At 32.5% G+C, this 72,089-nt stretch overlaps 4 protein-coding genes and 1 long non-coding RNA gene across 5 annotated transcripts in view; 4 read left to right on the top strand and 1 right to left on the bottom strand.

Annotated features, from left to right (window-relative positions):
- The window catches only part of LOC132718833 (uncharacterized), a 36,385-nt gene extending 27,658 nt beyond the window's left edge, over nucleotides 1–8,727 (top strand). The window contains exon 7 of the mRNA XM_060702571.1: nucleotides 6,197–8,727. Within this exon, the coding sequence (XP_060558554.1) occupies nucleotides 6,197–6,415 (219 nt within the window). The 3' untranslated portion in view covers nucleotides 6,416–8,727. The remainder of the gene's footprint in view (nucleotides 1–6,196) is intronic.
- On the top strand, nucleotides 7,888–12,143 carry LOC132718830 (uncharacterized). The gene is made up of 2 exons (XM_060702568.1): nucleotides 7,888–7,933; nucleotides 8,641–12,143. The coding sequence occupies exons 1-2, from the start codon at nucleotides 7,888–7,890 to the stop codon at nucleotides 11,205–11,207; spliced, it is 2,613 nt and encodes an 870-aa protein (XP_060558551.1). The 3' UTR covers nucleotides 11,208–12,143.
- A 17,169-nt stretch (nucleotides 12,144–29,312) lies between these two features.
- Nucleotides 29,313–34,495, top strand: LOC132718828 (uncharacterized). The gene is made up of 3 exons (XR_009624146.1): nucleotides 29,313–29,436; nucleotides 29,546–29,934; nucleotides 34,419–34,495. It is a non-coding gene; the product is annotated as an uncharacterized LOC132718828 (long non-coding RNA).
- A 5,675-nt stretch (nucleotides 34,496–40,170) lies between these two features.
- On the top strand, nucleotides 40,171–57,185 carry LOC132718829 (uncharacterized). Its single transcript, XM_060702567.1, has 4 exons — nucleotides 40,171–40,308; nucleotides 46,295–46,490; nucleotides 49,402–49,413; nucleotides 49,840–57,185. The coding sequence occupies exons 1-4, from the start codon at nucleotides 40,171–40,173 to the stop codon at nucleotides 52,374–52,376; spliced, it is 2,883 nt and encodes a 960-aa protein (XP_060558550.1). The 3' UTR covers nucleotides 52,377–57,185.
- Nucleotides 57,186–66,926: 9,741 nt separating this feature from the next.
- The window catches only part of LOC132718831 (A disintegrin and metalloproteinase with thrombospondin motifs adt-2-like), a 15,452-nt gene continuing 10,289 nt past the window's right edge, over nucleotides 66,927–72,089 (bottom strand). Inside the window, exons 8-10 of the mRNA XM_060702569.1 lie at nucleotides 71,144–71,314; nucleotides 70,708–70,875; nucleotides 66,927–67,472 (exon numbers count right to left, since the gene is read on the bottom strand). Of these exons, the coding sequence (XP_060558552.1) occupies nucleotides 67,063–67,472; nucleotides 70,708–70,875; nucleotides 71,144–71,314 (749 nt within the window). The 3' untranslated portion in view covers nucleotides 66,927–67,062. The remainder of the gene's footprint in view (nucleotides 67,473–70,707; nucleotides 70,876–71,143; nucleotides 71,315–72,089) is intronic.

The following is a 72,089-nucleotide window of genomic DNA, read 5'->3' as shown; positions in this document are numbered from 1 at the left end:
CCATAGAAAGAAAAAAAAAAAGAATTGAATGTAAACAATGAACTGTCACTTAATGTTAATGTATATTTCAGTCTATAAATATTAGTAAACTTTATGACTGTGTAAATTCCAGTAAACATTTTATAAATAGGACTGCCAAACTATTTTAGCCAAAGTTCAGTCTGTAATTTTATTTTTAGTTTATGTCATGTAATTATGTTACTAACCCTTTGATATATACTTGTTTTACTGTAATGGTATTCTCACTTGGCATTGTTTGAACAATAACTATCTATCTACCCAATAATTATTTCCAAATTGCATTATATTTTTTGGTCTGGTTTGTGTTTCTTTCCTTTCCTTCCCTTTGTATTTTTCTTCTAGTAGTACAACCCGTCAAGAGCTTTAGTGTCTAGTGATGTTGGATTTGTGATATAGTCTGCCCCTTTTATCTAGATGTATCAATCCGGCACTCTGTCAGGCTTAAGCTATTAAAAGTGTATTTACTAACTTTTAAAATGAATAATGTCTGTAGTTTCTATACATTTAAACGAGGGATTATCAAAAGTGAAAACTTTCACTTCTTTATTTTTATATGGTTAATTTAAGATTCATGCAGTATTTTTTTCACTCTGAAGATCTGTAAAGAATAAAGTTTATTGTTATTTTTTGTTTCGATAATCCTGTAACAGTTTCTTACTTATTCTTCTTATTTAAAATAAGTATTATTAATGTTCCTTTCTACATTTCATGTTAAATGAATAATTTATTTAGAGGGACGTACATAAATAGTGACTCTTAGTTTTTGAAGGAAAGAGTTTAAATTGTCAAATTATTTTTATCATTATTGAAGCTTTTTGTTAAAGGCATAATGGTTTGCTGTGTTACTTTTTGTAAATTTACAATTTCAAGAGGTTTTCTATGACTTCTTTTCAGTACATTTTTGAACATTCAAATTCCAGTTCTTCTTTGTACTTATTACTTCTATTAAACTTTTTTATGAATTTTTTTATAAGGTTAATCTTAGAGTGACAATGCTAAACATTTCTATTTGTAAATTGTCTAGTCAATTGTTAAATGAGAGCATGCTCAGTTCTTTTTTCAAAGAAGGGGACGAGTGTTACAGTGGCACTCTACCCAAAAGGTCATTCTCACGGTTAGTACTTTTCACTAGTCACTATTTGTACATGTACATGTAGTTTTGCATGCTTTTTTCATGCCTTTTCTGTAAGCTGAACTCTCTCTTCTCTCTTGGACTCCGACGTGTACACACACCCTCTTTCGAGTAGAAGACCGTCAACTGTAGTTGATATTATATCAGGTAAGTGATATTATTGTTTCATTTACTTGGTGCAAATCGTAACACTACCTATAAAGTTTTGTGTTGATATCTCTTATAGTTTCAGAGTTATGTCCCGGGGTAATGTTCAAAGTGTAAAAATGAACAAAGGGCAATTACTCAAAAATAAGGCAAGGCTGTGTTTAGGGTTTTAGTACTGCACTTCTATCCAATGAGATTTATCTACCTACAAAGTTTCATGTTGATATCTCTTATAGTTTAAGAGTTATGTCCCTAACAAAGTTCAAGTATAAAAAACAAAGGGAAATAACTCCAAATAAAACAAGACAGAGTTATGGTTCTTTAGCACTGCACTTTTATCCAATGAGATCTATCTACCTACAAAGTTTCATGTTGATATCTCTCATAGGTTTAGAGTAATGCCCCGGACAATGTTCAAGTATAAAAGTGAACAAAGGGCAAAAACTCCAAAATGAGGAAAGGCAGAGTTACGGTTTTTTAGCACTGCACATCTACTCAATGAGATCTATTTACCTACAAAGTTTCATGTTGATATCTCTTATAGTTTTAGAGTTATTTACCGAACAAATTTCACAAAGTGTAAACATAAACAAAGGGCAATAATTCACAACTTAGGCAAGGCAGAGTTACGGTTCTTGAGCACTGCACATCTTTATTTATTAGATTTATCTATCTACAAAGTTTCATGTTGATTCTTCTTGTTGTTTCAAAGTTATGTCCCCGACAAGAATAGCGGAGGGACAGACGGACGGATGGACAAAACGGCGATTTTATGCTCACCCTTAGATAGCAAATGAAAAACCGCCCGAATTGTTAGGAGAGATCATTGCCACATCTAGATTTTTAGACTAGGCATGCAGGCTTGGTTTTATTTTGGTTTAGGGTTTGTTTATGATAGCTTATTACTTTGAAATTGTGTAATGTGGCACTCTCCATGCTTATCTGTTGGAAGCATCATATTGTTGCTTGATACCATGAAATGCATAGTGAAAGCTAAATTATACCTACTTTTAGCGGAGCTTCAGAGAATAATTCATCAAATAAATACACACACACACACACACACACACACACATATATATATATATATATATATATATATATATATATATATATATATATATATATATATATATATATATATATATATATATACATGTATATATTTAAACGTGATAAATGTTTCTTGTGTAATGTTGAAATTATGGTGGCTGATTTGTGCCATTTGTGTTTTCGCCTCGTGTCCAAAACCTACTCGGGGAGGATCACCCGGTTCAACCGGTTCTTGTCGGAAAACTGTAAAACTAAAACCCGAAACACAGCCTGGCGAAGTTATTCGGTACAGATGCTATGTTTTACGATATCGATACGAAAAGACCAAAAAATAAATGCACGCCTACCGAACATGCTAGGGCATTTTGGGGTGATAGAGAATATCTACGAATTTGGTAGAAATGGTGACTAGGTGTGACAGAAGCGTTAGACTATTCATTCTTGTGCTGAATTTCCACGGTTAACATTCCGACAAAGTTGATTTAACATACTGTTCTGGCCGTAAAGCTAACAAAGTGCAAACGTGGATAGGGAAAAAATCAACGTAGGAATATACGACAAACTGATTGTTAAGCTAACGAACGAAGTCAATGCTTATATGCACCACTGGCAATGTCCACTGAATTCCTACAAAAGGTATCGGGAATATTCGGGATGTTTGGTCTTTTGAAACAAGCTATTCGAAAGGGGTCTGCTAAACGTTCAGTTAATTAATAGAATTCCAGTTGTTATTAAATTGAGGTTTTGAATCAAAATCAAGTATAGTTCGGAGAAATCACAATGGCTATTTTACATTGTCTTTGTTCGTTGTGCATTCAAATAAGGATTCAACGAATAAAAAACATTCCAACTTCATTTTGGTTATTATCCCCCGCCGATGGAATCGGGAGGGGGTATAGTTTTGGCGTTGTCCGTCCGTCCTTCCGTCCGTCCGTCCGAATTTTGTGTCCGGAGTAGTTCTCTGCAACTACTGGCTAGAATTCAACGAAACTTTATGGGAATCATCAATATCAAGAGGAGATGCGCATATCGTCGGCTTGTTCCGGTCCGACCCTTTAACTCTGAGTTATGGCCCTTAATTAGTTATGTAGTATGCATATAGAGTAAAAATCGTTTCCGGAGTAGTTCTCTGCAACTACTGGCTGGAATTCAACGAAACTTTATGGGAATCATCAATACCAGGAGGAAATGCGCATATCGTCGGCTTGTTCCAGTCAGACACTTTAACTCAGAGTTATGGCCCTTGATTAGTTATGCAGTATGCATATGGAGTAAAAATCGTTTCCGCGCTACTTCTCTGCAACTACTGGCTGGAATTCAACGAAACTTTATGGGAACCTTCAATACCAAGAGGAGATGAGCATATCGTCGGCTTGTTCCGGTCAGACACTTTAACTCAGAGTTATGGCCCTTGATTAGTTATGCAATATGCATATGGAATAAAAATCGTTTCCGGAGTAGTTCTCTGCAACTACTGGCTGGAATTCAACGAAATTTTATGGGAATCATCAATACCAAGAGGAAATGCACATATCGTCGGCTTGTTCCAGTCAGACACTTTAACTCAGAGTTATGGCCCTTGATTAGTTATGCAGTATGCATATGGAGTAAAAATCGTTTCCGCGCTACTATTCTGCAACTACTGGCTGGAATTCAACGAAACTTTATGGGAACCTTCAATACCAGGAGGAGATGTGCATATTGTCGGCTAGTTCCGGTCAGACACTTTAACTCAGAGTTATGGCCCTTGATTAGTTATGCAGTATCCATATAGAAAAATATTTGTTTCCTCGCTACTTCTCTGCTACTACTGGCTGTAATTCAATGAAACTTTATGGGATACTAAGAGGAGATGTGCATATAGTCGGCTTGTTCCAGTCAGATACTTATAACTCAAATTTATGGCCCTTGATTAGTTATGTAGTATGCATACATCTCATTGGCATTTCCAGATTTTACTATTTAACACACAGTTATGGCTCTGCTATTGCCCTGAATATTTATCAAGTTCAAAGAATATTACTGTTTATGCCATGATTAATATATAAATAAAGCCTTATGTATTCAGTTGTTGTGTTAATAATAACCAGTACTCGGCGGGGGATATAAATTCAACGAATTTGCTTGTTCAGTTTCAATTCGAAATGATTTTCGGGTAGATGGAACATGGGGGTTACAAACACGTGTCCGATATAAAGAAAATCAAACGTATATTCCTTTCCTAGCTATAATATACATTGTATATATATGAAAAAGGAAAACAGGGTGATCCAAAATATCTGATACTGTTTTGAAGTTGAATAGATAGATCATTCCTGATGTAATAATTAAGTGCTTTATACCATTGTAAAGAGAACTGTCATAGGTTTCTCTTATACGTAATTTTCGGGAAAACGTTGACGTCACGACGTCATAGATGACGTCATCAAATAAAAGCTGTTTTTCAAGATGGCGACGTCAAAACAGAAGGCAGCAGAAGTAGTTAAACTTTATTTTGAGACAAAGTCTCCAATTACTGTTATTCGCATGATGCAGAAAAAATATCTTAACGATAACAGACTCACAAACCTTCAAGTGCATCGGCTCGTTAATAGATTTAGAACAACATACTGGGTCAGTTGAGGATAGCCGACACAACAACAGTGGACGACCAAGATCAAGCCGCAGTTTAGAGAACGTTGCAGAGATCCAGCAAGTGATTCAGGAGACACCACAAAAATCTGTAAGAAAAGTTCTTGGAGACATCACAAATAAGTCTAGTTATGGAAGTGTGCGGCGCTGCGTTTTGATTTGAATTTATTTCCCTATTCATTATCCATTATGCAACATTTGAAAGAAACAGACATAAACAGCAGATTAGAGTTTGCTCGTAGGATGATTGATAATGTGAACACAATTGAAAAGATATGGTTTTCAGACGAATCGCATTTTTATCTCAATGCCGCTGTAAACAAGCAGAACTGTCGAGTATGAAGTAAAGAGAAACCAATATTCTTTTTAGAAAAAGCCTCTTCATGATGACAAGGTGACGGTATGGACAGCGTTGAGGTCGACTGGTGTGATCGGACCATTCTTTTTTGAATCGAAAGGTGAAACAAAAACAATAAATAGTGAGCGATATCTTTCTCTCTTGAAGACAAAATTTCTTCCAGCCCTACGAAGGAAATGTGTCAACATAAATACAATATGGTTTCAGCAACATGAAGCAGCACCACACACTGCGGGACATGTGTTGGAATGGTTGAAAGAAACATTTGGCAGAAAATTTATCTCGTTGAAATCAGACAAAATTTGGCTTCCACACTCACCTGATCTAAGTCCGTTAGATTTCTTTCTATAGGGACACTTAAAAGACAACGTTTACAATCCAAAGCCCGACACCCTTGAGCAGCTAAAGTCAGCCATTTGCAGAAAAATAAGAAAAATTACACCTGCAATGTGTGTTAACGCTATTGAAAATTTTAGAAAGAGACTTGACGTCATAGTAGCACAAAATGGACGTCGCATCGAACATTTGATGTAAATCTTGTTTGGTGAGATTCATTATTATTTTTTATCAAACAAAATGACTTTAATGTTAAATAAAACTTTTAAATCCCTAGTTTAAATATGTGTTTTGATATTTAAAATCGCATGAAGTATGTGAAACATACAAGCCACTGAAATGGTATCAGATATTTTGGATCACCCTTGTATATATATGGAAAAGGAACACATCGATTATAACATCAACATCAAATTGAATTGATTTGGTTTTATTTGAAGACATCTTATTTATTTTTTTAATATACATGGATTAATATGGTTGTTCTCGACTTGAGAACTACTTTGTTTACATTTTAGGTGCTGCTAAGGTTAGATGGCTGGTGTAAAGTTCCTTTTGAAAACCTAAAGTCAGAAATTGATGACCTGAAGAGTAAACATTTAGACCCAGAACAAGAAAAAGAATATCAATGTATTATAGAAAACTGGAAACGAATAGATGAACAATTGGAGTCAAAAATGTTGCAGTACCTTAAACAAAGCATTTTAGGTAATTTTGAATATATTTTTATTGCTTAACCTATTTCTTTATTAGCATTTTATGAACAATGGCTGTTTTCATTGAAAAGCCCCCTGTAACATGTTCAAATTTCTATGAAAATATACTAAAAGGCTTCATTACTATTTGAACATGGCACAAATGTTGACTGAACCATAGCCTTTTTAATGACATAATACTTAATCATAAATGTTCTGTTACCAAGGCAACGAGAAGACATCTCAAAATTGCCAACAATCACTTATTTACGTTGATTTGTAAAAAAAAACTGATATCGAAATGCTACAACTTCTCAATGTATTGATATATAGTCAAAGGTTTTTTTAGCGTTGGTTACACGTTATCTTACGGTCGGTCTTAGGCCAATTTTTAGCCTCTAACAAGACAAAAAATTTTCTGCTCACCTTCTTCAAACCCCCAAGCAGAATGGGGCATATCCCCCACTGGCACCTCCTTGATGTATCTATTTTATAGAAGATGGCGTCGAAAATGTCACTCTTTTTAACACCATTTCTTAAACGAAAACAAGTGTTTTGGATCTAAATAGGGCATTTTCTCACTATTTGAGGCCTCAAAAGAGGGAGGAGGGTGAAAACGTGTGAAAAACGTCTTTATAAAGTAATGGGTTATGTAGACAAAACGCATTATTATCGTGTTAATAAAATGATTTCAAAAATTGTCTAACAATGGGATCAAAATAAGTTTAGAAACATTCACTCACTATAAACTGACTATATAATAATAGGATAGCATTTCTTGATTCCGGTGCAGAATAGATTTATAAAATACTATTTCTATTGTGCCTGGTTCTTCTGTTTTGTGAACTTCCATTTAAGACATTTAGATATTAATCACATATAGGAATCAATCAAATAATCATTGCATTATTAATTGATAGATAGAAACATTACAGGGCGTCAGAATTAGCAAAATTGAAAATGACGCAGACACGGTTTGATTGAGTTTGTTTATGGACAGCAGTGGCAAATGTTATATATCTTCTACGACCCCGAGCATTGATTAAAAGTTGATTGATCATTTAAACTAAACTGAGATGTATTCCTACGACACACTATGAAACCTTGAATGTGACAATTTCCTGAAAAGCTTCAAAAGACATTTTGGCAACACAGTTTGTTTGCTTAAATCTGTTTGTTAAATAATTATATTTCCGATTCAACAAATGAATAATTATAGTTAATGTATCGGTATTATGATAAACATGTAATTTTTTTCTATTTTAAGTAGTGTTGTACACTTAATTATTCTGTGATCTGCTCTAAAGACGGTTGATTTACTTTGCCACTAATTTTCATGAAAAAATCAACTCAACGTTTGTGTTGGACAACGTGCAGTTAGAAGCCAGTATTTAGTATTGATCTTCAATTTTAGAAAATGTACCTGTTTCTTTGATCTGTCCTTAAATAGTTCTTGTAAGCATGTCTTGTAACTGTTTAACCGCTCTATAACGACAATTTGTTCATTATCGCCAATGGCTTTTGTTCCGAACTCACATTGTTTAAACCAGATCATACCAAGTATTTCACAAGTGACTCATTAAAGTCTAGCGATGTTTCTTGGTCATAGCCATATGAACACTTAAAGTGGCGCCAAGAGGCGTTGACGGGTGCTAGAATTAACCACTGCCGCCCATAAAGAGTTTCCATTAAAACAAGCCTGTAGTTATGTAAGACTTGCCGTGCATGAGAACATTAAATGTTTCCGCATTTCACAATTTTCATAATTTGTTTTAGCAAGTAATATGAAAACATGAACATGCTTTATTCAAATCTTTTCTTTTCTTTTTCAGAACGATCCTTTGGTTAGTATTCATATACTAGAAATTATCATATAAAATAGATATAATAGATGTAATTTTTATTTTATAAAAGTATATATACAATATATACAATTATGTCACCAATTGTTATGCGTGAAAGGCATTGGATCTCCATAGATAAGTGTTGAATGCCAACGACAGCTTTCAAAATGTAGATAGATTTATTAAAACATCAGTTCATATCTGATACTTAATTCGAAATGTGCTAAATTTAATTACCTGTGACGTATTGATAAAAGTGTTTTGTTATATGGTCGATGACATTTAACATCTGAAGTAATACATCGTTTTTTACAGGATGCATTGACTTAAGATTACGCCATTCTTTAAAAATTCAATTTATTACATTATTCTGGATTCTGTTGTCAAATACAGTGGTTTATGGTTTACATCTTTGAATTTTAGAGCTATCAAAAGAAACAGTGACAGACGTTATTGCAGACGAATACTTTGTAGAAACAGAACAATTTAATGCTGCAAAAGAAAAGCTTCTACAAAACAGAATAATTGTTCTGAATGGGGCACCAGGAGAAGGAAAAACAACAGTTGCAAAGAAACTTCTTCTTAAAGTGTCAACAAATCAAAGGTATATACAACTGCATTCATATGCAGAATGGGAAACTGTAAACATAGAGGGTGTAGATGCAATTTTAATTGATGATATGTTTGGGGCTGGGTCCTTCAGTAAGGAAGAGTATAGAAAATGGCTTAAATACATTCCAGCTGTTGCAATTGCTGTTAAAAACAAACGCTTGTATGTGATTATCACATCTCGGAAGTATATTCTTTCAGAAGCATTGGAGAAAATGTTTGTCCAAAGCATTTTCTCAGAAGAAAATATTTTCACCCTTTCTTCCGAAAAGCTGAAAGAGTCTGAAAAACAAGATATTTTAGAAAAACATTTTTGTAAAGCATCTGAAGAAAACCATCACATTCGCGAAGCTTGTTTAAAGAAAGAACACTCAGAAACTATTAAAGAGATTGTACAACTGAAATTAGGCGGACCCGAACTAGGCGGCCTGTCTATTGGATTCCCCGAATGCACCAGGCTATTCTCTAGCAGTGTTTCATTGTATGAGAAAGGTATTAAGTTTTACAAAGATCCAATGACATGTGTTAAGTCATACATGTCAGAGCTTCTCGCAGACGATGACACACTGATAGCATTTTTTGTATTATGGGCGCAAGAATCCAAAATCCTTACATCTCTGGAACTCGAATGTCCTATCGATGAAACAGAAGGAAATATAATTGCGCCTATAAGAAAGTTACAATTCCAACCTGAAAAACATATCAGAAAGATACGACGCATTTTACGGCAACATCGCGGCGGATTCATTAACCTTGACGGTAAGAATGAATCTTTTACTTTCAGCCATCGCGTTGTTCAAGATGCTGTTGGACTTGTTACGTATGAAATAAATCCAACAGCTGTAATTGAACATAGTGATTCCTCTTTCATAGAGAATTTTATTCGTGTAGGTGAAGACCATTTTGATTCTGTCCACTCCTGTAATATGGCTCAGCTGAAATTAAACGTTAGTCCAGCAAGGTATTTACAGATAAGCTGTAAATTAGGGTCCTTTATAATCCCACCCGATTCCGAGACATTAAAAGATCCTTCACTTTTTAGACTTGGTGTTTTTGAAGACAAGGAATTCTGTTTAAAATTTCTTGAAGCTTTGAACAGGCTAGGATGTTTGAAAACATTTCTCAATGCTAAAACTAGAAGTTTCCTTTCAGAATTTGCCGAGTTCAAATTTCTCAATAATGTTTCCACTGATATGGGAGTTCTTGCATATTTGGTGTGGATGAAAGAAGACACATGTCCGTTAATAGAAGTTTGTATAAAAACGATGTTGTCTCTTGAACTCACAGCAGAGGAAGAGTTTAGCACTTCTTTACTAATAGCAGTAAAACTCGGGTCGTGTAAGTTGGTTAACTTCCTTATTGAACAGGGTGCTAAAGTGAAACTTAATCATTTGTCACTGGCAATTGTTACAAGTAACAAAGACGTTTTAGAGCAACTTTTAAAAGATACTGACATGTCCTCTAAAAGCAGTATATTGTATAGAGTGTGCAGAGCAGGGTATGTAGAAGTTGTAACAAAAATATTTGATGACGAATATGATATGATACAACTTGATGATGTCGAAAGCAAACGCATAATTGAAAATGCTATTAAAGGAGGACATGCAGATCTCTTAAAGGTTCTGTTACAAAAGCTTACACTGAAGACTAATTTGACATTCGATGTCAGGGGAAATGAATTGCCACTTTATCATTTTGTTGTTTCAAAACAAAAAGATGATTTGCTAGATGTGTTAACTGATGCAGGATTTCAGCCGACAAGTGTTGATATCCATGGAAGAACTCCTTTTCTGTATGCCATATATTCTGGTAAATCACAAATTATGCTAAAGCTTTTTGAGTTATCTGTGAACGCAAATGTACATGATCTCCCAGACTATAAGCAAAACACAGCATTGTATATGGCTATAAAAAAGGTCACAACAAGTTCAGGACCAGAAAGGGACCTTTTTCATGACATCGCTTTAAGGTTATGTCGTTTCAAAGATAATATTCATCTAATTAATAATAATGGAAAAGAAACCGCTCTAGAACTTGCATGCAAAAAGCAATTGGTTGAAATAGCTGATGCAATTTTACAACATGGAGATCCTTTTCATGAACAAGGAACAACTCTTTTCCATCATTTCGTTACAAAAGGCAGTTCGTCGATGCTATCGACACTGCTGAAATGTAACCTTAATCCAAATCAGCATGATGAAAACCATAGAACACCATTTATGTTAGCAAATACTTTAGGCAAAAGATCAATACTAGAAATGCTACAGGAAGATCTAAGAATAAAAAAATATAATGAAGAATTAGGCATAGTGCTAAATACTTTGAAAACAGTTCATATTCCGCTCCGAAAAATCGAAATCAGGTCAGATTCAGAAAACTAGGAGCCGTGAGGTATGTTACTAACCCATATTTATCTGTTCAAAAACAATCCTCAAATGCAAGTAACTAATGATAAGAGACTTGAATCGTTCAAACACAAATTGTTTAAATAAAAAAGAAAAACTAAAATAGAAATTGTGATGAATAACGATTTTAAATGAAGAACATTGACTTTTTAAGAGTAATACTTTAATGTATCATTGCAAAAAACCCAAACAATTTTACAATTCTAACATAATGGTTCCATAACGAGAACTGACACCACGCATCGTTATTCATACTTGCAACTTCTTTTTTCACTATTAAAACATAAAAAATCCAATCATACGAACGGCCATATAAATTATATTTAGTATTTTCTGGACCTGCGTTTTGAATTGTAAAAGACCTTAACACGTATTATCATTTGTACCTTAAAGGGAGAAATGACACCAGAACAACAGAAAAGTTAGTAATATAAAAGTGGATTTAATATCTTATTGATAACATCATACCCCATTTTACGACCACGATATCAAATTTTGATTAATTGATATTTTCCATTGCAACGAAGAAGGAAAACGCGTTTGAAAAGCGACAATCGTGCAGACTTTTGTCTGTTTTGCTCTCTTCATTCCAAAGAATTTTATTCATTTACTGTAGTACAGGAATAACACGAAACTATATAAAATTATCCTTCGCTATTCAGGATAATAACCTATATTGCCTAGGCCTTTGTATATGCACCTTAATTGCATTTGGTGATTTCACATGACAGAGGTTTAACATTTCTGCATATTTGAATAAATCTAGAAGCCAGGAAGATACCAACAAAATTCATGTTTCCAGTTTCACATTTATTTTTAAGTTGAATGATGCCCTCTCACCGCTCTTTGTATTACTTTTAGATAAGCAGCATTAAAAAGCCATCTTTTATCAATAAAAGCCATTGTTTTAAAAAATGTTTTTTAATATTTTGAAAAATTCCCAATTTACAAAATTTTTTAAAAACCCATTTTTTTCCCCCTTTGAAATTTTAAATTTGCATAAAAAATTCTTTTTTTCCAAAAGTTTTTAAAAAAAAGAAATTTTTTAAAATTTTTTTTAATTTTTTTGTTAAAAAAAAGTGTTTAACCAAAAAATAGGTTATTTTAAATTTAAAAGGCATAAAAAAAAAAAAAACGAATTTTTTGGAATTTTCCAATTTTTAAACAGTTTCCTTTTGTTTTTAAAAAATTTAAAGGGGAAATTTAAAAATGAAAAGGTTAATTAGCCAAAGGTTTTTATATTTTCAAACAAAATTTCAAGGGGCAAAAAAAAAAAACCCAAATTTCCCAAAGGGAAAAATTTACAAAAAAAATTTAAAAGGGAAAAAGTTTTTTAAAATTTTTAAATTACCCCGGCGAAAAAATTGTTTAAAAAAACAGAAAATTCAAGTTTTTTTTTTTAAAAAATTTTATAGGTTTAAAAATTTTTTTCCAAAATTTCCTTTTTGGTTTTTGAAATTTAACCCATATTTTCCACCCCGTTTTTACCCCCCCAAGGGAAAAAATTTGGTTTTAAAAAAAATACCCCTTTTTTAAAATTAAAAAAAAAGATTTCAATATCTGTTTCCGGGCCAGGCTTCGAAAATGAAAATATTTCTTTGTTTTCCCCTTTTTTTCAGTTTTCAGAAAATTTGAAATTTGGTAAACCTGGGCTTTAAATGAAGAAAAAAAAAAGGATTGCCAAAATGAAAAATGAAAAAATGAAAAATGCATCCCATGGTTGAAAATTTAAGGGGGGTGTTTTCATTTTTTGAATTACAAGATTGAAATTTTATTACATTAGTTAAAAATTGAATAATTTTTTTTTTTTTTGAAGGGGTGTTAAAATTTATGAATTAAAAAAAGCTATTTTTTATCTTTAAAAATTTAAAAAATTTTCCCCTTTTTGAAAAAAATTTTTTTTTATATTTAAGACTTTTTATTTTTTTTAAAAATTTTTTTAACAAAAACTTTTTTTTTTCCCATTTTTAAAATTTTAGATTTGTTGAAAAAACTAAAACCCCCCAAAAAAGAAAAAAAATTGTTTAACATTTAATTATTTAATTTGTTTTATTATATAAAGATTTTTTTCCCCATTGAAAAAAAAATGTTTAAAATTTTTTCAACCCCACCGGACAGCTTTTTAAAAAATTTGATAGTTGTTTTGTTTTTCAAACCCTTTGGTTTTTAAACTAAGGAAAGGTGGGGCGCTCTTTGTTTTTTGAAAAAATTTTTCCGGGTTTTTAAAAAGGCCCCAAATTAGTAAACTTTTTCCGGTAAGCAGAAATGTCTCTTTTTAAAAGTTTTTTTTAAACAAAAATTTTTAATAGTTTTAAAAATGTTTAAAAAAAAGGGGTTTTTAATAAAACTGGAAAACAGTAGTTGACAAAAAGATCCTGTTAACACAATTTTTTATTAATGGTTTTTTTATCTTTTAATAAAAAAATTTGAATGCCTCAAAATTAAAAAATTTTAATTTAAAAAAAACATTGGTTTAAAAAAAAATTATTTTTAAAGATATAAAGGGAATTTTAAAAACCCCATTTTTAAAAAAGGGAAGTAAAATTAAAGGAAATTTTAATTCTTTTTTAAAAAAGGGGCCCTTAATAAAAAATTTCTTTAAGAAAATAAATTTGATAATTTTAAATTAAATTAAAATTTTAATTCACAAATATTTCAGAAAACAATATCTTAAAAATTTTTCTAATTTTGATATTTGTTTTAAAAACAAAAAAAGGCCTTTTTTAATTTTTTATCCATTTTTAATTACAATTTTTAAAACTTAAAAGTGTTTTTAGCAAAGCCCTCGGGGTTAAAAAACCCAAGAATTCTTTAATTAGCTCAAAAAAGGGGTTAATCTTAACTTTTTTAATAATCCTTCCCCCCCAAAAAAAATTTTAGGAGGGCCCCTTAAGTTTTTTCCCTTCATAAATGGTTGGCCCAAGGGTGAAAGGGGGGAAAGACCCAATGGTCATGCTTTTTGAATAAAAAATTTTTTGAAAAAAAAAAAGGGGAAAAAATTTTCTGCAAAAAATTTTTAAAAGGTTTTCCCTTACCCAAATAACATTAAAAAAAATTCTTGGTTTCCCAATAATGGTCAGGGGCCAAAGAAAAAGGGGGACAAAATGTGGTTTTACCGGAAACCAATTTTTTCCTTTTTAAAGAAAGTCACCCCAATTTTTTTTTAAAATAAAAATCCCAAACCCCCAAATTTTTTAGAAATTTTTTTTAATTTTTGATAATTACAAACTTGGAAAAAATTTAAAGCAATCCCGGTTTTCCCCTTTTACCCATCCGGAGCCCGGGTCGGGTTTTAAAAACCCTCAAATTTTAATTAATATCGGAAATTTTGGTTTGTTTTGGGATTTTTTCCCTTCCCTTTTAAAACCCAAATTAGACTTTTTGGGGTTTAAAATTAGTTTGTTAATGCCCCTAAAATTTTAAACTTTTTTGAAATCAAAAAACCTTTAATTGGAAAAAAAAGGATACCAAAAATTTTTTTAAAATTTTTTGCTATAAACAATTTAAAACCTGAAAATACTTTCTGTTTTGTTTTTTTAATGTAACCCATTTTTAATATAAATGAACCCCTTCAATAACAAGGCTTTTCATAACTTTTCCCCTGTTGTAACCCTCCAAAAATTTTTGTTAATTAAATTTAAAAGTTTTCAAAAATTTTTTAAAATTGGTTCAAAATTTGGGGGTTTATTTTTTTCTTTTGGTTTATGTTTTTGCCAATTTTTCCCAAATTCAATTCCCTGTTTTCAAAATGAAAAATTTTTAAAAAATTTTTGTTTAAAAAAATTAAAGGAAAAAACAATTTGAAAAAGTTTAAACCGGTTAATCAGAAAAATTAAATCACTTGGAAAAAAAATTTCCTTTAAAGAGCAATTTAATTATTTGGCCTTTTTAATTACATTCCCGGGTGAAATTTTAATGAAAAAGGTTTAAATTAAAAAACCCCAATTTTTTTAAACCCGTTTTGTAAAACATTTTCCCCCTTTTTTCCCTCACAAAAAAATATTTAATTATAAAGGGAAGGTTTGAAAAAAACTGCCCATTTTTTAAATTGGAAATTTCAATTGGAAAACGAGAACCTTTTTAAATTTCCCCAATGTTTTTTAAAACATAAAAGGTGAGTTTTTTAAAATCCAAAAAACGTTTTAAAGGGAAAAAAAGGGAAAATTGGAAAAAATGAAATAAGGGGGCTAAATTAAAAAAATTGTAAGTAAGGGAACTTTTTGTAAAGGTCAATTTGTTGCTGCAATTTAAATTTAAAAAAATTTTTTTTGAAATTTTTAATTTTTTTTTAAAAATTTTTGGTATTTTTTCTTTTTTAAAATTAACCCTTTGTTGGAATTTCTCTTCCTTTTTTTGTTGAATCTACCTGAAACCCCCAAAAGAAGTAGCCTTTGCTTTCTTGTTTAAAAATGGAAATTTAAAAACAAAATTCCTTTAACAAATTTACCCAAAATGAAAAAAAACCATTAACCCCATTTTTGGCCAATAAAAAAAAAAATTTGTTTTTTCCAAAAACCCGAACAAAAAAATTGAAATTCTTTTAGGAAAATTTCCCCGGAAGAAAGGTGAAAAACCACCTTTTCTTTAAAAAACCTTTAAAAATTTTGGGTTTGTTTAAGGGGTTTTTTTTTTAAAATTTTTTAAAATTTAAAATTGGGTTGGAGGTTTTAACCAATAAATTTTACAAAAAATTTTCAAAAAATGACCTTTTTTTGTTTTGGCCTTGTTTAAGGTTTTTGGGGGTTTCCCTTTGATTACGTTTTTCCTTTTGTAAAAAAAATTTTCCCCAAAAATTTTTCCCAAGGCAATAAAGATTTAAAAATTATTTTAAATGTGATTGTTCCATTTTTCATTAAAATTGGGAAAATTGTTTGTTTAATGAAGCTTATTAAAAAGTTTTTAACGCAAACAAAATCGAAATTTATTTAAACCCAATTAAAAAAACCCCCCTAGGGCGAGGCCAATCTTTAAAAATTGTTTAAATTTGGAAATTTTTAAAATGCCGCCCTAAAATTTTTCTTTAATTGGGAAAACCATTTGTATTTTTAACTATGTTTGGTCTTATTTATGGGGTTTTCAAAGTTAAAAAATTTTTTAAAAAATTTTGAAAAACCCATAATTAGGTTTCCCCCTTTAAAAATACGTTTTGTTTTTTTTTTTAAAAATTCTTTTGTAATTTTTTTAATTTGAAAGAATTTTTTAAAAATGACTTTTTTATGATTTTTTAAATTTTTGGGACAAAATTCCTTTTTAAAAGGGCAGGGTTTTAAATGGAGGAATATTTTCAATCCTTTTATTTAAAAAGCACCCCCAAATATTAAAACTTATCCCCTTGTTCCCCCTTTAAAGTTTTTGCCCCTTTTTTAAATAAATTTCATTTTGTTTTCAAAATTTGTTTAATTTGAAAAAATTAATTTTGAAATCCCCAAAAAAACCTTAAATTTTATAAAAAAAACATTTTTTCTGTTTTTTTCCCCTCTTTTATAAATAAAAAATAAAAAAATTTTTGGGTAAAACTTAAATAAAAATTTGTTTTGTTTAATTTCCATTTAATCGGGGCAAACCAAAATTTACCCAAATTTTTGGAATTGATCAGCAAAGGGTTGAACCCTTTGAAAATTTTTAAAAAATGAAAATTTTAATTTGAGAAATTTTTGGAATTTAAAAAATTGAATTATGAAAGGGTTGTTTTGGGGGAAGCAAGTTCCCAATTAAATAATTTAAAAATTTTAAAATGAATGATTTTTTAAAAAAATTAAAAACCCAAAGGGGGCCATTATAAAAAGGGGAAAAAAAATTATGGCAAAATTAAAATTTTAAAAAAAAATTGGTTTAAAAAATTTTAAAATTCCATGCCCAAACCCAATGGTTCCTTCAATTTTCCTTTTCCCCCCCAATAGAACAATTTGAACAAAAGAAAATTTTATAAGATCCCGATTTTAATTTTCCGGGGTTAAATCCCAACCAAATTAAACCATTTTTTAAACCCCTTTTAAAATTTGCAAATGTAATTTTTAAGGAAAACCTTTAAATCCCCAAAAACCAATTCCTTTTTTCCCAACCAAAATAAAAATCTCATTTTTCCAAATTTTACTAAAAACCTCACCAATTTATTTTTTAAGGAATTTTGGGAATAATTCAAGGGGAAATTTTTCTTTGAATTTATCGTAACAGAAATTGATTTGAATTTTCCCATACAAAAAATTTTTCAAATGGGAAATTTTAAGTTTTAAATAAAATTTTTTAAGGGGCCCAATTAAAATTGAAATACTTTGTTCCCAAGTTTATTTCCTTTTTTTTTAACAAAAATACTGACAGATTTTGCCCCCGAAAAAAATTTTCCACTGGGAGTATTTTTTTCAAATGTAGTACATGTATTTATTTGGTCTGACGATAATCCGCTCGTAACTGTATCTTTTGTCATGTATAAAATCTTTCTGATTGCATATACTGACCAATCAGAGGATTATTTTGTACGTCAAATTTAATTTCGACGACCTATAAAGAACTGAATTTCTTATTTACAAAATTGACTCTACACTCATGATTAATTATACATAATATGAAATGATGTCTAAGATATGTTACACCGGAAAGAGGCTGAAATGGCAGTCTGTTTGATTACGTCTGCAATGTTATTTTGTTGTTTTCTTCTGAGGGATCTCCCCTCTCCTAGATTTTATATATTTTTTAAAATATTTTTTATATATTTACATGAACAAAAAAACCTATTCTTAAATCAAAATCATAACATTTTAATCAACATCTTGGATAATACATAATCTTTTTAAAATTAACAGGTTTTCATAATGGCCTGGCTCATTGCCATGTTGAATGGCAATATGAATATTTATGATGCCCAATGACAAGACCATTATGAGAACTCTTAATAATTGACAAATTTATCAATTAACATTACAGTATTAACAAAATCACAATAACACTTTTACAATATCTCAATTTCCAATAACTACCTCCCGTCAAGACAGTATATGACTACCTATGGTAACATGTCTCGTGTCACAATAAAAACGGTGGCTGATTTATGCCATGTAGTTTCTTCGTCCTGTCGTTTGAAACTGTTGAAAGGAGCGACAAAAGGGGAAAAAATCAAATAATGAAAAAAAAATTTTGAATTCTCGGTTTTTTTTAAAAAGTCTTTTTTTTCTTTTTTTACCCTTACTTCGTGTCAAATTTTCCCTACAAAAAGTGACCTCACGAAAAAAAGCTAAAAAAAATGAAAGGGCCGGCCGAAAAAAAGATTTTAAAAGTTTAAATTTTGCAAACTCGAAAATTTAAAAATTAACCCAAATTTAAAAGGCCCCCAAAGCTTTCCCGGAAAAGGGGGAAATTTAAATTTTAAAAAGGAAAAAAACACTTTTATTTATTTAAAACAAAAATTTGTTTTAAAAGAAATTTTATGTTCCTTAAAACCCAAAAAAATTCCTTTTAAAATTTATAGGAACCCGGGGGTCTGCTGGTACCAAAAAAAGACCCCGTTTTCAAAAATAATGTCTTTAATAACCTTCCCAAAAAAACACAAACGTAAAGGGCCCCAAATGGGCGTGCCTATTTGTAATTTTTTAAAAGTTTTAAAAAGATGTTGACCAAAATTTAACTCCATTTTAAAATTTAAAAATATTAAAGGGTGAAAAGTAAAATTTTTTCATTCATGAATTACACAAAATTTATGGTTTTTGTAAAACGTGCCCCTTAAAAAAAAACAAAAGTAAAAACAAAGATTTTGGGGAAAAGTTTTGGTCTATGCCCCTTTTTTTCGGGGTTTCTCAAAGCTATCTTTTATCCAATTTTTACTGTGAAACTGAAACCCCGCATTTAAATTTATTAAAATTGGAAAAATATAAAGTCCCCATCTGTCCCGGGATAATTAAAATTTTTTTAAAAATATTTTTAACCAGATATGTTTTTAAACCCAATTTTTTTTTTGAATTCTTTTTTTAGGGATTAGGTATAAAGGGGGTTTTCAGGGAAGTTTATTCTGGTGTTAAAAAACTCGACTTTATATTTTGAAACCACTTTCTTGATGATGACTTTGAATTGAAATGCTAAATTACACCATCTGAAAAATTCAATGCAACCGTTTTTAATGTTAATAACACCCTTTGTGAGATTTTGTAAGAAGTGGGAAGGGAAAGATAACATAAAGCAGCCAGCGGAGAATACTTGTGGCATTTGAAAGAAGCAGCATTATGGAGAGATACCGGCTACATGGATGCATGTCGGATGTCAGCAAATGGTCAAAACACCAGGTCAGGATCGATGTTTGGTCGTTCAGGCACGTCGTGAAAGGATTCGGCAGCAACTTCACTTCGAAATGACCTTGCTAACGCTGTGGTGGTTGTTTCCACGCAGACGGTACATGGAAGGCTGCATAAACGTTATTTGCGGTCGAGATGACCTTGCATACGTATTCCCTTCACGCGTCGACATCGCCAGGCCAATTTGGAATGGACCATGAGCATACATGGTGGACCATGCAACAAGTTCTGTTCAATGATGAGTCCTGTTTTCTGCCTAGACCTCAAAGACAGACGTACTAGAGTCTGGAGAAGACGAGGTGAACGGTTTCAGGCTGCAAATATTGCTGATCATGACCGCTACGGAGGTGGATCAGTGATAGTGTGGAGAGGCATCAGCTGGGATGGACGAACGACCTGGTTGAGCTAAATAGAGGCACATTGACAGGTGAGCGATCTAGTAGACGATAATGCTCGCCCTCATGGAACAGGGTGGACAAGGACTACTTAGAAAGAGAGTCTATTGAGCGCCTGGACTGGTCATCCCGCTTACCTGACTTTTATCCAGTTGAACACATGTGGAATGAGCCGCAGGTTAGATTTCGAACTCGCCAGCTGCAACCCAGTACCTTACAGGATCTTTGAGCCATAATGGTCCAAGAATTGGTAGCCATACCCATAAGAACGATTAACAACCTAATAGGGAGTATGAGAAGGCGCTGTCAAGCTGTCATTGACAAACATGGGTCAGACAGACTGTATTAAGAATAATAATTATAATAATAACAACTCATTTATAGGGTTAAATTCGTCCTTCCGCTGAATTGATAAAACAGTAAATCAACATTTAAAACTTTTCACACGGCATTAATAAAAGTATCCTAAAATACATATACACTCAAACATATGGTGCTTAGCAAAAGTTGAGAAGTATATATAGATATTGAGCGTCGACTTTCACGATCCTCCATCCACTGTCTTATATCACCGAATTTCCGATTTTATAAATAACGTCATCATATGATTGTTTTTAAATAAATCTTTTTATTGAAAATAAGCTAATTTATGCATTGCATCTGCTTGGTTATTTCTTTTACAATATTTATTTTTTAAACCTTTTAACTTTGAAAGTGCAATCTTTAATTACCCTATTTGATTCTCCTTTAGATAAATAACCTTTTTAGACTTGTTGAAACATGCATTTAATGTTAATTTCAATCTTAAATATATATTGATTTGAAGACCATATATATATATCTTCTATAAAATAATCTCTCAGAAAAAAACAATAAAGTCAATAAATCTAAGTCTAAAAGCGACATTAAGACTACATTTTCTTAAGAAAAAACAATTCTATATAGTGTCAAAATGAATATATAGGCGATTTATTCTTCGACGTACATATCTAAAAATGATAAGATAGGAAGCGCTCGCATTACACAATTTTCCGTCAACAACAATAACAAGTGTCGACATAGGAAGCACGAGTAATGAACGAGAGGTAAGAAAATAGCTGTAGTGTTTCTTTCGCAGAAATATCCTTGGTTGCATATGTTTATTCACGGTAAAATAGGTATTCGATTGAAAATTGGTGGACAAATCATTTTGTTCTGTCGGCAAGCATTTGCAAATACAGAAAAAACAGTATTATTTACAATGTTACATGTAATTTGAGTGTTCATTTACAATTTTCGCTGCTTACGGTGCACGCACGAAGTCAATCGACCGCCCTACGTATTCAAATATAGAGAGTGGACAGGTAAATTAGAGATACTGTGGGGTTTCCCGACCGTTTTATCTTATTTTCGGCTACAAAGTCCTTTTTCTTCCATAATTCCTTTGTTTGACATTGATATGAACCGATTTACATATTAAGCATAAGAAACATTTCAACGTAAGGAAAGCTTTATGTCGCTTTAAGCATATTCCAAATTTCATTTAAAACCATTTGTTTGATAAACAACCTTTCACTCTGTTAGTTCCTTTGCAACACATTGTTAATATTATCCGACACTTTAGAGCAAAGATCACGGGAAGCTTGATACATAGTATTATATGGTCTCTGGTCATTATAATTGCTGCATTTGGAAGCAAGCTTTAGGATTATTTCGGAAATCATTTGATTTAGGACAATCACAACCAATTTTGTTCTCTGACATTTAACGTCCACATTCTTTTCTGACTAAATTTGGAAACTTTCTATGAAAAACAGGTTCAATGTTTCTAATTAATCATTACAAAATAGAGTTATGAATAGAATTTTTCACACAATTTTGTTATGTTCATGTTCGATTTAGTCATATTTCGTTTTTCCTTTTGTTTTTGGAGATATCGTGCCTTTAATACTAATATTACCTAATGAACAAGGTCTTTTCGTAAATAATTTTACTTCTTCGGCTACTCATCTAAATATTATGCTTAGAGATACAATAATTGTTTTTAACTCGTTTATTTTCCTTTTATCTTGGTAACCTTTTAAATTAAATTATTTTATATGCATCTTCAATGTCATCGAATAATGTTTTTTCGACCTGCATTTTTAATAGAATTCGGAATATTTGTTCATTAACCTCCTTTTCAGAAGTATTGCTTACGTTTTCCGGTTTGAACATTTGTTATGTAAACGTTTGTGTTTTGATAACTTTTAAAGATTGCTTTCTTATGTTCAATTTTAAGTTTGTTTAAGTCGTAACAACTGATTTGAGTGTTTCTACAACTGCTACAAATATAAGAATAGCAGGGTCAAGTGCCAGCGCAACAGAGCAGTCCATAATATCCGATATTATATGCATTCCGGTATTTATGCTACAACAAAACTTACAACATTTCTTGTAAGCTGTGCAAGTTTAGTAAGATGATTAATTGATCTTATGATTGAATAGAGTTTTGCTATTTATTTTAATATTTCTTTATATTTGTTTGAGATCCGTAAATAAAATCAAGGTTTTGAATCTATCAGAATATCTTTTCCATTTAATTACTAATATTTATGTTCTCTAGGTAAAAGTAATTGTTCTTTTATTTAAAAGAACTTTGAACTATCACATTATTTAAATCTATTAAATTAAATGTTATGGGATTAATACTGTTAAAACCGTTCATAATAAACATTTTTTCTGCCCAATTCTTTTTCAGAATGTCTTTTCACTTTACTTAAATGGACCAATTTTAAGTTCAGTAGATTTAATTTTCCGAATAGGTTACAAAAATAAACTGAACCTTTGTTTTCAAATTACTTCCTGGTTAAGGATTCATTTTATTACTTTAATGTTTTGTATTGATACATTGTAATAAATTATTATATTTTTAATATATATCATTGATATAATTATCAGTATTATTTGCTGTGAAATAATTCCAGATTAATACGTTTGTGTTCTATTATTACAGCCTTACCGTCGCTGAATGTATGACACATTTTGATATTGTTTATCTTATTATAAAAATTGTTCCGTTCATCGTTCATCCACCCATAAATTCTGCAGACTTCTTCCTTCAGAAATTATTTTATCATAATCTTAAGTAACAGAGTCACCGTTTAATTCATCAAAGGATCTACACAATTGTATTTGATAAGAATATCAATAACAGTCAATAATATTTTAAACGTTTATTCTCCTTGAAAAAGCTTGCATATCAATAAAGTCGACAGACTATTAGTTATCAATATCATTAGTTTTTTTTCTCCGCTTTGAAAATTCCGTTTAATTGTGTGTGTTTTTAATTCTTCTGCTTATTTATCTCCTCATCTTATATCTAGTGTTTTGTTTTGCGTTTTATTTTGATATTTGACATAGATCAACTTTATATTTAATATTTAATGCTCGCCAGACGATAAGATTTTTATCCATTTTTTCCTGAGATAGAATATCATTTTAATTTGTTTTAAAATGAGATAACATCTGCTTATCGAAATTATGCTTGCTCGAGTAAGAATTATAACAATAGTCATGATTTAGACATATCTCATCTAAATCGTTCACAGACGGATCGTTATCTAATGCACTACCAGGTCCGCAATATTTAAAGCAAGGTTAAATCGGTAACATTTTTGTGAATATCAAATCCACTCCCTGTACTTTTAACAATATTAGATTTTTCGAACGAGCACAAGTAGCTTTAAAAAATTACTTCCACTTTGGTTGTAACAATTTAAGAATTAAAAAATTTCTGAAAATTTTCTTTTTTTAAACTGTATATTTTATTTAATTTCATTACAAAATAATTATTAAAAAAAAAGTTATTTTAAATACAATATTGTATAAATTTAAGTTACATTTGATTTCTAAAGGACATTTTTCAGGTATTTTACGTTTGATCAATACTATATTTTAATGTCAGATAATATTACTACGGAACACTAAAATAGCTTTCAGTGTTTAAAACGTTATTATTTTCATTCTGGAAACAATTTTTCTAATCTTTTAAAAGAGATGTTTTGATGTCTTTGAAGTGGTCTAGGTTATAAAATTGGTTAAATCGGTCTATTGCTAAATAATTGGAATCACTGGTCGTGATGTCGCAGAGCCGTTGTAATATATACTTTTGCTAGAAAGAAATAATTTACGTCAAAGAAATTACTTTTTCGTAGTTTCGTGTTTTCTTCTATTGCCTCGCGGAGAATAAAATACGACATGACACAAATCATCAGCCATAACGAAAGCAGAGCAATATTGTATAAACCCAAAGCCTACCCTTGACAGTATTTGTAAATCATATTTAAAAACTTTTGTTTTAGGTTGAAAAGAAATCTCTTATCAGGGTGACAATCAGTTAACGAAACACTAGATCAATATAAACTTGAAATTTGAGAATTGTATAATCTTAGTTTATTTTGCAATATTATACATTGTATTCTATTATTCAAAATCTTAACAGTTAGCGGTGTTCTAATATGAATATTCTCGTCCTTATTGATTTACATTGAGATAGATTTATTCACGCATTGACAGTGACAATGACATGCATTGAAATAAAAATTAAAGGATTAGAATTGACAAAACGAGAAGGTAAAATATATTTTTCAAAAGCATTTGTATACTGAATAATAATAATAAAATCAAATTGATGTGTGTGTGTGTGTGTGTGTTTATGCGCATGCGTGCGTGCATATTTTATATTTAATGATATTCCATCTACCTGTTAAGTCATTAAATGCAGCTTTCACTGCCGAGTTAAGACCCCGACTTGTCACCAGTAAGCCTTTTTAAAGGGTTAATTTTGAAACACTGAGTGGTATGGTGGCTGATTTGTGCCATACCTGTTTTTGCTCCGCGAGCTCGCCAAGCGAAAAGTTGAAAATTACAAGTTAAAATGGCTTGGCGCCATAATAAATAAAACTTCGTCCCGCGAGGGCGCGGAGAGAGATTTAAGAAAAGACGGCGGGGTCGAGGGACGAAAACACGCTCATTAGCGAGGACGCGGGGCAAACTTTAATAAATAAACTTCACCGCACGGCCCCGCTTATAAGCGAGATTTCGTTCCGCGACCACGCCAAGGGAAAAGTCGAGAATAAACAAGTTAAAATGGCGGGGACGCGGAGCAAAAACACGCTAATTACAGAGGGCGCGGGGCGAAGTTTAATATATAAAACTTCGCCCCGCGGGGGCGCGGACCGAGATTTAAGAAACTAAACGGCGGGTCGCGGGACGAAAACACGCTTTTTAAAATGGGCACGGGGCGAAGTTAAATTAATAAAACTTCGCCGTGAAGCCCCACTAATAAGCGTGTTTTCGTACCGCGACCCCACCACGTGAAAGTCGAAAATTAAAACGTTAAATTGGCGGGGGCGCGGAGCGTAAACACGCTAATAAGCGCCCCCGCTAAGATTTGTGTTTTCGCTCCGCGCCCCAGCCAATTTAACTTATTTTTTTTATTAAACTTCAACCCGCGTCCCCAATAATTAGATTGATTTCGCTCCGCGCCACCGACATTTTAACCTGTTAATTTTCTTCAAATTTATATGAGCAAACTTGATAAAAGACAACCCAAGAATGCTACAGACGAAGTTTTGTGATCCATTAGTTCTGTAGAAGAAGATGTCTAAAGGTTTTCCTATTTCTAACTCTGTTGACGCCTAAAAGGGGCCAATTGAAATGACATTAGCAAATTTTAGTGTAGTGTGACTGTCAAAAGGATGCTACAGACCAAATTTGAGGTCAATCTGCCCAGCGTATTCAGAGGAGAAGACGATTGTTGACGCATGACGCCGGAGCACCCCCTTTGACACTAATAGCTCACCTTGAACCTTTGGTTCTGGTGAGCTGATTACTACTATTAATGATAATAAAATGCTATGTTTATAAAAATATTTCATTTTTACCTCCCTTTTATTTACATCATCATTACTCACGCAGACATCCATCTTATACTTTGTAGAATGTATTAATCTACATTTATAAGGCAAGCAAAGTGATGCTACATTCTAAATATCGCTGCTCTTAATTGTGTGAGACATCCCGTCCCCATCCCTTGGTATATCCATTTTTTATAAATCAGTGAAATGATTTTGGTAAATTTTGCAGGGTTTCTTTAGGTAATGATACAATGCCAAATAACTATTAACATCTGGGCATTATAGTTTTTAAGAATGCATATATAAAACTATTTTCATATCTTAGTAACCCCTCAGGCAGAGCCAATATTGATCTCAACTTCTGTTCATGTCAACAAGACAATGACTCATGGAAAACATTTAAGTTTTAGCATCAAATAACATAACATTATTCATAATATCTTGGGCATATAAAAATGTTTTCTAATTTACTCCGTAAAACCTGTATAATTCAGTCTTTAAAAAAGCAATGGTCATGGGATAAATTTTCTGCAATATCTTATTTTGGTATGTCTTCGTTTGACCATATATTATATTGTAATGACTAATAAAAATTTTAATTTCTATCTATCGGTTCAAAATATACAGATCGGACATTTAATTTTGGACTTGATTAAAATAACTTTGACCTTGACATATGAAAGGCCAAAGCTGCGCTCTGCATATTTTCTCATTATGTATAATGTTTCTGCTAAGCATTTTCAATTTCCTCCACCGGTTCAAAGATACAGACCGGTCACGAAAAGTGCTTAAACAAATGGATGAACAATCAGGTGCCTAACAACAACGCTTATCTTTTTCGGCGAATAAAAAAGGCTACCAGCGGTTAAGAGCCTGATATGATGGCTGGCATGGCTTTATATCAGAAGTAAAGGCTAATCACGTATAACAGGTTAATATTTAAAACTAGAAAGTATTTGGTTAACACAAATGCCCCTATCCAAGATTATTGTCAATTGAATGGTTTACTTAAGGAAGTCGACAACATTTATGTAAATTTGTTATAATTTATGCTCTGAGGGATCACACTTTATGCAGATTTATATACTTCATAACAACGACTGCCAAGTGATGTGTGACAGCTGTAAAAAGTTGCCCGTACTTCACTTGAATGTTTTTATGTTTTTCTGGTCCTTTGGAATAATTGATTTCAGCAATATTAAGTGTTGAAAATTGTTGAAAAGTGTTGAGTACCGCTCAAGCAGGTGCTATGGGGTGTGAGCGATGTGGCACTTTTCGTCATGTACACACTCAATAACTAAAAATTGAATCTTCAATTTTCATTTTATTTCGTTTTAAGTATGCTTTTGAGGGATTATACCTTTTACCAATTTTACCCAGTTACTTAAATATTGACATATATAAACAAATATAGCCATGTTTGGAAACATGTTGAAGATATTGAAAAACTTAAAACCTTTTTAAAAATCGCAAAAAAGTCGGACATTCGGCATAGCAGATCTTTACTGATATGGGGGAATGTTTTTGTAGGTAGATACAAAGAATAAAAGGAGCACAAAAGAGGCTCCTTAAATGCATATTCCCCTTTGTTGGTACAATTGTACACATTCGGCGTCGAAGTGCAGCAGTGTTACAAGTTGGTATTACCGAGATTTTAAACTAAAAAAGCTAAACAAATATTATCTGAAACAACGGTATGTTTCAGGATAAAGGCATGTTCATAATATTGTAAAAAATGCTCCATAACATGCTCGTACAATTGAGTTTGTGAAAAAATTTGAAGTCGGAGAAGGTTTCCTCATCTCTCACCCACCATAGATTCCAGATCTAACCACATGTAACTTTATTTCTCTCACAAAACTAACAAAGCGCTTATCGATACAAGTTCCGACACAACCTTACCTTAGCCATAGTTCAGTGCCTCAGAGAACTGCACTCCATAAATGAATTCGCTTATTCAAATCTTCAAGATAATTTTTCTTTTTGACTTGAATGTTTTTGAGATATCTACATACAATACATTTTACATATCTTGTTACTCTCGTATATGTGTTTCACAACATTTTATAATTAAAAATTTATATATCTGTTAAATAACTAAATAAGTTTATTCATGAAAAATGTTCTTTATTAATTCATTATCTCTTATTGAAATGGGTGTTTGATACTTTGATACTTTATCACATTCAATTTTACAATCGTTAACCGTACGAGTACATTAAATTTCATTTTCAAAACAGATATCTAAGATTTCTTCTATGTTTACGTCAAGGAATCCAAAAAAAAAAAAAAAATTACTACTTCGTGATTCTAATGAATATGCAACAATACTCGTATATTTGTTTTAGAAGGAAATATTCACTTTAAATATATAGTTATTATTTTAATTTTATTCTAAGGTGATAATGATGACGAACGACGGCGATACTGTTAAGATAATTATTGTTGTTACCAATTTGTTGTTATTTCAGAAAAATACCGCACTCGACAAAATGTCGAAAACTGAGAACTGTTATTACAAGTTTCAGCTCAGATACCTTGTAAAAGAGTGTGCACAGCAAACATTTCGGCTCCTCATACAACAAAGCATACAGAAATCGAAAACCAATTTATCAAGTTTTCTCCAAGAACTTGAAAATAAGGTAACAGTATCATGCTTACATACAGAACATGTGATAACTGACGAGGACTTCGAGCTTATGTATCCTAAAAACGGACAACCTTCATTAGAAAATGCTGGCTTCACATTTCTATACATCTTAATGATTTCTTTTTTTTGCGACATACCTGGCTATGACCGCATTTGGGATAAAGGATCAAAGCCTGAGCCAAATGATTTATCTAGAGCGGCAAATATCGTTAGACTACGAGACCATATATTAAAGGTAAAAATAAACGACTTTATGAATGCATTGATGATTTAGATCATAAATAGAACGTAAATAAGAGAACAATTTCACAGCTTTAATTATACGATAACAATATGACTAAAAGCATTGGTTTTGCAAATATATGACTAACATATTTAATAGTTATTGGGTTGTTAAATCAATCTGTCACATTGCTTTTATTCTTCTTTTGGCATGATTAGTTGGAAGAAAATGAATTAACAAAAGATATCTTCGAAGAAAAGTGCAATGAATTGCATCAGGTAAGATCATATATAAGATGTTTTCAAAAAGTTTCGAAAATGCAATCTCCTTGTTGACATTTAAGAATTAATATTGAATATTGCAATGTATAATTCAGTTTATTTACATTTAATTTTATTAAAGTATCAACACGTTAAATGATTTCGAATCGTACCTTTGTTAGCAGTTATTACTTTTTTTTTAATCCGATAAATCAGTTTGGTTTTGGTCAGTGCATTGTTACGTCAAGTTAAGAAAAGATTATTTAAATAATTATAACCCGCAATTATTGTCTAAGCTAAATGTTATCCGTGTTAAAATGCAGTTGGATTTTAATCTTATACTGACTATCTGTTCTCTTTATTCCCATGATGTTAAGATATTCACACATTTTGGAACAGAAGACGTGTTCAAAGAAGTATCTGATCCATTCAAAATTGTTTCTTTTGATGAAGAAACAGAAAACACATTACATGAAGAATTCAGAAAATGGGAGGAAACGCAACAATATTTGGAAACAGGTTTGACATTTTACACAAGTTCTATTAATATTAGTTGGTATTTTAATTGATGCGTTTAATGTGTTTTATGTATAAGGTGTATTTTATCAATAAGCTCTATGTTTTTCAGGTTTAGACTTACACATTTACGAGTCAAAAACCCGAAGATTTAGACTATATTCTCTCCTTGTTGATGGCGGAACTAGAGTATTCAAACACATTTTTGATGACAAAATTCCTCCTGCAGATCTGCAAACTGTTCTTTCAAATCCTACAACAAAGGGAAAATTGTTATACCTTAGGACGAAAAAGGTTTTGATCGATTCACAGGAACAACTGTTGTATCCAAGCCAGGGATCTCCACAGTCAACGACATTTGATATTACACTCCTAGCAATTCTGCTCCGAAATATATGTGGCTTTAATCAATGTGACAAACGTTGGGATGATAAAAATCCTGTGGCTGCTGACATTTCAACAATAGCCGATATTGTAAGAATTCGTGAAGCCCGAAATGAGGTAATGCAATTTCTGTATTTAAATCTTATATACACTAAGTTAAAGCGACAAAATAACATATCACAATACAGAATTAAATTTCTTATGCACTTCTATGGAATTATAAATATCTATTCAGCTTAGGAATTATTGCTTGTATTATTTTTCAACCCGACTGGACTGAAACTAAACTCTCTGCTAGCTTAAATGCCTGTCAGTCGATGAAACTTCTGCAATGTGTAATAGCTGTAAGAAACAAGATATTGCATTTGTGTAAAATGCTATGCCACTGCATTAATACAACACTGAATAGTAATGTATGAACATATTTTTTGTTTCTATACAAATGGAGATTGCCATAATGCATAGATCACTGACCTATCTAATTCTTATTATTTGATTAGTTGTTAAATCTATTGTTATTCAAATTAAAGATCAGAGTAGGAATCTTTCAATGTAGTTGAGTCTAGTTGAATTTGGTGGTGAAGGTCATATTTCACATGGCCAAAATTCTATGACTGTACATCAAAGGACAACACAGTAAGACACTTGGTCAAAATATAGGACAGCTGATATCAAAGTTCACTTTACATCTTAATATGTGCAAATGGTTAAAATTTCATAGCTGTACATTAAAGGACAAAAAAGTAGGTCACATCATCAAAATCTAGGTCCCGTGACATCAAAGTTAAATTTTACAAATAACTAGAAATGTGTCCATAGGACACGGTTGTCCCCACCGCGCCACTCTTCTGTCAATAAATCTACATGCAAACCCAAAGGTGCATAAGTACACATGCTGACCAAAATTCTTGTAAAATTTCAGACCTAAGTCCAGGGAAATAACTCTTAAAATACTAAAATTATCCAGAAGAAAATAAAAATAAAGGTGCACAATTACACATGCTGATCAACATTCCTGTTAAGTTTCATGACTCTATGTCAAATACTTTTTGAGTTACATGCGACACAAGTTGAACATTGCAAAATTTTACTAAGTCAAGGGCACTAACTCTGAAAATAATTAAAATATCCAGGCGAAAATACCCAGGTGCACAACTACACATGCTGATCAACATTCCTGTAAAGTTTCATGACTCTAGCTTAAATACTTGTTGTGTTACGTGCGACACAAAAGAGAACGGATGGACGGACGGAAGGACGGATGGAAGGACGGACGGACAAGGGTAAATCTAAATGCCCGCCACTAAAGTGGGGGGCACAAAAATGTGCACATAGTCCAAATTTCATGGATGTACATCAAAGGACAAGAAAGTAGGTCACTGTCCCCTAAGGCAAGGCAAAATTTTGACCCAAGGGTTTAATTCAAACAATCTTGATACAGGTCCACCAAACAACATTTTATGTCAAATATCTAAATTGAGGCTTTCTCCTATTCAGATAACATTTGATTAAGTTTCTGTTTTTACTATGTGTACATAAGATAATCTATGCCCCCGGGCAGGGCAAATTTTGACACAGGGGCAAAATTTGAACAACTTTGGTAGAGGACCTATAAATGATATTATAAAGCAAACATCAAAGCTCTAAGTCTTGTACCTTTAGACAATAAGATCTTTTAATTTTTTTGCTATATATACATAGTGAAAATCAATGATCACCGGGGTGGGGCCAATTTTGACCACAGGGCTATAATGTGAACAATCATGCGAGAGGTTCACTACGCAATGTTTCATGCAAATTATCTTAACTTTAGTCTTTGTCAATTTAAAGAAGATGATTTTTTAAGTTTTTACTATATACATATAAGGAAAGCTATCGCCTCTGGGGCAGGGCAATTTTAACACTAGAGGCTTTATTTAAACAACTTTGATAGAAGACCAAAAGATGATATTATATACAAAATACCAAAGCTCTCAGCCTTGTACCGTCAGGCAAAAAAAAAGGTTTTAAATTTTTTGCATATGTACATTATAAGTGACTGAAAATCAGTGATCCCCGCGGCGGGGCCAATTTTGACCACAGGGCTATAATTTGAACAATCATACGAGAGGTTCACTACGCAATGTTTCATGAAAATTATCTAGCCTCTAGCCTTTGTCAATTTAGAGAAGATGTTTTTTAAAGTTTTTACTATATACATATAAGAAAATCCTATGACCCACGGGGCGGGGCTAATTTTGACATTAGACGCAAAATTTGAACAACTTTGGTAGAGTACCTATAGATGATATCATAAAACAAATATCAAAGCTCAAAGCCTTGTACCTTAAGACAATAAGATTTTTATTTTTTTACTATATGTAAATAGTGAAAATCAATGACCCCGGGGCGGAGCAAATTTTGATCACAGGGCTATAATTGTACAATCTTGGTAAAAGTTCACTACATAATGTTTCATGCAAAATCTCTAATCTCTAGCCTTTGTCAATTTAGAGAAGATGATGTTTTAAGTTTTCACTATATACATAAAGGGAAAACCTATGAACCCCGGGGCGGGGCTAATTTTGACGCTAGAGGCAACATTTGAACACATTTTGTAGAGTATCTATAGATGATATAATATACCAATTATCAAAGCTTTAAGCCTTGTACATTCAGACAAGAAGGTATTTTAGTGATTACTATAATTATGTACATATAGAAAAAATCAATGACACCCGGGGCGGGGCCAATTTTGACCCAGGGCTATAATTTAAAAATCTTGAAAGAGGCCTACCAGACAATGCCTTATGCAAAATATATTTGCTCTAGGCCTTGTGGGTTTTTAGAAAAATATTTTTTTAATTTATTCTTATAATTCCTTTTTTTGCCATGACAACCAGATTTCTGTATGGAATGAAATCCTTTGAACAACTTTGAAAGACTTTTACCCATGGATAAATCCTGCCAAGTTTGGTTGAAATTGGACAAGTGGTTTTTCACAAGAAGTTTGTTTAAATTCTCTATATAATCTATATAAAACACACATACATACATACAAACACACATATGAATCGCTATATGCCACCGCATCACAGACGCTGCGCTGGCATAAAAAGAGGTTATTTGTAAAATATTTAAGTTATCTTTGAATAGCTTTAAAGACTTTTGGTAAATCATATCCAGGAAAAATCTTGGTCTTTCCTGTAAAAAGCCTGATAATATAAGGATAGTGTTCGACACATAGCATTTTCTATATCCAGCAATTGCTTTTTTATTTTAATCCATCATGATACAAAGATGCTTAACGTCTGTCAGTTAGAGATGACTACAACACCAGCAACTGCATCTGTTAAATTTGGATGTACTTGTATAATCTTTTGGTTCCAGATCTCAAATTGGCCGTGAATAGTTTCCTATATGTCTTAAGAAACCAGCAACAAAAACAACATAAAAAACAATGTTTGTTCTAAATTTTCTAATAAGATAGACATGCAGTCATCTTGAACACTTCCGGGACTGGATGAAATATTTGCGATTTTATATGCTGTAAAAGTTTTAATGAAGCTAGAAGCTAGATTGACTTAAATTAACATTTGTAACAGATCTAGAAACCGAAGACCTATCGGCCAAAGTGATGCTCTCAAAAATAACCGGCGTTAAATTGGTTTCGTTGTTGTAAAACTCAGGGTTTCAAAGATATTGGTTGAAAAGCCAAACAGATAAGACATATTTATTTTTAAAAAAGGTATATAAGCATTATTATCATTAAGAAAACCTTCATGCATGACACATGCCAAAATGTATCAAAATATAAGTAGTCATGAAATATAGTTAAATTCAATTATGCTAAAAAGTACTATTTTATAGCAAGTTTAAAATCAGGCAGATTTTTAATATGAGTAATACTGGCTTGTAAATTGTTCCTCAGTGAATAGCTTACGAACAAAAATGATTTTAATCCAATACCTTTTTACAAAGTCGTGTGTTATAACAATAGAGAGCATATTGCGGAAAAGAGCTATAGCTTAAGTAGGTTGGGGCTAAGCCAGATTTGATTTCAAACATGACATAACATCATTTGTTCCACACGGTGTTACACAGGTAACCAATTTAGTATTTTGAAATGTTCTGAACCAATATTGGGTCAATTGCGCAGATTAATTATTAGCCGCATTTACTTGTCCTGTTTTGTTTGGAGCTTATTTTTCAAAACATGTGTTAACCCAAGATACCAGATTGAACATGTATAGTAAAATGACATTGTATCAAAGACCAATACTGTTTTAGTATGTTGGGTATAACAATCACTTTCTCTATAATGAAACTTTAACCTGACATTTGCCTTTTTAAGAATGCCTTGTGCCTTGACCTCAAGAGATAGATTTAGATCAAGAGTTGCAACTGAATTCTTAACAGCAAATTTGGGCTTTATAATTTTACCATTAGACCTGTAGGTTAGGATCATGTTTTAAATTAAACTTTGACCCAAAGAATAGACTCTGCCTTGTCAGGGTACAAATAAGTTTATTGTCATAAGATATAATGATTATAGCACTATTTCCTTTTGCATTTTTCTTCAAGTGTAACATAAAATGCATGCCTACATTTTTCTTTATCAGGTCATTTCGCATTTGTCACAAACAGGGAAACTTTCAAAAGAAGAATTCGAAAGACATTGGGATGGAATCGCAAAGGTAATTAATAGTATTTACATGGGATCTCTGAATTGTTCTCTTTTCCCATTCTATATATTATGACTTATGAAACAAGTCAAAACGGTGTCGGAACTTTGTTAAGACAAATATAACATGGAAACTTTTTTAAAGAGTGCCAAGAACGGAAGAATGATTATTTTGCACTCTTGGTTTGATTGCGCCTGATCACGTACGTTAATGGAAAGTGTTTTGTTAGACAAATAATGATTTTTCCTCCACTAAAATTTTTCATTTTATGCATAATTATCGATTGTATTGAAAAGTTATACCACGACTGTAAATTTGCTTTTCGTAAATGTTTACAAATAATGCTTGTAACTGGCGATTTCAATGGGAATACCAGAGCGAACTATGATTATATGTCTCGCCTGGTGATAGCCAATTAACCATTTGTATTGAATGGTGATTTCACAGTTTTCCCTATACGTCACTGCTATTTCGTAGCATGTTGCATCTACTTAGTAGCAGGAAACACAATAATCATTTGGAGACAAAAGCTCCCTTGAGTTTAAGGGAAATGACTCATCAAAAATGATTCAACCAAAAAAAACCTGTTAAATTTGAGCAAGTAATTAAGGAACTTATCAGTCCTGTTAAGTTTCATTCAAATTGCGTCGTTGGTAAAGAGAAGTAGTCCAGACAAACCTTGAAAACAAGAGCACCGCTTAACTTAAGTAATGTTTCGGAAACAAAATTGCTAACGAACGGACGGACAGACAGACGGATGGGCGCCACGGGGTATAACATAATATGCCTGAAATTCTTTTGGGCATATAATGAAAATAGATAAAGGTGCATAACCAGAGCTGCATAACTGGTACTGGTACTGCAATAATTTTGCAAGCACTGGTACAGATACTGAATTACTCTTACAAAATGGTGCAACTACTGGTACTATATTACTGTCTAATAAAGTGGTACTGCTACTGCAACTGCATAAACAGGCAGTACTTTCGATTTGATGAAAAATGTTATCGGTTTTTCTCTTTGTGTTAACTAGTAAAAAAGAGCAATATAAACATTACTTAATTGCTTCTTTTTTTAAAATTCCTTTATCAAGTAGTATTGTAAGCACCATAAAAAGTTGTTCTTTTCTTTGGTTTCTTTTCTCAGAGGTGTGAAAGGCAACAAAAAACTGTTTTGTTTTATATGAAAGATGATTTCATTGTTTTACAGTTGACTGGTTTACTAAACAATACGATATGACAAGTATGTTAAATCATTCAAATTGTAAAAATGTAATGTTAACTTTTAAAGTACATAATAATTCTATTTCTTTTTCTGAATGATGTTTGCATTTTTTAAAAGTACACATGCGAACTGGAAACACTTGTTTATGAAAATTGTATCATTAAATATGTAAATATTCATAATCTGTATTTTTGTTTGACAGTGTGTATTTATTTAAATGATGATGAATATATTAAAGTGCTGGTACTGATACTTAATTACTTCCTTAAAAAGTACTGGTACTGCAGTAGGTAGAGATTTAAACTCTAGAACTGGTACTGGTAATGGTACCGCATACAGTAGGATGAACGTTTCGGTTGTCAACAATAGCGTTTTTCGTGCGTCCGTGTTTCGTGTAACGTGCGTGCGTATATCGTGCAACGTGCGTTTGATGAAACGCTGCTCAAGCCTGCATCGTTTACAAGCGTTTAACCTTTATCGTTTTCCGTGTATCGTTTTTCGTTTAAAGTGCGTTTGAGAGCGTGCGTTTGCTATCGTTTAGCGTGCGTATGCGTCCGTTTATCGTTTTGTCCAGAACGTTTAGATAGCGTGCGTCTGCGTCTGTCATTAGTTTAGAACATAAAGTCTTAGCGAAATATTGGTAAACTTTATACGTTAGTCTTTGAAGTACTTTTTGTTCAAGTAAAATCTTTATTATAGATAACATAAATTTAAGGTTGTTAACTCTAACATTTCATCTAGTTTGTGACCCTTTGATGAAATATCATGAACATCGGACATCGACGCGCGTTATTCACACCGAATATTAGGAATTTGATTATATTTTACAGACTCCAGGGATTTAATTACTCTTCAATTGCAAAGTTACAATTATTTAAACATTCTGTGAAAAGTAGCAGACAGGGTGTAAGAAATTCTTTGCAGAGCTATCAACAAACGGGGAACGTAAATTTACTTAAAAGGTACAGTATGATTGTTTTCATTTGTTTTGAAAAGATATAGGCAACTTCATATGATTGTACAGTACAGTCTAAACTACTTGTTGTTTAGTAAATTTAGCTTGAGAACATTACAAAAGATTATGTCAATTAGCACATTATACACAGATAAAAGACTCCATAATATTCCCTAGACATTGTTTTCAGAGACACCTTTCTTATTTGTGAAGGGTATTTAACGGCCGGATTTATTGTTATTGTAAATGTGTGAAATTCAAAGGACCAATTTAACCTTTTACATAAAGATCAATTGATCAATAAAAAATAATAGATGTATAACAATCAAGACTATTTTAATTTACTAACTTTATTATTATATATTATGTATATATGTATATATGAAAATAATAGGCTAAATATTGCTGGTGAACGTTTTATTTTGCGTGCGTTTCAAAGCGTTTCGAGAAAGTGTATATCGTTTAACGTATATCGTTTATCGTTTTGCGTGCGTTTGCGTATTTCGTTTGGTATAGCATGCGTTCAACGTGCGTTCGTTTAGCGTGCAACGTGCGTGTGTTGTTTCCCGAGCGTGCGTTTTGCGTGTAAACTGAAACGTTCACCCTACCGTAACTTTGCAAGTATTGGTATCAGTATTTTACCCTTAGTACTGATGACAAAAACATTTAACTGGAAAATCTCAGCGAGATACACAACTAGGCTTGGTCCTGATCATTCCAGTAGTCTTGATGAAATTGCAACGGAAGTTTTATAAGAGGTAGTCTTGAAAATGTGTGACAAGCGACGGAGAATTGACCCCTTAATGTCGCCACTACATACAAATAATAGTGTTCAAACTCACGAGCAGGATAATTATTGTAAATAATCATTCAGACGAAAACATCATAAAAATATCTACTTATGCCTACCTTATTATTTCAAATGAAATTCATAGGGGCGTAAATAATTAAGTTTCAGTCTAATATGTTCTCTATTAAAATTTATTTAATAGCGAATATGTAAGTTGTTTAAACGTCTGAATGCTGTTTACCTAAACCCCTGTCCATTTAATTATGTGTTTCCACGAAAGGTTCTGTCAACAAACGTTTTGTGTTCGAAAATTTTGAGCATGTTTAATACTTTCCCGTGTACACCAAAAATTTTAAATGCACTGTTATACAGATATTTGACGATATTAATATTTGTAACAATGTCATTCAATATACCTGTTTCTTTAATTAAAGAATCTTTATATTGGTCAACATGATCATTATCCCAATTCAACTGGCGTGTTCTATTTATATTATTTAAAAACATACTTTTATTTTTATGAGCTGCAATATTAATTTGAATAGGTGCATGTGTAGAAAATGGAAATATATCATGTACAATAAAGTCATTTATTATAGGAAACAAATCATAAGATGCAATACCATAGTCTATAACACTTTTCCCAATATTTGATAAAAATGTTACTCGTCCGATATTTCTATCGTCGCCCATTTATTCCGGTCAGATTTACTTATTTGAAAACGAATATTCTATTTAGTATGACAAGTACGATTCAACTTTATCTTCAATTTTATGTATATATTGTACATTGCGTACATTGATGATATACATTTAACACAAAGTAGTATAGGCTTTATATAACGACTGAAAATGGAATAATATGAAGCAATTTCAAAACAACAGCATAATTTTAAACTTAATAATATATTCCTTCACAATACAGAATATTTTTTTTGCAGACCTTTCCACACAAAATTGCTAAACATTTTATTTAAAAGTGACCTAAACAAGTTGGTTATGCTATGTTCTCACCGCCGATCAGATCAACTCGATCGTCCCGATCACAATAAACCCCCGATGAAGCCCGACCAAGCTGGATAAAATGCACATTCACGACTCCTACACGACCTCAAGTCAACCCGACAATTCGACAAACAACCCGACTTCTACTCGATCACCATAACCTATACTTGATCAATACACGATTTCAACTAGTCTAACTGGCACTCTGCTCGATCGTTGCCAGATTTCCACCCGACCAGATCGTAATGATCGTAATAGAGTCGTGAATAGTCGTGAATAGAAGTCGAGATCATCGTGTACAGATCGGGTAAGAGATGTATACCCGACCAAACTAGATCGTTACACGATTTATTCTTGATCAACTAGATATTCTATTCGATCACTATATCATCGCTTCTCGACAGATGATCTACTCGATCGCTACTCGATTTTTTTTGACATTTAAAAAAAAATCGGATAGGAAGCCCGAGCCATGCCGACCAAGGTAGACCACTCCGACCATCCCCGATCACACATGCAGACCGAGCTAGACCGGTAACCGACAGCTTGATCGTGCTTGATCAAGTTGATCTGATCGGCGGTGACAACACAGCATTAACGAATAAGTTGCAGTGACTTTACAACTGTTATTATGTCAGCGAGTGTTATTTCAAACACTGGTTCTACAGTATGTGATATTCTCAATTCTTTCAGTATAATTCAATGATATTATAACACGAAAAATAATACCAAGTAATCGTAATGATTTAATTAATTAATTGTCACCTGATTTCTATTGATCTAATGTTACATTTTTAAAAACAAATTCATATTACATGTGTTTTCAAAGGTAAGTCTGAATCCTGAGATTATAGAAATCTCAAGCAAAATATCAAGTGAACAATTCAAATACTGTTTCGATCCATTTAACAGCATACTGTGAAATCTTATACTCTGCCATCGATATGTATACCTTTAATATTTTGTTGTTCTTATTCTAATGGCTAATAATTCGGCACAGACGATAAACATATATGGACTGATAGGGTCTCAATGACGACAATCGCGCCCAATTTAAAAAAATGAATGGATTTGAACAGCATTTTCAGTACTTTTATAATAGATATCCATTTTATTAACACTGGCCCAAAATTAAAGAAGTGAAGTCTTATTTATAAAATTTAAAACATCACGCCTCCAGATTCATGTTAATTTTCATGACAATTTTGGAAATATATTGTGAGTTGAACAAATCCAGTAATTAACATATTGCAATTGGCAATTACAATCAAAGAAAACTACCAAGAAGTTGTCAACATATGCAAAAACAGCACTTCCTGCGTTAGTATTGCAGTAAAAATATGGTAATAAAATACTGTAAACTGTATATAACATTTTAACTATAACTTGGATCTTGAATACTTTTAACTTTATAAAACTTTTAGTACATTTTTCACAATATTGATGTTCTTGAAATATTTTGGCTCCTCTGGAGGCGTGCAGCTTTAAAAGAAAGTGTATAAAATGATTTGATGATTAATGTATTAACATAAAAAGTTTACTTTTCAAACCATTCTCAAATATATAAGCATCTATTTGACATCTTTAAATAGTTCATCGTTGAGCTGAGAAAAATCATATTAGCATCAAGAAAGTATAATGTATGCTAATTAAAATGTATGAAGAAATACTCGAGAGTTATACAGGCATGCAGTACGATTTTTGGGTTGATGACAATGACTTATCTGCAATGGTCAGAGAGCACATTTCTGGAATACGGAGATATATGGAGTGCAAAAACAAACATTAGACAATTGCTGAACGAATTTCTGAGAAAGGAGAGAATCACATCGTCTCTCGAACTCCGAATCTCTGTACATATTATCAGATGTTACATGTTCGATCATTGGAGATCGTTCAGCACAACATAAGTGTTGTGTGTACATGTTTTTGGTGTTTTTAGTTTCTTCTATTTGACCTTTTAAACATGGGTAGTTCCAGTATTCCAACTTGAATACTGTAAAATCACCCTAAAGATATAGTGCCTGCTTTTTAAATATGTCTTTTGACGTCTTATCTGTAATACGAAGGCTTTATAACCTCTGATCCCTTTTCAAAAAATCATTGTTTGTTCGGCCCGTTGTTTTGTCGATTAGTTCAAAAGCTTTCTTTTACTTGGGGACTATACGCCACTGTTCATGGAATGGCACGGAAGTGACAAATTGAAGATTCCATGATAACCGCATAATAAACACATCTGCGAACGTTTCAAAATTTCAGCATTTTCTGTTTAAATGTTGAATTCTGTTTAAGACGGTGCTGGGGTCGTGGACGGTAACTTGCACTTACCTTTACCGTCCATGAACAGACTCAATCAAACCGAGCCTGCAACATTTACAATTCTGTTGTTTTGGACGTTCTTTAGGGATTCTGTTTTTTTCTTTTTTATTGCAATTTCAGTGTAATTTGTGCAGTGTGGAGGCCTTTAAAAGTTGTCCCGTACATATGATCAAAGATATTATATTTTCGGTTCCTGAAAATCGTTCAGGACAACATAATTGTTGTGTATACATGTTTTTGGTGTTTTAGTTTCATCTTTTTGACCTTTTCAAATTTGGTGGTTCCAGTATTCCAACTTGAATGCTGTATAACTACCCTAATAATATGTTGCCTGCTTTTTAATATTGTCTTTTGACGTCTAATCTGTGATTTCCAGGCTTCATTACCTCTGATCCCTTTACGCCTATTGAATTCTAGTTTAGGGCACGCGTTCTTTTACTTGCGTACCACACATCGCTTTTCATGCACTGGCACGGAAGTGTCAAATTGACGTTTCAGTTATAACCGCTCTATGAACACATCTGCGGATGTTTTAAAATTCAAAATTTCATCATTTTCGTGTTTTAATTAAGTTTAATTAAGTTTTAATTCTGCTTAAACCGGTGTAGACGGTAACTCGTACCATCAACAAACAGGCTCAAACCGAGCCTCATTCAATTGTGTTTTTGGACGTCTTTACATATTCTGTTTTCCCTATTTTATGTTATTATCTCCGATTATTCAGTCCCTTTACACTATATATATTGGAATGATTTGATAAGGCTATGGCTAAAATTAGATCTTACATAAAAAGGCCGAACCCAAATCTGAAGTCTACATATATAGATTGATGTAAAGCCCAAAGCCATAACAAGCCTGTTAAATTCTGTTCCTTATAACAAAAATAAACTTTAAGGCGAATTCATATTCAAGTTGTGCTTTCGTAAATCCTTTTTAGTTGTGAGTCCGCTGCAATCTAAAAAATAGAGAAAAACACAATGAACATTTAAAAGACATAGATAACAACTGCATGGCACTATGTTTTATTTCTGTTTTCTAAAATATCATAAAAGAGGAACTGTACTGCATCATAATTCTTGGAGATATTTAACAGTATAACTCTGACTTTGCCTTGAAACCTACACATTTCTATCCGACGCAATGTTCACAGAAAAAAACTCGGACGGTTTTGGAAAAATTCGCAAATAATTGCAAAAGATTTGCGATCGCAATATGACTCCTTATCACTAAGAGAAGAACATAGATTTTTTGCGTGACCTCATGGATTCTAGCGAAAAGTGGCGATACTTCTACTTACTTCAAAATGCTTTTGCAATTAAAAGGTATTGCAATTGTTTATTAACAAAACTGTAATAAATAATTGAAGAGAAATGTCAACCGGTTTCACCCGTTAAAGGGATCTTCAAGATAATGACGTTAATAACGTCGCTTGGTAACGACGTCAAAACAGTGTTAAGGGACGTTACTCTTATAACGTTTTAAAGGGACATAATAATAAGCTTTAATATTATTGTTATATATATATATCAAAGTTATTTTGAATTTAATTCTGGTTTAAAAACATTTATTAATACAGTTTCTTTCATTCTTCTTTTGCATGTGTCTGGTTCTCGCATTTTATAGATTGGCACTATATTAAACTTTGGAGTGATGTATTTTGCGCAAATGGCAATGTGTCGACTGACTGGTAATAATGCACTGTCTGAATTTCGTATATGTTGGTTGCGTTATGTTACTCGATTTCTTAAATTTGAAGATTCTCCAATATAATCTTTGGAACAACCATTGCATTTCAATGCATAAATTACATGTCTAATTTCGAATGATCCTGAGAATTTTACTTTAAATTCGCGGCCATTCTTGAAATGGTATGTATTTCCTTCTATCATGTGTTTGCACAGGCCGCATTTTAAACTGCTGCATCTTTTTATTTTATTTATCAGTGTTGAAGAAAATCGTGCCCTGGTCAAAAGTTTTTTCAGATTAGCCGGTTGTCTTTTACTTTTAATTATGTGGCTTCTGTCAATAATTCCTTTCATTATTTCATCATTTTGTAAAATTGGTAGATTTTCTTATATTACTGTGAAAAATTCGGTAATCCTTGGATTATGTGTTGACACGTATGGTATGACTTTCCCGTCCGTCTTTAGTTTTGTCTTCCGTAGTTCGGATTGTTCTATTGCCAAAGCTCTCTGGATGCCGTTTTCTATAAGTTTCTGAGGATATTTTAAAGAAGCTAGGAATTAGTTTAATTCATTTAATCTGAGATGTAATATGTCTCTATTTGATATAATTGTACAAAGTCGTCTAGCTAGTGAGAATGGGATGTTTTGTTTTGTGTGTTTTGGATGACAAGAGTTGAATAAAAGATATTGTTTACTGTCAGTAGGTTTATAGTAGATATCTGTTTCTATTTGGTCACCATTTAATTTAACTAAAACATCCAGAAACGGCAATTTCTCTACACAGTTTTCCATTGTGAATTTCAAATCTTTATGAAGGTTATTCAGTAGAATGTTAAAGCAATTCAATTCGTGCTTAGATTTAGGCCATAAAATAAACACATCGTCTCGAAAGCGTTTCCAGTAATTCATGATATAAATTTTAAATTCGGTATTATAAATTTCTGCAATTTTGGATAAAGCAGTTCCTCCTCCACATAGCCTAATACAAGTGTTGCATACACTGGAGCAAATTTTGTGCCCATGGCAGTGCCTTTTATATGTCTGAAAAACTTATCATTAAAAAAGAATGTATTATTCTTTAAGATGAATTCTGTGGCTGAAATGATGAAATTCTTTGTAAATCTAGTATGTATCACGTCCAAATGATTTTCAACCCAAAATTCTATTGATTTAAGGCCTAGTTCATGCGAAATGTTTGAGTATAAAGATTAAACATCAAAACTTGTTAAGATGATATCCTTTTCCACAGTGCCTGGCAATGAGTTTAAAAAATCTGTGCTGTCTTTTATGTTGCTTCTTACGAATCTGGTTAATGGTCGTAGAAGAATGTCTAAAAGGTTGCTTAATCTATGAGTTTGGCAGCTAGGACCTGCCACGATAGGCCTTACTTTCAAATCGGTGACATTTGAAATATCAATCATTGTTGATGATTGTTGTATCAAACACTTCTCATGTATCTGTTTACTTTTATGAACTTGAGGTAAACCATAAAAGTTTCTTTGTTTCACTTTAAAATTTGTTAGATAATCATATTCTTTGTGTGTGAAACAGGTCTGAAATCGATCAATAAGTTTTCTGTAATTTAACTTGTCTTTATGATTAGGATCTGTGTCCAAATATTCATAATACTGTGTATCGTTGAGTTGATATTTTGACGTCGTTACCAAGCGACGTTATTAACGTCATTATCTTGAAGATCCCTTTAACGGGTGAAACCGGTTGATATTTCTCTTAAATTATTTATTACAGTTTTGTTAATAAACAATTGCAATGTAAACTGGAAAAGGCATCACTTCATATATATATATTCTCCTTCGTCAATTGCCTCATAGGCAACTGATGCCTTTACAAGCATATCATTTTGGTGTCGGAGGATTACAATCATCTACTGTCTGTGTTTACAAGTGAGGTGAAGTGACAAAGCCATTGATTTTCAGAACATTATTACAGTAGATGTGAATAGCCAAACAACAGCGAAGAGTAAGAAAAAAGAGAAAACAGAATCCCGAAAGAAAGCCCAACACAAGAAAATTAGAAATATTGCAGGCTCCGTTTGATTGAGCCTGCTTATGGACGGTACTGGAAACTACAAGTTACCGTCCACGCTCCCAGCACCGGCTCAAGCAGAATTCAATATTGAACACGAAAATGGTGTGATTTTGAATTTAGAAAAATCCGCAGATGTGTTCATACGGCGGTTATCATTGAACCTTCAATGTGAGACAAAAGTGCCATTCCATGGAAAGCGGCGTATGGTCCCCAAGTCAAAGAATGCTTTTGCCCGAAACGAGAAAAAGCAATGGGCGGAACTAAATTAAATGGAATTTTGAAAGGACATCTGAGGTAATGAAGCCTGCATATCACAGATAAGACGTCAAAAGACAAATTTAAAAAGCAGGCAACATATCCTAAGGGTGATTATACAGTATTCAAGTAGGAATACTGAAACCACCCAAGGTGAATATGGCCAAATACAAGAAACTAAAAGTACCACATTACATGTTTACACAACAATAATGTCGTGCTGAACGGTCTTCAAGGATCGAAAATATAACATCATTGATTAAATGTAAGGGGAGATTTTTTACAGCCGCCACACGGCACAAATAACACGGATGTGACAATAAAATAGAGAAAAGCAGAATCCCTAAAGAAAGTCCAACACAACAAAATTGGAAATGTTGCAGGCTCATGAACTGTACAGGAAAGTGCAAGTTACCGTCCACGCCCCCCTACCGTCCAAGCAATATATGAAAACCAAATTTGAACGTTAGGTTCCCGATGATTTGGCTCAGCAGTCGGTAAAGACACTGCACAAAATCTATATTAATGTCCGGTCATCGTGCCAATGTTTTCGTTTTCGGATAACCAATGGTGTGATTTGTTGGTTGTTTGTTAACAAGCTCTTCCACCGCAGTATTCTTCATTGTAATGGTAACGGTAATTATTCGGTACGGACAAGACGAATAGTCCTGAAAAAGATGCAGGTTAAATGCACACCTACCGAACATGTTCAGAACATTTTGGGTGAAAGCTATTATCTACGAATTTGGTAGAAATGTAATATTTATAAGGTGTGACAGAAGCGTTAGACAATTCATGCTTGTGCTGAATTTCCACGGATAACATTCCGACAAAGATGATTTAGCATACTGTTCTGGCCGTAAAAGCTAACAAAGCGCAAACGTGGATAGGGAAAAAATCAACGTAGGAATATTCGACAAACTGAGTGTTAAGCTAACGAACGAAGACAAAGCTTAGATGTAAAATCGGCAATGTCCACAGAATTGTTTCAAAAGGTATCGAGAATATTCGAGATGTTTGGTATTTTGAAACAGGCTATTTATAAAGGGTCTGCTAAACGTTCGATTTATTCAAAAGGGATTACAGTTGTTATTATAATTGCAGTTTTGGATCAAAATCAAGAATAGCTCGGAGAAATTACAATGGCTATTTGGCATTGTCGTTTGTTCGTTGTGTATTCAAATAAGGGTTCAACGATTATTAAAAAAACAAAACATTCCAATTTCGTTTTGGTTATTCAGTTTCGATTCGGTATGAATTCCGGGAAATGGAACATGGGGGTTACGAACACGTGTCGAATATAAAGAAAATCAAACAAACTTATATTCTTGTTATACCCGGTAATATATAGATAGGGGAAAGGAAAACATCGAGAGTATGATAATAATCTCAACATTATCGAGTAGTATCTGTTCTTTTAAGATATCTAATTGATTTGTTTTTTTTGAATACATCTTATTTATTCTTTTTAAAATCTAAACGGATTAATGTAGTTTTTTTCGACGTGAAAACTTCTTTGTTTACATTTCAGGCGCTTCTAAGGTTAGATAGAGGGTGCAAAGTTCCTTTTGGAAACCACCTAAAGGCAGAAATTGATGACCTGAAGAGTAAACATATAGACAAACCAGAACAAGAGAAAGAATATCAACGTATTATAGAAAACTGGAAACGAACAGATGAACAAGTTGAGTCAAAAATGTTGCAGTACCTTAAACAAAGCACATTGGGTAATTTCAAAATTACTTTTATTGATTAACCTTTTACTTCATGAGCTTTTTGTAAACAATGGCTGTTTTCATGGCAAAGCCTCCTGCTACAAGTTCTAATTCCTATGAAAATATAGAAAAAGACTACATTACTGTTCGAACATAGCACAAATATTTACTTGACCATAGCCTTTGTAACGGCATAATACTTAATTTTGAATTCCCGATTACCATGGCACGAGGGGACATCTCAAAATTGCCAAAAATTACTCTTTTGATTTTTCCAACAAAACTGATTTCTAGGAGCTGAAACTTCTCAATGGATTGAGGTTGAGTCAAAGGCTTTTAGCGTTATTTCACGTTACCTTAAGGTCAATCTGAGATCATTTTAGCCTCTCACAAATAAAAAATGTTCTACTCACCTCTTTCAAACCTTTAAAGGGACTCCACTGAGGTCTTTTGACATGACGGGGCTGGAAATACCTTTTTGAGATTATAACTCCATTTAATGTTGATTTATACTAGTAACTTATGTGCGAAATTTCAGATCATTATCTTGCTCCGTTTTTCCAGAATAATTATAACAATAGTAAAAAATGACCCAAAACTGAAAAGCGTTTAAACGCTTTTTACTCAAATCGGACTGAGAATAGCACAAACATATGCTTTTTCCATGTATTTTTCTATATTTTTGGTTATATTGTATTGATATTTATGTTTTAAGTGCTAATGTACATCTAATTGAAAAATTAAAATTTCATGTTTTTAGGCCTATAAAGGTCCGTGGAGTTCCTTTAAAGAAGAATGGGGCACCCCCTGATATATCTATTTAATAGGGGATGGCGTCGAAATGGTGATCACTTTTGAACACCATTTCTTTGACGAAAACAAGTGTTTGGGATCTTAATGGGGATTTTTTCCACGATTTGAGGCCTCAAAAGGGGGAAAAGGATGGAAACGCGTGAAAAGACGTCTTTATGAAGTAATGGGTTATATAGACAAAACGCATATTGTTTTAGACAAATGATTTAAAAAATAGTCTTACAATAAGATTAAAATAAATTTATACACATTCAATCTCTCTGAAGAGACAATATAATACAAGGATAGCATTTTTGAATCCGGTGCAGAGTAGAACTATAAAATATGTAAGTCATACTATTTCTATTGTGCCTGGTTGTCAAATGTGACTTCTTCTGTTTTGCGAACTTCTATTTTAGACATTAAGATGTTAATCACTGATAGGAATTAATCAAATATTCATTGTATTACAAATTGATAAATTACAGGGCGTCAGAAAAGCAAAATTAAAATTAACGCAGACACGGTTTGATTGAGTTTGTTTATGGACAGCAGTGGAAAATGTTATATATCTTCTACGTTCCCGAACATTCATTGAAAAGTTGATTGATCATTTAAGGTATTAGCACCCTAATGCATTACCTCCGCGTTGAAGAGTATTCAAATAGGCTAGAATAACTGTTAACTACATTGAAAATGAGGCCCATGGGTTCAATCCCCAGAAGGGTCAACTTGTTTTTTCTTTCTTTTTTTCTTTTAACACTATTTATGTATCTCTCATGTCCCATATGGAAAGAAAAAAGTGTTTAATTTTGAATTTTTAATTCATATAGGTATTTATTGGCTAAATTATGCTAAATCTAGTAATAAATATGGTACCTGATATTTTCAAAGTGTTATATAATCAAAACTAGACGGTAAAAGTATTTCATATATTACAAGATCAACCAATATACTTTTTTAAAAATTTAGGGAAATTTTGAAAACAGGCAATCATTTGGGTAAATTTTAAGAATTTTTTTAATTAGGCTCCCTTAGTAGAAAAATGGTCAGACATGTGGTAAAAATGGGTGGGGTAGGGTAACATTTTTATACAGAATTCATAAATGTTAGGTAGAAACCATAATTTTGCTTATGTGGATTGTTAGCTGAATGGTACTATTTGTTTCTTAACAAAAATTCATGGGAAAACATTTTTCATTAGAATGTTATTGCAGATTATTTAAAGGTTCCTCATTTCTAAAAAAGGGCCCTCATAACATCCTAGCTTGAGTTCAGAAAAGTGGCCGTACGGTAAACTTTGTTTGAATTTTGCATACAGGCGTACTTTAAGGTATACATCTGACCTATGATGTCATTTCTTTAGTTCCTGATAGTGCCCATTAGGGTCCTAATACCTTAAACTAAACTGGGATGTGTTCCTACGGCACACTATTGAACCTCAAATGTGACAATTTCCTAAATAGCGTCAAAGGAAATTTTGGCAATAAAGTTTGATTGCTTACACCTTTTTGTTAAATAATTATATTCCCGATTCAACAAATGAAAATTTATAGTTAATATATCAATTTTATGATACATATTTAATCTATATCTATTTTAAGTTGTGTTGTACACTAAATTATTCTGTGATCTGCTCTAAAGACGGTTGATTTACTTTGCCACTGATGTTCATGAAAAAATCAACTCACCGGTTGTGTTGGGAAACGTTCAGTCAGAAACCAGTATTTAATATTGTTCTTCAATTTTAGAAAAATGTAACTGCTATTTTAATCTGTCGTTAGATAGATTTTTGTAAGAATGTCTTGTAACTGTTTAATCGCTCTATAATGACGATTTGTTCATATCGATCAAAGTTTTTGTTCAGAAATGTCAACTATTTAACAAGTGACTCATTAATGTCTAGCAATTTGTCTTTTAAAGTGGCACCTAGAGGCTTGGACGGGTGCTAGAATTAACCACTGCCGATCATAAAGAGTCCATCAAATCAAGCCTGCACTGTTTTAAGATTTGCGTGCATCAAAACGTTAAAATTAAATGTTTCCGCATTTCTAAATTTTCATAATGTGTTTTAGCAAGTTATATGAAAATGTGAACATGCTTTATTCAAATCTTTTCTTTTCTTTTTCAGAAAGATCCTTTGGTAAGTATCCATATTCTAGAAATTATAATAAAGGTAGAAATATGTAATTTTTATTTTTATTAAAGTATGTATACATGTTTGTTTTTCAATTATGTCATCAATGATTATGAACGAAAGGCACTGGATCTCCATAGATAAGAGCTGAATGCCACCGACTGTTTTCAAAATGTAGATAGATTGATAAAGATTGATTAAATCATCAGCTCATATATGATACTTAATTAAAAATGTGCTAAATGAAATTACCTGTGAAGTTTTAATAAACATGTTTTTGTTATTTAGTGGATTATATTAAACATCTGAAGTAACACATCATATTTAACAGGATGCATTGACAATGATCCCGCCGTTCTTTGAAAAATCAATATATTTCATTGTTTCTGTTGTCTAATACATCAGCCTATGATTTGCATCTTCGAATTTCAGAGCTTTCAAAAGAAACAGTAAAGGAGGTATTAGCTGACAAATACTTTGTAGAAACAGAACAGTTTCATGCTGCTAAAGAAAAGCTTCTGCGAAACAAAGTAATCGTTCTAAATGGTGCACCAGGAGAAGGTAAAACAACAATTGCAAAGAAACTTCTTCTTGGAGTGGCAAACAATCAAAGGTATATACAACTGCATTCATATGCAGAATGGGAAACTGTTAACATAGACGGGGTAAATGCTATTTTAATTGATGATATGTTTGGGGCTGGATCATTTAGTAAAGAAGAGTATAGAAAATGGCAAAAACACATCCCAGCTATTGCAATTGCAGTAAAAAACAAACGCTTGTATCTGATTATTACATCTCGAAAATATATTCTTTCAGAAGCATTGGAGAAAATGTTTGTCCAAAGCATTTTCTCAGAAGAAAATATATTCACCCTTTCTTCCAAAGAGCTGAAAGGACCTGAGAAACAAGGTATTTTAGAAAAACATTTTTGTAAAGCTTCAGAAGAAAATTTTGTCATTCGCGAAGCTTGTTTAAAGAAAGAACACTCTGAAACTATTAGCCAGATTGTAAAACTTGAATTATGCGGACCTGAACTAGGCGGTCTGACTATTGGATTTCCCGAATGCACTAGGTTATTCTCTAGCAGTGTGTCATTGTATGAGAAAGGCATTGAGTTTTACAAAGATCCAATGGCATGTGTTAAAACATACATGTCAGAGCTTCTCGCAGACGATGAAATACTGATAGCATTTTTTGTATTATGGGCGCAAGAATCCAAATTCCTTATATCTCTGGAACTCGAACGTCCTATTGATGACACAGCAGGAAATATAATTGCGCCAATAAGACAATTACAATTCCAACCTGATAAACATATCAGAAAAATACGGCACGTTTTACGACAACACCGCGGCGGATTCATTAACTTTGATGGTAAAAATGAATCTTTTACTTTTAGCCATCGCGTTGTTCAAGATGCTGTTGGACTAGTTACGTATGAAATAAATCCAACAGCTGTGATTGAACATAGTGATTCCTCTTTCATAGATAATTTTATTCGTGCAGGTAAAGAATCTTATGATTCTGTCTCATCCTGTAATATTGGTCAGCTGATAATACACGTTAGCCATGCAAGATATTCACAGGTAAGCTGTAGATTAGGATCCTTTATAATGTCACCCGATTCTGAGACATTAAAAGATCCTTCACTTTTAAGACTTTGTGTTTTTGAAGACAAGGATTTCTGTTTAGAATTCCTTAATGCTTTAAACAGGCAAGGATGTTTGAAAACATTTCTCAAAGCTAAAACAAGAAGTCTCCGTTCAGAATTTGCCGAATTCAAATTTCTAAATGATGTGTCCACTGATATGGGAGTTCTAGCATATTTGGTGTGGATGAAAGAAGACACATGTCCGTTGTTAGAAGTTTGTATATATACGATGTTGTCCCTTGAACTTGAAACAGAGAAAGAGCTTTGTACATCTTTACTGATAGCAGTGAAACTCGGGTCATGTAAGTTGGTCAACTTCCTTATTGCACAGGGTGCTAAAGTCAATCTAAATCATACGTTACTCTCAGTACAAAGAGGTAACAAAGACGTTTTAGAGCGACTTTTAAAAGATACCGACATTTCATCTAGAAGCGACATATTGTATAAAGCATGCAAAGCAGGATATGTAAACGTTGTATCAACAATATTGGATGACGAATGTGATCTGATAAAACTTGATGATGTCGATAGCAAACGCATGATTGAAAATGCTATTACAGGAGGGCATGCAGGTCTCTTAAAGTATTTTTTACAAAAAAATACACTTGAGACTGATTTGACATTCGATGTCAGGGGTAATGAATTGCCATTTTATCATTTTGTTATTTTGAAACAAAAAACTGATTTGCTAGATGTGCTTACTGAAGCAGGATATCGCCCGAAAAATGTTGATAGCAAAGGAAGAACTCCCTTTCTGTATGCCATATATTCTGGTAAATCATCAATTTTGTTAAAGCTTTTAAAGTTATCAGTGAAGGAAAATGTACATTGTCTGCCGGACAACGCGAAAAACACAGCATTGTATATGGCAATAAGAAAGGTCATTACATCTTCAGGTCCAGAAAGGAATGTTTTTCATGACATCGCTTTAAGATTATGCAGTTTTTATGATAATATACATCTAAAAAATGATAATGGAAAACAAACTGCTTTAGAACTTGCCTGCAAAGGACAATTAGATGAAATAGCTAATGCTATTATACAACATGGAGACCCTTTTGTTAAGAAAGGAACAACTCTTTTTCATCATTTCGTTACAACTGGCAGTTCACAGATGCTGTCCACGCTGTTGAAATGTAACATTGATCCAAATCAGCATGATAATAACCATAGAACACCATTTATGTTAGCAAATGCTTTAGGCAAAGTATCAATTCTAGAAATGTTGCAGGAAGATCAAAGAATAAAGAAATATAATAAAGAACTTGGCATAGAGCTAAATACTCGGAATATTTCCGGAACCTTTTCTATTTGAAAGACGCAACACCAGAATAGATCTATAAATTATGGCGGATGAGGATTGGTGACAGATGTTACACATCTCATAAATTAGCATACATAGGGTTTGCAGTTATTTTGTCTCCTTTCAATTGTGTTTGCGTTGACATTCTGGATAGTATCGCCTATTTATATTAAACCTGCTTAATATAAACAATACCATACAAAATGAGGGAACTCTTACAGTTGATAAATCAGTTTTGATTTCCGTTCTTATTCATAATATCTATCTTTTGATTTATTCATCGTTGATTTTAGTCGATTTGTACGATTAAAATTATTTTCAAATGGAAACCTAGGGATTCAGGACCTCTTCATGGGCAAAAGTAAACACATAACGGGCAGGATATATAAACTGAAGTAAATTCAAATTACAGGGTTTGTAAATGTGACAGGTAATAATTTTGAAGTGTTGCAATGGTCTATATATATATCTTACAGCGTTTCTAAGCCTTACATCTGTTCAAAATGTACCCTCAACAGCAGGCAACTTACTACTGAGAATCACTGAAACGAAACAAATCGTTCAAATGAAAATTCAATGCGTAAACTAAAACCTAAAAATACAAATTAAGCATGTCAAGTATGGTTTCACTTATGAGATTTTTATCAATATTCCGAGCGGAATTTGTGATTACAAGTTAAGAATAATTTCTGCCCTCTTTTGACTTGCTGCACTGCTAAGACTTGCTGCAGTATTGGACTTGCTGCACTTTTGGATGTGCTGCAATATTGGACTAGCTTCGCTTCTAAGACTTGCTGCACTCCTTGGACTTGCTGCACTATTGGACTTGCTGCAGTATTGGACTAGCTTCGCTTCTTAGACTTGCTGCACTCCTTGTATTTGCTGCATAATTGGACTTGCTGCACTGTTTGATTAGCTACGCTTTTAGACTTGATGCGGTCCTTGGATTTGCTGCATTCTTTTGACTTGCTGCACTTTTGAACTTGCTGTACTATTGGACTTGCTGCACTGTTGCACTAGCTACGCATCTTAGACTTTCTGCGCTCCTTGAACTTGCTGGACTATTTGACTTACTGCACTATTGGACTTGCTGAACTATTGGATTTGCTGCACTTTTGGACTAGATACACTTCTTAGACTTGCTGCGCTCCTTAGACTTGCTGCAATATAAGACTTGCTGTAGTATTTGACTTGCTTCCAATCTTAGACTTGCTTCTTTTCTGGGAATCGGACTGTTCTAAGACTTGCTTCTTTTCTTGGAAGCGGAGCGTCCTAAGACTTGCTTCTTTTCTTGAGAGCGGACCGTTTCTAAGACTTAACTCTTTACTAGAAAGCAGACCGTTTTTACACTTGCTGCTTTATTTGATTCCTTCATTGGACCTGCTCACAACCAAGGAGACTTGTTGAAAAAAAGCTTTCTGACAATATTTGAACCGAGCCAAACGCCACAATTGTGACGTCACATCAAAACAAAATGGCGGACATTTGTGTTTCGTTTTTAAAATAAATTGGCTATTTTGATTGTGCTGAATAAAATTTTATATGAAAAACAATAATGGAATAGCAAATAGACTTTTGAAGACTAAGCATTAAATATGTAATTGTAAATAACCAAACAATTTCACAATTCTTTCCTGGTGGTTCCATAACTAGAATTGACACCACTGATCGGTAATATAAGAAGTTGTAACGTTTTACAAAATCATTCTTGCAACTTCTTTTTCAACTATTAAAACATGAGAATCCCGAACGGCCATATAAATTATTTTAAGTATTTCCTCGACCTACTTTAGATTTTTCTGAAAAATTGTTGTGAATTGAAAAAAAGACCTTAACATTTTTACATTTGTACGTGAAAGGGAGAAATGACACCAGAACATCAGAAAAGTAGTAATATAACAGTGGATTTAATATCTTATCGCTAACATCATACCCTGTAATACGACCACGATATCAAATTGATATTATCCATTGCAACAAAGAAGGAAAACGCGTTTGAAAAGCGACAATCGTGCAGACTTCCTTCTGTTTTGCTTTAATCATTTCAAAGAATTTCATTCATTTACCGTCGTCCAGAAATAACACGAATCTATATATAAACCTATATAACTATCCTTTGCTACTCCGGATAATAACCCTTTTATTGCCTAGGCCAATGTATATAAACCTTAATTGCATTTTTTGATTTCGCAAGACAAAGGTTTTAAGATTCTAAGTGATATATAACATTCCTGCATATTTTAATAAAAGCAGAGGCCCGGAAAAAACAAATAATTTTCGTGTTTCACATTTATTTTATAGTTGAATGATGCCCTCTCACCGCTCTCTGTATTACTTTTAGATAAGCAGCATTAAAAAGCCATCTTTTATCAATAAAAGCCATTGTTTTAGCAAAAGTATATGCAATGCAATGTTTGGGATGTGTTTACGCGATTTCGATACAATTGTTTTACCAATATATATTGTATTCATACATATTGTATTACAATGTTTTGCCATTTGTATATAATTTGCATATGCATTCTTTTTTCTCAGATTCTAAGATCAAGTAAGTTTATATATTTGTACGAAAGTGTTTTAAGCAAATAGTATTTATTTAGCATTAATAACGAATTTTTGAATTTTTCATTTAAACAGTCTCTAGCTCATTTTAGCATTGAAATGAAAGAATAGCAAGTTTGACAATTTCAAACAATCAGGAAAACAATACAAAATATGAGGGAAAGTTTTTTAAATTGTAATTACAGCAGCGAAAAATTGTTTATAATAAACAGAAAATTCAAGTTTTGTTTTTATAAATATAGGATTTATTTTCATCTTGTGGTATGAAAACTATCATATTTCACACGTGGTTACCGCCACTAATGAGACATTTGTTTTAAAAAATACTGTTTTTATAAAAAAAATTGACTATTCTATATACCGTGCTCGCCAGACGCTCGAATGATATTCTTTGTTTTCTGCCAGTTCAGTAAATGTAGTAGTAAACCTATGCGTTGACTGTAGATAAAGATTGTAACTGAAATGTATGTAATGGTATGCATGCGATGTTGTAAATAAGAGGACTGTCTTTCATGTTTGATTACACAAGATTGAATTGTATTACATAGTTAAACAATGATAAGTGTTTTTCCATTTTTTGAAGGTGTTAACATTTATGCAATTAGAAACTATGTTATCATATATTTAATGTGCATGAAAATATGTATATTTAAGACATATAATATGTCATTGTACATACTTGTTTTTGTCATGTTTTATTTAGATTTGTTGAAAACTAATCAATATGTAAAAAATTGATAACAGTCATATTATTGATATTATATAAAGATGTTTTAACATTGAAACATGTTTATATTTTTTTCAAGCACCGACAGCTTTATGTTCGATAGCTTGTTTGTGTTTATCAATCTTGGTTTTTATTAAGAAAGGTGGGCACTTCATTGTCTTTGAATCATTTTCAATTTTTGACAGGATTATTTAGATTCAATAAACGTCGCTAAGGGTAATGTCTCTTATAAGTTTTTTTTAACTAAGCTTTAATAGTTTTCAAGTGATTACAAAACAATGATTTTACATATACTGTAACAGTCACCTTTGACTAAAAGATCCTGTAACACATTTTTTATGGTTTTATATCATATATATGATGCTCAAATTAAAATTTATTAACATTGTATCTCCCAAAAAAGCATTATTTATAAAGATATCACGGAATTTAACATTTCATGTAAATAAAGGGAAGTAATAAGAAATTTTTTTTTACAAAGTCTAAGTAAAAATTTTCAATAAGAAATGAATGCATATATTTTAATGATAACATATAATGTGCACAAATATTTGCAGTACATATTTTACAAATTCTCATTGATATTTGTTTCATAAGCATAATTATATACATATATACAATTTCACTTAAGTGTGGTAGCAGCCTCAGTTACAAAATACAGGATCTTTAATTAGCTCAAAAGAAATGGGGTAATCTGTAAAATTTTAATAATGAAAATCATCCCCAAAAAAATCTTAGGACTGCGGCCTTAAGTTTTCTCAAGTAAATGGTCGGACAAGGTGTAAGTGGTAAAGACCACGATGGTCATGACCTTTGATAAATAAACCGCAAAACAAAAAGGGACCTTCTGCTAGTAATTAGGTTATGTACTTACCAAGTAACATGAACCATTTCTTGTTGTTTCCCAAGTAACTGGTCAGGCAAAGAAGAGGTGACGAATGTAGGTACGGACATGTCCTTTGACAGTAGGCATCCATATTTTAAATATATATTATACAATATATAGAAATGTTTTAATTTTGATATACAACTGGAAATAAGTTAAGCACATCCCGGATACCTTACCCAGAGTCCGGAGCCCGGGCCGGATTCAAACCTCTATTATATAATCACTCGAAATTAAATTGTTTGTTTTGGGATTGGTTGCTGTAGCCTATTGATATAGAATTCAGACGTTTGTTTAAAATTAGATGTGATGACCTCATTTTACATTAGATGTAATATGTTTTAGTGGCATGATGTTAACTTATGAACAAACCTTAATTGTACATAGATAATATTTGTTTATTTCATGCTTTAACAATAACTGTAATACATTTTGGCTGATTTATGCTTTTTAATGTAACGTACTATCATCATGACATCATACAAGGCATTTCAACACTACACTGTTGTAATGCCTCAAGATTTGTAGATTGAATTACATTTTCATAATTTCACAATTGTTCATGGTCTTTTGTATATTTTATTCTATGGATTTATGTTTTGCAGTTGCAACTTCAATTCTGATATCATGATTATATGTATATAATGTTTAATTACGTGAATTACATTAAATGGTCTGATTTGCATACAGTGACAGCTTGTTTGCTGTTTAGGAATTGTTTACCTTTGATTGACGATTTCCTATTGTAACAAAATTACAAATATTTCAGCAATAAAGACTTTAGCCTATATATGTGATGTGTCCATTTTTCATTCAATGTCGAAATTGTTTGCTAATGAAGAATTTTTTAGTTAATTTATGATTTTTACTTCAACAAAATCGGAAATATTGCAACCATAAAAATAAGCCTAGGCGTATGCCAACTCTGTTAAATGTTAAGGCTGAAATTTAAAAAATGCCCCCTGAAATCTATTGATATCATTTGTTACTTACATTATGTTCTTGTGTTCATAGTTATATGTTCAATTTACTAATTTTGTGAATTGACAGACATGTATGTTTGCATAAAATATACGCTTGTATTTTATATTCTTTTGTATCCTTTTATTTCTTATATCTAAGAAGTTCATGACTTTTGCATGAATTCGTTAAATTGGCAATAATCCAATTTAACCAGGGTTTGATGGAGGATATACACACTCTTGTTACTAATGCACGCATATTTCTTATATTGTTACTTGAGATGACCAATTGAAATGAATTCATTTTGTTATAACATTTGTTTTCCAAATGTTACAATGATTATTGAATATAATGGTATTATATATCACTTGCTGTTTTTCTCTAATGCATACAAATAAATACTTTATATACCCTAGATTATTGTTTTGTTTAATCCATTAATCTACGCTAAAAAGTAGCTAATATGATTGATCAGCAAGTTGCATTATAATGTATTATGAAATGATGATTTGAATATATAGCAAGGTCTATTAAGGAGAAGATATGGCAAATAAACATTTAAGACAATATGTTAACATTAAGGACATGCACTATTCTAATGTAACCTTCGACTCTCTATCCAATAGAACATGTGAGACAGATGAGCTAATTATCAAGATCAAAGATGTTGTAAAGTTTCGTTGGTTAAGTAGTGAAGCGATAAAGCATCTTTACTATTACAAATGTCATGTACATGTCAGGACTTATGCCACAACTTCTATCCACCGATATATCTCATTATTCAAAGTTACTAGACTCACCAATATTTTTTACAGAATGGGAGATAATTCAGTGAAACTCATGATTTATCGTACAGAATGAGTTGTTTCCCTTACTAGTATTTCATTATAAAATACATCCCCTAGAAATTTAGTTATTCATCAGATTAATAGTGGCATAAAATTGAATACTTTGTATCCAGTATTCTTATTTTTATTACAAAATACATGTGTACCAAATACTGACAGATTTTTTTCCCGAAATTAATTTCGCTGGGAGTATTTTTTTTTCAAATGTAGTACATGTATTAATTTTGGTCTGACGATTATCCCCTCGTAACTGTATCCTTTGTCATGTATAAAATATTTCTGATTGCGTGAACTGACCAAACAGATGATTATCAAAGAACTGAATTTCTTATTTACAAAATTGACTCTTCACTCATGATTAATTAGACATAGTATGAAATGATGTCTGAGATATGTAACACCGGAAACAGGCTTGTCTGTTTGATTTAGTCTGCAATGCTTTTTTGTTGTTTTCTTCTGATGGATCTCCATTTTTCCAGATTTTAAATTTTAATATTTATATATTTACATGAAAACCTATTCTTAAATCTATCATAACATTTTTTATCAACATCTGGGATAATACTTTAATCTTCATAATTAAGAGGTTTTATAATGGCCTCATTGTTATGACTGAATGGTAATATGAATATTTATGATGCCGAATAACAAGGTCATTATGAGAACTCTTAATTATTGACAATTTTATCAATTAACATTGCATTATTTGAACACATCTGCTGATGTTTCAAAATTCAAAATTGTACCAGTTTATGTTAAATGTTGAACTCTGCTTAAGCCGGTGCTAGGGGGCGTGGAACGGTAGTTTGCAAGTGACAGTACCGTCTTTAAACAGGCTCAATAAAACTGAGCCTGCAACATTTTCAATTTTGCTATTATTCTGTTGTAACAAAATGTGACTATTTCTTGTGATGTCATTGTACTGTAAAGTATAAATAGTTTCCACTACAATGTTTTAATTGACATTATTTGTAATGTAGACTATATATTCTATATAACATTACTAGCAGGTGCTCGTTTCTGTAAAATTGTATTGTAAGTTAAATAGCCAATCATAAATATCCGTAAGAGGGCGTTGTCGTGCAAAGCATATAAAGGCAGAGGAATTCAAGGTGAGTTTAGTTTGTGTTGGTGGAAGTCAGATTGTCAACGTCTTATCTTAGAGCTTTGAAGTTATACCTGCTATATTTTGCCTGTTATCCGTGTTCTCTAGGGGGCAACGCTACCGGAGAGGATTGCAGGTTTTTATATAGTAGAAAGTAAACCGGGCTGCAGGATATTTGAAATCATTGGTCTTCAATCATTTAGGTAAGGAAACCTAGAGGAAAATTATTAATATAATATATTGAATACAAATACATAAATTTTTAATTCGGTATACTTTGTTACATTAAGAGCAATAGTATGTAGCAATTATTGTAGTATCTATATCTTGAGGATACCTAGTTTATATAGTAAGTAATCTAAAGCGATTTGGGATACTGAAAACTATCCTCTTAAGAAAAAAACCAATGCAAGCGATTATAAATTTTCCATTTTTCTTATGGGATTACTGTATTTCAAAATTTTCATTAGAAACAGAGGGATTGAAATAGCTGATTCATTACAAAGCTAAAAAGGAAGACAAGAACGAGTGAAAACAAAGGGAAGAATATATTTTGACTACGTGAAACAGGGCCATTCGAAAGTCCTCGCATGCTTATCCCCAACAGTACTTAAGCTGCTGACCGTTCCAAGGCGGCGCCCCTCTATGTTCCTAAGATGTTATCTGTCGTTTTGGTGACACTTTTGTTTGTGTCCCTGCTTCCCTTTTGCCCCTAGTTTTATCATTTTCTTTATATTTGCCCCTCCCTTCACCGAATCTCGTATCCCCCTTTACTTGCTCGGCCTTTTCATCGATCAATTATGTGTTTTCTTTAATTTCCTTGTTGGTAACTATTATTTCTTTTAAGTATCATTTGAATGATTTGCCTGTCCATGCTTTGCCTTTCGCCCTGCCACTTTTTCTAGGTCGTGTAGGGGATGCGTTTATTAAGGGTCTTTCCTTGTTGAACTTGTTTATCATATTTTGAGCATTTTATAAGGCACGGACTGAATACAGTAAACACAGGCTAGGGCGTACATGTTTATGCGGCTGTTCATATTTCAGTCCTCCGATGAGATGGATAAACAGAGTTTTCAAGGCAACAATAATACAGCATTAGTAAATATAATTTTCTGCGTTTGAACGCAGTGAATTAGAAGATAATTATTTCCCCCTGTTTCGTTGTAATTTTTTGCAACAGGTGGCGCTGTGTAGCGCACGAGTTTCTCGGGTATAATGAACAACGTGGTCATTAGCGCTAGGACAGCCGACTATAGTGAGTGAAGACAATTCTAATTTTAATATCATATTTTGACGTTACATTTGTATTCTATAAATGTTTGTACTTTAAGAACTTTAAGTATTGTGAAACAGTCGACATATCCAAAGTCGCTTACAACAAATTAAACAATGTGAAATATTTATGTTCGTTTCTTTCATTTTGTCATTTTGCAAACAGTTTGCTATGATCTAGGGGATGATATTTTCGTTCTCATTATGTTTTTATTTCATATGATGCTTAAGTAACATCTGACATACATTAACGCGACAGGATTTATCCATATCAGTTGATATAATTCATACAAATTTAGGCAATTCGTTGGCTGCGAAGTGACATCATCCATTTGATTAATCACATTCATAAATATACCAGAATGGAATCATTTTAAACAGACATGGATGGGGATAAAGCTTGATAAAGATTGCCCTGTTCTGATTTTGTTTGGGGTCCGCTTGGGCTCCTTGCCACTGGTTCTTGTTGCTGGGTCGTATGGGGGTTGCGTTCATTGAACGCCGCCTTTCCTTGTTGATCTTGTTAATTATATTTTACCGAGCACCGAGGTACAATACAATCAAAAATAGAATAGAGAAAACAGAATCCCTAAAGAAAGCCCAACACGGTAAATTGAATATGTTCAGGCTCGGTTTGATTGAGCCTGTTCATGGACGGTACTGGAAAGTGCGGTTATCATGGGACCTTCAATGTGACACTGTACTTTCATGAATAGCGGCGTATGGTCCACAAGTAAAAGAATGCGTGTGTTCGAAACGAGAAAACAATGAGCGGAACTAAAAACAAGATGGCCATGGTGGCCCTGAATCGATCACCAGAAACAACAATTTTTCAGTGATACTAGAAATATGTTTTTTTCAAATAAACTTGTAGAAAGACAAGTCCAGGTCAACTTCAACTTGCCTCTCTAGGAATAAGGTTTCCCGACACTGATTGATTTTTTCTTTATATTAAAATGACAGGAACCAAGTTTGATGATCATCCATCCATTAATTTGTGATACAATTTGTCTATGACTGTTTTTCAAAATTGCGATCTTTCTATTTTTTTTAATCATCTAAAAATAAGATTATTACATAATCTCAGTATTTAAATATACATGTATACTGTTTGTCAGGATGACACCACCGATCAATATTTATTTAAGATAACATAGGTATACTAGTCAACTCGACCAGAAAGGTGACATTTCAGGTTAATTATCTTACTCTCTAATAGAAATGGGGAAAATTGTAATTGTAACTAAAAGGCAGAGGTTGTTTTGATGAAATGTATTCAGTGAACATGAAAACAATTTTACATACATTGTATGAAGCACACATTACTTTCAAGTGATAACCAAGTTTGCAAAATGTGATTCTAAATAGAAATAATTGAAACTGATACTAAAATAGCACAAAGAATAAATAATGACAAAATTACATAAAGACAATCAAGAAATACTTCTTAAGTTGACATGAGTTCACTTAATTTAAGTTTTGTTCCTTAATGTAAAATGTTACAAAAGATTATAAAGTAAAATTAGATGAAGAATGATTTACGCCATATCTACATTCAAATTTTTTAACATTTAACTTATTATTTTGAGTGTTGAAAAATTATTTGAATATTACCTAATGAAAGAAAAAAAGAAGAAAAAAACTGAGATAAAGGAAAGAGGTTATGCAGCTGCTCAGGCTAATAAGACAATTACAGGTCTATCGGTCAGGCTGTTCTATATATAATTATTATTATGTTCTCATATAATACAACAGATACTGTAAATGAGTCTCAGTAAAAACAATCACCTATCTGTTACAAAGTGACAATATCCCATGCAATGAAACATCAGGTTCAAAAGTGTGTCCCAATATTTATTGAAACGTGATTTCTCCAAATTAGTAAGGTACGAGAAACAAATTAAACATTTCTTTAGGCCTTGGGGAACATTCTCTAGATTGACCTACAAATGAACCTTAGAATGATCAAAATTCTAGGACACAAACAGAAATATACAAAGCACATGACCTCAAATCATTTCTTCAGGATCTCTGTAAAGCAAACAGGTCTTGACATTAGGACATTCAATCTTTTTTATGCATACCATGTACATACATGTGAACGTTTTTCAATGTTTAAGAGGGAGAATTAACTTCAAAATTTTGAAATGAAAAAGAAGGAGATTTTTTTTTAAAACACCCCTTATTCTAAGAAAAATATTTAAAAATTTGACGGGAGAAAGAGGGTGTCTCCCGCTCAAATTGGCAAGTTCACATGTATGCCTGTACGCATATATTGAAACATGAGTTATTTTCCTTTCATTATTAAAATATAATTTAAAGAAATGCCATGGCCCAGGGCATTTTAGCTATAGTTGCTCCTAATATTTTTAGCTTTAATCAGATATATATGAGCAAATTTCATAAAAGACTACCAAACAATGCTACAAACAAAATTTGGTGATCATCCATCAATTAGTTCTGTAGAAGATGTCTAAAGGTTTTCTATTTTTAGCTCAAGAGACCCCTAAAAGGGGCTAATCAAATAAATATGAGCAAATTTGATGAAAGACTACCAAATATGCTACAAACAAAATTTGATAATCACCCATCAGTAAGTTCTGTAGAAGCAGACGTTTATAGGTATTTCTATTTTTAGCTAAAGCGGCCCCTTCAAGGGGCCAATTAAATTAATATGAGCAAACTTGATAAAAGACTACCCAAAAATATAACAGACAAAGTTTGGTGATCATCAATCAATTAGTTCTGTAGAAGAAGACGTTTAAATGTTTTTTTTCTATTGTTAGCTAAAGGAGCCAATCAAATTAATTTAAGCACACTTGATAAAATACTTCCAAAGAATGCTACAAACAAAATTTTGTGATCATCCATCAATTAGTTCTGAAGAAGCAGACGTTTAAATATATTTCTACTTTTAGCTATAGCGGCCCCTAAAAGGGGCCAATCAAATTAATTTGAGCACTCTTGATAAAAGACTTCTTAAGACTGCTTTAGACAAAGTTTGGTGATCATCCATCAATGAGGTCTGTAGAAGCAGAGGTTTAAAGGAATTTCTATTTTTAGCTATAGCGGCCCTAAAAAGGTGCCAATCAAATTAATATAACAAACTTGATAAAAGACTACCCAAAAAATAGATAAATACAGAATCCCTAAAGAATCCCAAGAATACAAAAGACAAAGTTTGGTGATCATCCATCTTTTAGTTCTGTAGATGAAGATGTCTTAAGTTTTTTTTCCTATTTTTAGCTCTGTTGATCCCTAAAAGGAGCCAATTGAAATGACAGGAGCAAATTTAAGTGTGACTGTCACAAGGATGCTACAGACCAAAGTTTAGGTAAATCTGCCCAGCAGTTTCAGAAAAGAAGACGATTGTTGACGCATGACGACGGACGACGGACGCCGGAGTATCCCCCTGTGATACTAATAGCTCACCCTGAGCCTTCGGCTCTTGTGAGCTAAAAATGGAATTCTGAAAGGGGATCTGAGGCTATGAAGCCTACATATCACAGATAAGACGTCAAGAGACAATTTAAAAAGCAGACAAAATATCCCGGGGGTGAAAAGACAGTATTCAAGTAGGAATACTGGAACCACCCAAGTTGAAAAAGGCCAAATATAGAAGAAACTAAAAATACCACAGAACATGTCTTCACAACAATTATGTAGTGCTGATGCATAACTTTCAATTGCTAAAAAAATGATATAATGATTTTATATAAATTAAGGTTACACAGATTTTATAATTATCTTTTTATTTTTGCATTATAATCTTTTAAACCTAAGCGACAGGCGTATACAGAATAGAACAACCTTATACAAATATAGACAGCGTAAAAAAAAGTGTTAGTAACCTCTCTTATTTTGTCCTGTTAGAATTACAATAATATTGGTCTGAGCAGTGTTCAAGATATAAAAGACTGCTTTGTCGTTTTAATGCAAAATATTTATGCACTCAAGCTTACGTCTTTAGTATGAAAACAATATTTTATTCACAAAATAATACATGGTAGTAAATAAACAAGGCAAATGCAACGTTCATATGACGCAGTCCCCGTGACACACCCAAGCCGGGGACTGAAAAATATTGTCCAGATGCTTAAGTGGGATCGACATTTACGATTGAGTTTGTTTGATTTGGGTTTTATGTCACACCGACACAGTATATGTCATTTGTCGACGTTCCAGCTTTACTGGTGGAGGAAGACCTCAGGTGCCCCTCCGTGCATTTCTTCAGGCACGAACGGGCACCTGATTATAGCCACCGACGTTCCGTAGGCTAGCTGGATAGCTTCCTCACATGAAAGAATCCAAAATCCCTGTCGGGATTCGAACCCACAGCGTTTAGGGGCAAGTGGTTTGAAGTCAACGACCTTAACCACTCGGCCACGGACGCCCCAACGATTGAGTCTAACAAGCGTTCATTGAACGCGGCCTTTCCTTGTTGATCTTGTTTATCATATTTTGTGGTGATATAGTGATATTATTAAGGAATGCAGATGGTGTAGTATTGAGAGATTGTGGTTCTTTGTTACTGTCTTGTAAAGCAGTTTGTTGACTGAAGAAATAGTTCAAAAGATTTGCCTTGTCTTGGTCTGTGTTCGCTTGGGCGGATCGTGTGTTGGTATAAGGTTATCGGTTCCATGATAACCGCCGTATGAACACATCTGCGGATGTTTCTAAATTCAAAATTTTACTATTTCACGTTTAAATGTTGAATTCTGCTTAAGCCGGTGCTAGGGGCGTGGACGGTAACTTGCACTTTCCAGTACCGTCCATGAACAGGCTCAATCAAACCGAGCCTGCAACATTTTCAATTTTGCCGTGTTGGGCTTTCTTTAGGGATTCTGTATTTATCTTTTTTAGAGAGTTTGAGGTTTGTTTATGATATATTAAAATTCGGAAACAAAGTGATCCCTCGGAAGCATTAATCAAAACAAAATTACAAGAGAAATGCAGACTCGGTTTGATTGAGTTTGTACATGAGAGATAATGAATGAATACATGAAACATCCCACACGCCCCCTAGCACCGGCTTGAGCGGTACTCAATTTTCAACACTTAATAGTGCTGGCATCAATGATCCCAAAGGACCAGAAAAATATAACAACACTGAAGTGAAGTACTGGGCAACTTATTACAGCTGCCACACATCACCTGCTGTAAACCAGTTTTTTACCTATTGTGTTATTATTGATTTTGTTTATCTTTTTTTTGTGGCGGTCTTCCTTTGCTTTTTTTTATCTCTTTCGTTACTTCATTACGTTCTTTTCTAAATTTTGACATGTGATAATCTTTATGTCTTGATTTTGCAATTTTGTGGAGACGTGCTCGAGAACGAAACAGTTTTTGAACCATGGAACATCACACGGACGGATAGATACACCATTGTTTGGTATTGTTTCGCTTGCGGCATTACAGATTGTACCTGTAACTTGTTCGGAAAGACGATCGAGGTCATTACAAGATAGTATGTGTTCCCAGTTAGTTTCGTTTCTTAAAATAGTTCTCAAACGATCAAAGTCACCTTTGTCATAGTGCCAGATATGTCTTTGAAAAGACGAATGTATTTGTTTTTTTGTTTTTTTTGTGTTTTAGGACGACTTCTATAGTACAATGATATCTAACTGGATCAGGAATAAAGGGGTCAGCAACAAAGCTTGTAAGGATATGGGTTATATTTTTGATTAGAAAAGATCAATGATGGAACAAAATGTTTCTGTAAAGTGTGTAGTATCTGATATAGTTTGATGCATGTTATAGGAATTAATCACGTTTTGCATTTTCTGGTTGTTTGGGTCGAGTAAGTTGCAATTAAAATCGCCAGTGATGATAATGTTTTCAATGTTTGTGTTATATGCTCTGTCAATGCTCTCTTCTAGTAGCGACCAATAGTGGTTGTTGGCATCGGGGAGTTGTAAAAAGCCACTGATTAAAAGTTTTTGGTTTGTTTTGGGATCCAGATAGCCTCGATGTCAGGTAATGATAAGTCTGGACGGACTCCCCAGAAAGTCCATGTTCAAGATAAATTGCGACTCCACCACCTGTCCTATGTATTCGATCAAAGCGAAAAGGGAACCCAAAATTTGGTATTCTAATATCATCAATTTCGGTCTTTATGTTCAATAACTCTAAATTGTTGTTATACAACCGATCGATACCGCACAGATCGTGCAATACCATTTCTAAAACAACAAACTGATTTTCTTTTTCTAGTTTATTTACAGTAATAACACAAACATAAAATCAAGTTTAGAAGCAAGCATGTGTTCTATACTATCTCACTATAGTCTGGCCTACTCGTGCTGCCCAATTTTATCACTACCGACATTGCAAGACTAGTCGGGTTGTATTAAGAATCCCGTGAAAATAGAATAGTCTGTACCAAAGTAATCGGTAGAAACGCCGTGAACTTCTACAATATCACTTTTGTTCAAACGGAATGTTCCAGATTGTGTTACCGGGGTCGATTCATATTGATATTCGTCGTTAGAATCAGATGGGTCCCAGTGCATTCTCAATTTATTCCCACCATTGATCCTTACAAATGCGTCAATATAAGGCAATATAATTAACTGCTTTGTTAATATAATAGAAAAATGGTAAAGTCCGGGGATTGTACACGTAAATTTCCCCGTGGAGACGTCATAAGCACGACCATCGTTGATGTATACGGATTTGAATTTAAGGGTAGTGTGATCTGGCGAGCTTGTATCTAAGTTATATGCCGTAAATGCCACGTGTAAATCTGAAAGACACATATCAAATACTATGAGTTACAAGATGAAATCGAAGAGATTTACATCCTTAATACATTTCTGTGATTAACAGAATTTATAACATACACACGCAGATTTCACGCCTCCGTAAAACGTTAAGAATCAGGTTGGATTTCGATGTTTACACTTTACCACTCTATAATTTATAAATAATTTTAACGAGGGATACAGGTTTGGGATTTTCTACCTTCTTAAAGGGTATTTGCACCTGCAAACTATTTATATGTTCTTTCTTTTATTCGTTATTTTATTCAAGTTTCGAAAGTGTAGAAGATAAAATTTGAAATTCTTACATAGGTAAGTTGGGATATTTTAAAATAGAAAAATATACTAAAATATTTCGGAAATATATTCAGAAACGAATTGAAAATCATATATATATGCTATTGAGTTTATTGCCAAGTTTGAGTGACACTTTTTAATGTTTTATCATTTTTCCCAACTAGAATAATTATTCTGGGAAAAGAGTGCCAAAATGATCTGAAATGTCATGATCTAGATCAACATCAAATAAAACGTTTATCTCGAACAGTTATTTTCAGTCCCGCCCTGTCAAAGTCGTCAGTGGAGTCCCATTAAAGTAAGGAGTCGCCGGATGAGCATTCGTTATTCACGTCCCGTAACTTTCCTCTAAATAATCGGAAGCAAGGCAGAATAAAGCTGATATTTCTATAATTGTTATTTTCGACTGTCAAATTGTCGTCAACTATCCCGTAGGCGAGATATTGCAGGTATTATTTCATTGGCTAACGTAAAAATATGTATCCAATTTAGCTTATGGAATCGCCAGTAACAAATAACATTCATGACGGTCGATATTTACATTTGAATTTAGACGTTACGTCATGTGACGTTCATCATCATCTGACGTCTGCGAAGGCAGTGATTACAATCTGTAAAGGGATCTAATCACTGTGAGGAGTTTGGAAAGCAATAATAAAATGTTATCGGTTAGAGAATTAAGTGGATTAGTCTATAATGGAAAGTCTGTTATACAATAAATCATTGCGTTGAAAGTATTAAATATCAAACATATCTACAAACCACGAAGTAATTATGTATGTATGGAAGTTGTTGGCATGTGTGAGATACGTATTCCGATAATAGCATATATTTATGTAGAAGATAATAAAATGTTCTAGTAAACAAATAATATTCCCTTTAAAAATGTTCATTTCTTAAACACTAAAAACATTATCAACATTTTTACCAAGCAGTTTTTTATAAGAATATCCAAACGGTAAATTTCTATTGTTTCAATCAATATTTCAACTTTTTTTGAAAGATATGTTTATTGTAAACCTAACGATTATAAGTTAAGGTAAACAAACAAGAATCGGTCATACATGTAATCAATTAGATATTAACACAAGTAAATTTGTTAAGAACATTATAAATTTCGACGGACAAAAATAACAAATACATTAAACAATAGAAAAGTTCAATTTCAGGAAACGATGCGGTGGCTGTACTGTGCTCTGGTAAATTCAATGTTTTATACTGTCGTGAGACGGAGTAAAAACTACCAACACCAGCATTCCATATTTTGTGCCCTCTCTTTTACTTTAAAACTACTTTAAAACTATGACAACTAGATCACTAAAAATATTGACATGGGGTTAGCATTCGTGTCAAGTAATCAAAGCACCTTCACAATAGTCAATATGTTATAGAGGACATGAAGTATCGATTGTTTGACATAAAAATGTAACTTTGACCTTGGGAGTAGTGATCTAGTTGTCATGCTCTGCACGCCATCTCATCTTTTTTACAAGTGATTTAGAAATTTTTTAAGTAGTTTTAAAGTAAAAGAGATGGCACAAAATATGGAATGATGGTGTTAGTAGTTTTTACTCCGTATCACGACAGTATAAAACATTGAATTAACCAGAGCACAGTACAGCCACCGCATCGTTTCCTGAAATTGAACTTTTCTATTGTTTAATGTATTTGTTATTTTTGTCCGTCGAAATTTATGATGTTCTTAACAAATTTACTTGTGTTAATATCTCATTGATTACACGTATGACCGATTCTTGTTTGTTTATCTTAACTTATAATCGTTAGGTTTACAATAAACATATCTTTTAAAAAAAAAAGTTGAAATATTGATTTAAACAATAGAAATTTACCGTTTGGATATTCTTATAAAAAACTGCTTGGTAAAAAAGTTGATAATGTTTTTAGTGATTAAGAAATGAACATTTTTAAAAGGAATATTATTTGTTTACTAGAACATTTTATTATCTTCTACATAAATATATGCTATTATCGGAATACGCATCTCACACATGCCAACAACTTCCATACATACATAATTACTTCGTGGTTTGTAGATATGTTTGATATTTAATACTTTCAACGCAATGATTTATTGTATAACAGACTTTCCATTATAGACTAATCCACTTAATTCTCTAACCGATAACATTTTATTATTGTTTTCCAAACTCCTCACAGTGATTAGCTCCCTTTACAGATTGTAATCACTGCCTTCGCAGACGTCAGATGATGATGAACGTCACATGACGTAACGTCGAAATTCAAATGTAAATATTGACCGTCACATGGAATCTTACGTCAATTTTCTCTTTCTGTTTTATTGTTTAACTTTTCTACCTACGTTCGTTATAATTTATCAAAAAAAGCAAATGTATACAAAATAATGAAAACTAAATTCAAAAGCTAAAAAATAGAAAAATATCAGAAATTCTGATATATCGGACCGTGGTTGCAGAGACCTATGTACTGATTAGGGGAGATCACTGCGTAGGAGATAGATTGTTTTCGTGCTTAAGACAAGTAAATGACAACCTGCGACACAAACAGTTCGCTTTTCGAAACCAGTTAAGTTCAGATCTCACGTTTCTAAGCATGATTTTTGTAGAATTTGATTCATGTCCTGATAGTGTCATATCATATTAAATCTGTTTCTTATAACACCAAAAGACATATATACATATGTATTCGCATTTTAAAAGAAAATAAATTTCATTTCCAATAATTAAAAATATTATTCTTTACTCGTTATTCCTAAACAAACAATAACCACCAATTTATTATAATCATTTAGTTGTATTTACAATTGAATAATGGAAGAGTTAAATAAAATATTGTTTTTGACATGATGAATGAATCATTTTCTAACAAAATCACCAAATGCGACAAATTGTATTGTCATCTAGAGTAAAGAATAAAAGTTACCTGCACAAATATGTTGGTTACACGTTTTCGTTTCCTCTGGACTTCCATCACAATATCTTCCTAATAAAGATGGTCTCGGGTTAGAACATGTTCTTAGCCGACTTTGAATTCCACCTCCACAACTTTCACTGCAAAAACCCCAGTTTTCCCAACTTGACCATCCACCATCTATAAAAGGAGATTCACGATATGTAATAATTCATTTCCATGCTTTAGTTCTGTTTTGAATTTTGAATGAATATCATCACTAGTGAGCAGATGAAATAAAAGGTTGAAAGTAAAACATAAAAAGCAATTGCAAACGTAGGAATAAATAATACGCTATCTACTGCAGTTTATTTTCATTTCCCTTGCTATCTTTCACATAACTTCACAAAACAAGCAGTATTGAACAGTGATATACATGTATGACGTGCTTGTTTATTAGATATACTACCTGCACATGCACCAGGTAAACACAGACTGTCTTCACGTGAATCTCCGAAGCAGTGGTCTCCATATAAACTGGGAAACGGATTAGAACAAGACCTATCTCTGTGCTGCATTCCAACATCACAAGAAACTGAACAAGACGCCCAAGACCCCCAGCTGCTCCAATTTCCGTGCACTGAAAAACAATTTGAGAAATTCCGGCCTCTTAATTACTTCTTACTTTGTCAACTCTTTACCAGGTTTTGAAATATATGGCCTCCATTTCCTCCTGGACGATATCGATAGTTGTTTGGGTTTGCCATGTAAGGCCAAGTAATTAGAGTCTATAATTTAATAATAAATCAAAGATAATGAATTCATAGAAAATAAATGTAACAACATATTAAAGATATTGTAGATAACAAAAGATACGTTGATGGAAAATAATAGACACAGCATATAGTTGTTGTACTTTCCCCCGATATTAAACAACTGTAGAAATACATTAAATAAAGATCTATAAAGTATCTGAATTAAAGTATCTAAATAACAATAGTTACTTCTGTAAAAAAAAATATTTTTATTCTATTAAACTTGTTAATAACATTTGATAGAAAATATAACCTTATATAGAAAAACGCAACAACAATTTAAATATATGTGATGGAAAACATGCAAATTAAACATGCGTTATCATGTGGTTTCCTATATTTGAAAGTCTACATTTATGAAAAATAACACACATATAACATATTTATTCCGAAAAGGTAAGTTTTAGAAGTAAGTATTTGGTAAAAAAAAAACGGCATAGCCTTTTGACCAATTTACTTTGATAAATGCCAACTAGTGAAAACTTATCAATTTAGTGTTTGAAATTATTTTCTAACTATATTGGTTAATAGTTAACCGATTTACCAACGTAATTATGTTACTTAAAAAACTGCAATCCTATTTGATAAAAGTGATTTCAA

Source organism: Ruditapes philippinarum, unplaced genomic scaffold (genome assembly GCF_026571515.1).
Source record: "Ruditapes philippinarum isolate M1 unplaced genomic scaffold, ASM2657151v2 ctg2325_1_1_1_1, whole genome shotgun sequence".
NCBI lineage: Eukaryota > Metazoa > Mollusca > Bivalvia > Venerida > Veneridae > Ruditapes > Ruditapes philippinarum.
The sequence above is the reverse complement of the archived record's forward strand: the minus strand, read 5'-3'. Positions and strand labels throughout refer to the sequence as shown.

Coding starts and splice junctions, on each gene's coding strand:
- LOC132718830 (XM_060702568.1), top strand. CDS start 7,888: ATGGCTTTTGTTCCGAACTCACATTGTTTAAACCAGATCATACCAA. Junction 7,934..8,640: donor TTTAAACCAGATCATACCAA/GTATTTCACAAG, acceptor TTTGAATTTTAG/AGCTATCAAAAGAAACAGTG.
- LOC132718829 (XM_060702567.1), top strand. CDS start 40,171: ATGACTTATCTGCAATGGTCAGAGAGCACATTTCTGGAATACGGAGAT. Junction 40,309..46,294: donor CTCTCGAACTCCGAATCTCT/GTACATATTATC, acceptor TTTACATTTCAG/GCGCTTCTAAGGTTAGATAG.